This window comes from Triticum aestivum, chromosome 2D (genome assembly GCF_018294505.1).
Source record: "Triticum aestivum cultivar Chinese Spring chromosome 2D, IWGSC CS RefSeq v2.1, whole genome shotgun sequence".
Taxonomy (NCBI): domain Eukaryota; kingdom Viridiplantae; phylum Streptophyta; class Magnoliopsida; order Poales; family Poaceae; genus Triticum; species Triticum aestivum.
Window position 1 is genome coordinate 8,447,993 of NC_057799.1, and position 71,933 is coordinate 8,519,925.

Below are 71,933 nucleotides of genomic sequence, written 5' to 3' on the forward strand. Positions count from 1 at the left end.
GTTTGGTAGCACACAAAGTGTTCCTCCGGTAAACGGGAGTTGCATAATCTCATAGTCATAGGAATATGTATAAGTCATGAAGAAGGCAATAGCAACATACTAAACGATCAAGTGCTAAGCTAACGGAATGGGTCAAGTCAATCACATCATTCTCCTAATGATGTGACCTCGTTAATCAAATGACAACTCATGTCTATGGCTAGGAAACGTAACCATCTTTGGTCAACGAGCTAGTCAAGTACAGGCATACTAGTGACACTCTGTTTGTCTATGTACTCACACATGTATTATGTTTTCGGTTAATACAATTCTAGCATGAATAATAAACATTTATCATGAAATAAGGAAATGAATAATAACTTTATTATTGCCTCTAGGGCATATTTCCTTCAAGAACTGCCCATAAGGTATTGCAATCCAGTTTTTATTGGCCTACTCTCTTCAAAGATGCCCGTAAGTTTGTCTTGTCTTGCGATGAATGTCAGAGAATTGGTAATATTAGTAGACGTCAAGAAATGCCTATGAACTATTCACTTGTTATTGAACCATTTGATGTTTGGGGCTTTGATTATATGGGACCGTTTCCTTCCTCTAATGGGCATACACATATTTTAGTTGCTATTGATTACGTTACTAAGTGGGTAGAAGCTATTCCAACTAGTAGTGCTAATCATAACACCTCTATTAAGATGCTTAAAGAAGTTATTTTTCCGAGGTTTGGAGTCCCTAGATACTTAATGACTGATGGTGGTTCACATTTTATTCATGGTGCTTTTCGTAAAATGCTTTCTAAGTATGATGTTAATCATTGAATTGTATCTCCATACCACCCACAGTCTAGTGGAAAAGTAGAACTGAGTAATAGAGAGATTAAATTAATTTTGCAAAAGACTGTTAATATATCTAGAAAGAATTGGTCCAAGAAACTTGATGATGCATTATGGGCCTATAGAACTGCATATAAAAATCCTATGGGTATGTCCCCATATAAAATGGTTTATGGAAAAGCATGTCACTTACCTCTCGAACTAGAACATAAGGCATATTGGGCCATTAAAGAGCTCAATTGATTTCAAACTTGCCGGTGATAAGAGACTATTTGACATTAGCTCACTTGATGAGTGGAAAACCCAAGCCTATGAGACCGCCAAACCGTTTAAGGAAAAGGTTAAAAGATGGCATGACAAAAGGATACAAAAGCGTGAGTTTAATGTAGGTGATTATGTTCTGTTATACAACTCTCGTTTAAGATTTTTTGCAGGAAAACTCCTCTCTAAATGGGACGGTCCTTACGTTATCGAGGAGGTCTATCGTTCCGGTGCCATAAAAATCAACAACTTCGAAGGCACAAATCCGAAGGTGGTGAATGGTCAAAGAATCAAACATTATATCTCAGGTAATCCTATAAATGTTGAAACCAATGTTATTGACACCGTAACCCCGGAGGAGTATATAAGCGACACTTTCCAGAACGTTTCAGACTCCGAAAAGGAATAGGTATGTGGTACGGTAAGTAAACCGTCTCCAAATCAGTTCTAATAGCAGTTTTTCTCTGTTTTGGAATATTTAGAAAAATAGGGAAATAAGAGGTAGTCTGGAAAGGATACGAGGCATCCACTAGGGTGGAGAGCGCGCCCTACCCCCCTGGGCGCGCCCCCCTGCCTCGTGGACACCTCGTGTGCCCTCCGGACTCTGTTTTCTTGCACGATACTTCTTTTAGTCGGTAAAAATTCATTATATAATCTCCCGAAGGTTTTGACCACTGTACCATGATGAAATCCTTTGTTTCTGTTTCGAGCTATTTTCTACCAGAGTTTCTCAAGGTCAAGCATCATGTCGTCCCCCTCCTCCAACAACGTGGGCGATGATGCTTGGCTAATGAAGATAGAGACGAAGCGAGAAGAAATCGGGGAAATCAAGGGAGGTGACAAGATCAAGGAAGCCGCAGAGGAGCAAGTCCCGGCAGTAGAAGAAGAAGGCTTCTTTCAACCCTACTACAATCATCTCACCCCTACTGAAATTGAAGCTTTCAAGATGATTTAGCTAGCTCGCATACAAAACAAGTATCTCACATGTGAAAATATTTTGTTGCAAGAGCATATCACCGCACTCAAGGGCATTATCCGCAAGTTGGAGGATCTCCTACGCTCGATGTCCGACACCCCTTCATCAACAACTCCATCATCACCACCTCCGAATAAAGAGACATAAGTACATGGGTATGGGCACTCCCCTTGGCAACTGCCAAGCTTTGGGGAGGTGCCCCGGTATCATATCACCATCACACTTCTATCTTTACCGTTTTTCTTAGTTCGATCCTTTCGGTTATATCTTGATCTAGTAGAATAAAGTTAAGTATAATCTAGCTTTGAGTTTTTGTGTTGATCCTTATCTATGTAATCGAGTCCGTGAGCTATATATAATAAACATTAGTCTTGAGTCGAGGGCTTGGTTATCTTGCTATGATCTTAAGGGAATAAAAGAAAAGAAAGAATAAAAAGAAACGAAGAGATCATATTGATCTTATGGAGAGTAATGACTTCACATATAAAAAGTATGATGAATAAAAGTTGTTGAGAGTTGACAAACATAGTTTTGGTCATCGTTGCAATTAATAGGAAGTAATAAAGAAAGAGAGGTTTTCACATATAAATATACTATCTTGGACATCTTTTATGATTGTGAGCACTCATTAAAATATGACATGCTAAAAAGTTGATGTTGGACAAGGAAGACAACGTAATGGGTTATGTTTCTTATATCCGAAATAAATTATATTGTCATGGATCATCCAACATGTTGAGCTTGCCTTTCCCCCTCATGGTAGCCAAACTCTTTGCACCAAGTAGAGATACTACTTGTGCTTCCAAATATCCTTAAACCCAGATTTGCCATGAGAGTCCACCATATCTACCTATGGATTGAGTAAGATCCTTCAAGTAAGTTGTCATTGTTGCAAGCAATGAAAATTGCTCTCTAAATATGTATGATCTATTAGTGTGGAGAAAATAAGCTTTATACGAGCTTGTGATATGGAAGAAATAAAAGTGACGGACTGCATAATAAAGGTCCCTATCACAAGTGGCAATATAAAGTGACGTTCTTTTGCATTAAGTTTTTGTGCATACAACCATAAAAGCACATGACAACCTCTGCTTCCCTCTATGAAGGGCCTGTCTTTTATTTTTGTCTTATACCTTATACAAGAGTCATGGTGATCTTCACCTTTCCTTATTACACTTTATCCTTTGGCAAGCACTATGTGTTGGAAAGATCCTGATATATATATCCAATTGGATGTGGGTTTTCATAAAGCATTATTGTTGACGTTACCCTTGAGGTAAAAGGTTGGGAGGCGAAACTATAAGCCCCTATCTTTCTCTGTGTCCGATTAAGACTTCATACCGTAAGTATTGCGTGAGTGTTAGGAATTGTGAAAGACTAAATGATAGTTGAGTATGTGGACTTGCTGAAAAGCTCTTATATTGACTCTTTCCGATGTTATGATAAACTGCAAATGCATCAATGACTGAGATCATAGTTTGTTAGTTTTCAATGAAGTTTCTGATTCATACTTTACATTGTGAATAGATTGTTACTTCAGCATAAGAAATCATATGACGAAATATATATATATATATATATATATATATATATATGTGTGTGTGTGTGTGTGTGTGTGTGTGTGTTGCTATTCTAAGAATGATCATGATGCCCTCATGTCCGTATTTTACTTTATCGACACCTCTATCTCTAAACATGTGGACATATTTTTCAATATCCTCTTCCGCTTGAGGACAAGCGAGGTCTAAGTTTGGGGGAGTTGATACGTCCATTTTGCATCATGCTTTTATATCGATATTTATTGCATTATGGGCTGTTACTACACATTATGTCACAATACTTATGTCTTTTGTCTCTTATTTTACAAGGTTTACATGAAGAGGGAGAATGTCGGCAGCTGGAATTCTGGGCTGGAAAAGGAGCAAATATTAGAGACCTATTCTGCACAACTCCAAAAGTCCTGAAACTCCACAAAACTCAGTTTTGGAATATATTAATAATATTGGGCGAAGAAAGCACCAGAGGGGGGCCACCCACCATTCACGAGGGTGGAGGGGGCGCCCTACCCCCCTAGGCGCGCCCCCTCCCTCGTGGGCCACCTGGAAGCCCCCCGATGCCCATCTTCTGGTATAAGGTGTCTTTTGCCCTGAAAAAAATCATAAGGAAGCTTTTGGGACGAAGCGCCGCCGTCTCGAGGCGGAACCTTGGTGGAACCAATCTAGGGCTCCGGCGGAGCTGTTCTGCCGGGGAAACATCCCTCCGGGATGGGGAAATCGTCACCATCGACATCACCATCGATCCTCTCATCGGGAGGGGTCAATCTCCATCAACACCTTCACCAGCACCATCTCCTCTCAAACCCTAGTTCATCTCTTGTATCCGATCTTTGTCTCAAAACCTCAGATTGGTACCTATGGGTTGCTAGTAGTGTTGATTACTCCTTGTAGTTGATGCTAGTTAGTTTATTCGGTGGAAGATTATATGTTAAGATCCTTTATGCACATTAATACCCCTCTGATTATGAACATGAATATGATTTGTGAGTAGTTACGTTTGTTCCTGAGGACATGGGAGAAGTCTTGTTATAAGTAGTCATGTGAATTTGGTATTCGTTCGATATTTTGATGAGATGTATGTTGTCTTTCCTCTAGTGGTGTTATGTGAACGTCGACTACATGACACTTCACCATTGTTTGGGCCTAGGGGAAGGCATTGGGAAGTAATAAGTAGATGATGGGTTGCTAGAGTGACAGAAGCTTAAACCCTAGTTTATGCGTTGCTTCGTAAGGGGCTGATTTGGATCCATATGTTTCATGCTATGGTTAGGTTTACATTAATTCTTATTTCGTAGTTGCGGATGCTTGCGAGGGGGGGGGTTAATCATAAGTGGGATGCTTGTCCAAGGAAGGGCAGTACCCAAGCACCGGTCCACGCACATATCAAATTATCAAAGTAACGAACGTGAATCATACGAGCATGATGAAAACTAGCTTGATGATAATTCCCATGTGTCCTCGGGAGCGCTTTCCTTTATATAAGAGTTTGTCTAGGCTTGTCCTTTGCTACAAAAAGGATTGGGCCACCTTGCTGCACCTTGTTTACTTTTGTTACTTGTTACCCGTTACGAATTACCTTATCACAAAATTATCTGTTACCGATAATGTCAGTGCTTGCAGAGAATACCTTACTGAAAACTGCTTGTCATTTTCTTCTGCTCCTCGTTGGGTTCGACACTCTTACTTATTGAAAGGACTATGATAGATCCCCTATACTTGTGGGTCATCAAGGGGCTCCTGGATTTCTGCAATAACAAAAACCCTATAAGCTATCAACTAATCAAATGCATACGCCTTGCATAGTGCTCTCGAATTTGAGCATTCAAAATAGGAGTAGTTCTCCAATTTGAGCAGTTCTCAAATTTGAGCATGCAATAAGCAAAACTAAATCATAAAATAAATTAGTATTCAAATTAGCATGCATTCAATAAGCAATACTAAATCATCTCTTGCGTTCGTACATCATCGAATATTTTCACTAATACATCTCGAATAGTATCATACATATAACATCACTAATACAGCTAAAACCCTAGCGAACGACTGGTATCGGCGCGGGTAGTGGACACCCAAAGAGAAGGAACCATCACAGGATCATAGCTCCAGTGAGATCCCTGAAGAACCTGCCAGGTATTGTTGAACCTGTCCTCCAACGCAACCATGTAGCGAAGGACGTGCTCGTCCTCCTCGCTGACACGGTGACGTACCACCTCCGCGGGGGACGGAAGCCTCCGCACCATAACTGTCCCACGCGACCGCCACCAAAGAAGGTTCGGGTCAACGGCGGGCTGGCTCCTCACCAAGCTACGCCCCCCGGAAGGTAGCACCTCCCAGTACCAGCCCAGCGGAGCCCAGTCCCGGACATGGACCCTCTGATCAAGCAGGCCTCCTCCGCCGAGTCGACGACGAGGATGCGGGATAGGCATCGTCGACGTCGATGCGGGAATAATTGCTTTAACTAAAAAAATAACAACAAATGTGACATGTTCAAAATATGGCATGTCCACTTCAAAATAAACTAGTTCTATAGCAAAATTTTAATTAGATCATCAAATCTCATATATATACCTCAATTTTCTTACTAAAAATAAACTAGTTCTATTAATTCAACTAGTTCAACTAAGCACTTACTCTAAATAAAAATAAACTAGTTCTTACTAAAAATAAACTAGTTCAACTAGTTCTATTAATTTTCTTACTAATTCTATTAAACACATACTAAAAACAGTAAAAAACTATATTATAGAATAGTAAAAAAACTATAGTAAAAAATAGAGATGGAGGGAGGAGGGGGTGGGAGGAGGGAGGAGGAGGGAGGAGAGAGGAGGAGGGGGAGGAGGGCGGTGGGATCGGAGGAGGGAGGAGGAGGGAGGGAGGAGGGGGTGGGAGGAGGGAGGAGAGAGGAGGGGGAGGGGGCGGTGGGAGGAGGGCTGCCGGCAAAGGGCTTGGCCGGAGGAGGGGGCGGTGGGAGGAGGAGGGATGAGGGCGCGGTGGGAGGAGGAGGGAGGGGAGGAGGGAGGAGGGAGGAGGAGGGATGGAGGGAGTACCTCAGTGGAGGAGGAGCAGGAGCGTCTGCGGCGGCGGGCGACGATGGTGGTCAGGGAACGGCGGCGGCGGCGATGACGGGGGATGCGGGGAGAGTGAATGAGAGGGAGTGAGAGGGTCGGCCGCGCGGGGACGATAAGGTAGGGTTAGTAGCAGCACAGGTTGAGGAAAAGCGCTACTACTAAGGAGCATAGCAGTAGCGCTGGATAAGGACATGCGCTGCTGCTAAGTGGGGCTAGCCGTGTGCGCCCAGTTCAAACTTAGCAGCAGCGCGTTTTGCTAACACGCGCTACTGCTAACAGGATAGCAGTAGCGCCTTTTACTGCCACGCGCTACTGCTACTTCATTTTATCCAGCGCTACCGCTATGATTCTGTGTATAAGGTTTTCCCTAGTAGTGTTGGCGCTTCGGCCCTCCACAGTGCCCGAATCCTACCATCCAAGCCCTTCTCACCCCCTCGGTGTTCTCCCGCGGCATCATCGGTGAGCCGTTGTTCGTCCCCGACCCCAGTGCCTTCTCCTCACTCCACTGGCGCAAGCCACTGTCTACATCAACCAGCACGTACCACTGGTGCTCTCCCTCAACCCTCCCAACTTCTCCCAATAGCTCATGTTGTTCGAGGTGATGTTCCAGAAGTACGCCATCCAGGACCACATCACCGGTCCGCCGTGCACCGCTGACCCAACCTGGGCATAGGACGACGGCCACATCGTGTCCTAGTTGTACAACAGCGCGAGCGCAGAAATCTTTGGGCTCATGCATCAGCGCGGTGCCTCCGCCGCCGATGTCTGGGCCTCCATCTGCACTCTCTTCCTCGAGAACAGCAGGCACCAGATCATCTTCCTCTCCACGGACTTCCAACGCATCGAGCAGGGGTCGTCGTCCATCATCGCATACTTCGCTCGGCTCAAAGACTGCGCCGATCGCCTTGCCGATCGCCTTGCCGATCTCGGCGCGTCCGTTACCGACCGCGAATAGGTGATGAATATGTTTCGTGGGCTGCACCCGCGTTTTTGTTATGTGCTACCTCTTGAGCATGCGTTGGTTTTCCCTTGAAGACAGTGGCGGAGCTTGAGTAGAAATCATGGAGGGGCCATGGGGTGGAGGGGGGCAAAAATGATTATTTTTAGTGAAAAATGGACTTAACACAAAAGAATACATACATGTATTCTTGTGAGCTGGGGGGGCCATGGCCCAGGTTGGCCCCCACAAAGCTCCGCCACTGCTTGAAGAGGAAAGGGTGATGCAGCAAAGTAGCGTAAGTATTTCCCTCAGTTTTTGAGAACCAAGGTATCAATCCAGTAGGATACTACACGCAAATCACCTAGTACCTGCACAAACAATCAAGAACCTTGCAACCAACGCGATAAAGGGGTTGTCAATCCCTTCACGGTCACTCGCAAAAGTGAGATCTAATAAAGATAGTAAAGTAAATATTTTTGGTATTTTTGTTGTATAGATTGGAAGGTAAAGATTGCAAAATAGTAAACGAGATGTGATGTAAATAAAAGATACGTAATGTAATAGGAAAGAGACCCGGGGGCCATAGGTTTCACTAGTGGCTTCTCTCAAGATAGCATGTATTAGGGTGGGTGAACAAATTACTGCCGAGCAATTGATAGAAAAGCGCATAGTTATGAGAATATCTAGGCAATGATCATGAACATAGGCATCACGTCCGTGTGAAGTAGACCGAAACGATTCTGCATCTACTGCTATTACTCCACACATCGACCGCTATCCAGCATGCCTCTAGAGTATTAAGTTCATAAGAACAGAGTAACGCATTAAGCAAGATGACATGATGTAGAAGGATAAACTCAAGCAATATGATATAAACCCCATCTTTTTATCCTCGATGGCAACAATACAATACGTGCCTTGCTGCCCCTGCTGTCACTGGGAAAGAACACCGCAAGATTGAACCCAAAGCTAGGCACTTCTCCCATTGCAAGAAAGATCAATCTAGTAGGCCAAACTAAACCGATAATTCGAAGAGACTTGCAAAGATATCAAATCATGCATATAAGAATTCAGAGAAGAACCAAATATTATTCATAGATAAACTTGATCACAAATCCACAATTCATCGGATCTCGGCAAACACACCGCAAAAAGTATTACATCGAATAGATCTCCAAGAACATCGAGGAGAACCTTGTATTGAGAATCAAAGAGAGAGAAGAAGCCATCTAGCTAATAACTATGGACCCGAAGGTCTGTGGTAAACTACTCACACAACATCGGAGAGGCTATGGTGTTGATGTAGAAGCCCTCCGTGATCGATTCCCCCTCCGGCGGAGCGCCGAAAAAGGCCCCAAGATGGGATCTCACGGGTACAGAAGGTTGCGGCGGTGGAAAATCGGCTTCGTGGCTCCCCCTGATGTTTTTAGGGCATAAGAGTATATTTAGGCGGAAGAAATAGGTCGGTGGATCTCTCTGGGGCCCACGAGGGTGGGGGGCGCGCCTACCCCCCTGGGCGGGCCCTCCTGCCTCGTGACCGCCTCGCGATATTCCAGACTTCAACTCCTAGTCTTATGGATTGCGTTTGTTCCAAGAAAGATCCTCGCGAAGGTTTTGTTCCGTTTGGTATTCCTTTTCTGCAAAACACTAAAAAAGGCAAAAAATAGAAACTGGCACTGGGCCTTCGGTTAATAGGTTAGTCCCAAAAATAATATAAAAGAGCATATTAAAGCCCATTAAACATCCAAAACAGATAATATAATAGCATGGAACAATCAAAATTATAGATACGTTGGAGACGTATCAAGCATCCCCAAGCTTAATTCCTGCTCGTCCTCAAGTAGGTAAATGATAAAAACAGAATTTTTGATGTGGAATGCTACCTAACATAATTATCAATGTAATTTTCTTTATTGTGGCATGAATGTTCAGATCCGAAAGATTCAAGACAAAAGTTTAATATTGACATAAAAAATAATAATTCATGCATACTAACAAAGTAATCATGTCTTCTCAAAATAACATGTCCAAAGAAAGTTCATCCCTACAAAATCATATAGTTTGGCTATTCTCCATCTTCGTCACACAAAGTACTCGAATCATGCACAACCCCGGTTTCAGCAAGCAATTGTTTCATACTTTAGTATTTTCAAACTTTTTCAACTTTCACGCAATACATGAGCGTGAGCCATGGACATAGCACTATAGGTGGAATAGAATGGTGGTTGTGGAGAAGACAAAAAGGAGGAAGATGGTCTCACATCAACTAGGCATATTAATGGGCTATGGAGATGCTCATCAATAGATATCAATGTGAGTGAGTAGGGATTGCCATGCAACGGATGCACTAGAGCTATAAATGTATGAAAGCTCAACAAAAGAAACTAAGTGGGTGTGCATCCAACTTGCTTGCTCATGAAGACCTAGGGCATTTGAGGAAGCCCATTGTTGGAATATACAAGCCAAGTTCTATAACAAAAATTCCCACTAGTATATGAAAGTGACAAAATAAGAGACTCTCTATAATGAAGATCATGGTGCTACTTTGAAGCACAAGTGTGGAAAAAGGATAGTAACATTATCCCTTCTCTCTTTTTCTCTCATTTTTTTCTTTTTTTTTCTTTTCTTCCCTTTTTTTGGAGAATCCTCTTTTTTTGGAGACTCTTTCTCTTTTTTTCCTCACATGGGACAATGCTCTAATAATGAAAATCATCACACTTCTATTTATTTACAACACAAGAATTACAACACAATACCTAGAACGAAATATGACTCTATATGAATGCCTCCGGCTGTGTACCGGGATGTGCAATGAATCAAGTGTGACATGTATGAAAACTTATGAATGGTGGCTTTGCCACAAATACGATGTCAACTACATGATCATGCAAAGCAATATGACAATGATGGAACATGTCATAATGAACGAAACGGAGGAAAGTTGCATGGCAATATATCTCGGAATGGCTATGGAAATGCCATAATAGGTAGGTATGGTGGTTATTTTGAGGAAGGTTGATGACCCACAAGTACAGGGGATCTATCGTAGTCCTTTCGATAAGTAAGAGTGTCGAACCCAACGAGGAGCAGAAGGAAATGATAAGCGGTTTTCAGCAAGGTATTCTCTGCAAGCACTGAAATTATCGGTAACAGATAGTTTTGTGATAAGATAATTTGTAACGATCAACAAGTAACAAAAGTAAATAAAGTGCAGCAAGGTGGCCCAATCCTTTTTTGTAGCAAAGGACAAGCCTGGACAAACTCTTATATAGAGAAAAGCGCTCCCGAGGACACATGGGAATTATCGTCAAGCTAGTTTTCATCACGTTCATATGATTCGCGTTCGGTACTTTGATAATTTGATATGTGGGTGGACCGGTGCTTGGGTGCTGTCCTTACTTGGACAAGCATCCCACTTATGATTAACCCCTATTGCAAGCATCCACAACTACAAAAGAAGTATTAAGGTAAACCTAACCATAGCATGAAACATATGGATCCAAATCAGCCCCTTACGAAGCAACGCATAAACTAGGGTTTAAGCTTCTGTCACTCTAGCAACCCATCATCTACTTATTACTTCCCAATGCCTTCCTCTAGGCCCAAATAATGGTGAAGTGTCATGTAGTCGACGTTCACATAACACCACTAGAGGAGAGACAACATACATCTCATCAAAATATCGAACGAATACCAAATTCACATGACTACTAATAGCAAGACTTCTCCCATGTCCTCAGGAACAAACGTAACTACTCACAAAGCATATTCATGTTCATAATCAGAGGAGTATTAATATGCATAAAGGATCTGAACATATGATCTTCCACCAAATAAACCAACTAGCATCAACTACAAGGAGTAATCAACACTACTAGCAACCTACAAGTACCAATCCCAGACTTAGAGACAAGAATTGGATACAAGAGATGAACTAGGGTTTGAGAGGAGATGGTGCTGGTGAGGATGTTGATGGATATTGGCCCCCCTCCCGGTGAGAGGAGCATTGGTGATGACGATGGCGATGATTTCCCCCTCCCGGAGGGAAGTGTCCCCGGTAGAACAGCTCTACCGGAGCCCTAGATTGGTTCCGCCAAAGTTCCGCCTCGTGGCGGCGGAGTCTCGTCCCGAAAGCTTGCTTATGATTTTTCTTCGGACGAAAGACTTCATATAGCAGAAGATAGGCACCGGAGGGCCAACAGGGGGCCCACGAGGCAGGGGGCGCGCCCAGGGGGGTAGGGTGCGCCCCCACCCTCGTGGCCAGGGTGTGGGCCCCCTCTGGTATTTCTTCCGCTCAGTATTTTTTATTATTTCCAAAAATAACTTTTGTGGAGTTTCAGGACTTTTGGAGTTGTGCAGAATAGGTCTCTAATGTTTGCTCCTTTTCCAGCCCAGAATTCCAGCTGCCGGCATTCTCCCTCCTTATGTAAACCTTGTAAAATAAGAGAGAATAGGCTTAAGTATTGTGACATAATGTGTAATAACAGCCCATAATGCAATAAATATCAATCTAAAAGCATGATGCAAAATGGACGTATCAAAGGTATATGGTGGGTGTATGGTAACGATGAAAGTTGTGCGGTACTAGAGAGGCTAGCAATGGTGGAAGGGTGTGAGTGCGTATAATCCATGGACTCAACATTAGTCATAAATAACTCACATACTTATTGCAAAAATCTACAAGTCATCAAAACAAAGTACTACACGCATGCCCCTAGGGGAAGGGTTGGTAGGAGTTAACCATCGCGCGATCCCGACCTCCTCACAAAGGAAGACAATCAAAGAAATACCTCATGCTTCAAATTTGTCACACAACGGTTACCATACGTGCATGCTACGGGACTTGCAAACCTCAACACAAGTATTTCTCAAATTCACAATTACCCTACTAGCATAACTCTAATATCACCATCCTCATATCTCAAAACGATCATCAAGCATCAAACTTCTCATAGTATTCAATGCACTTTATATGAAAGTTTTTATTATACCCATCTTGGATGCCCATCATATTAGGACTAGTTTTATAACCAAAGCAAATTACCATGCTGTTCTAAAAGACTCTCAAAATAATATAAGTGAAGCATGAGAGATCAATAATTTCTACTCCCTCCGTTCCTAGATATAGGGTGTATAGTTTTTGGCACGGAAATTAAAGAACGCATGTGGAGGGAAAATTTCACAAGTTTTGAGTGAAATTACACATGACTAATTGACATGAGAAAATAGAGGAGCTTACATGATATAAGGAAATGTAATCAAATCCCTAAAAAAATTATCCAAACGAGTGGTGCAACGCAATACACCTTATATTTCAGACTTTTTCTCGAAAATCTATACACCTTATATCAAGGAACAGAGGGATTATAAAATAAAACCACCACCGTGCTCTACAAAGATATAAGTGAAGCACTAGAGCAAAATTATCTAGCTCAAAAGATATAAGTGAAGCACATAGGGTATTCTAATAAATTCCGATTCATGTGTCTCTCCCAAGAGGTGTGTACAGCAAGGATGATTGTGGTAAACTAAAAGCAAAGACTCAAATCATACAAGACGCTCCAAGCAAAACACATATCATGTGGTGAATAAAAATATAGCCTCAAGTAAAGTTACCGATAGACGAAGACGAAAGAGGGGATGCCTTCCGGGGCATCCCCAAGCTTAGGCTTTTAGTTGTCCTTGAATTTTACCTTGGGGTGCCTTGGGCATCCCGAAGCTTAGGCTCTTGCCACTCCTTATTCCAAAATCCATCAAATCTTTACCCAAAAACTTGAAAACTTCACAACACAAAACTTAACAGAAAATCTCGTGAGCTCCGTTAGTATAAGAAAACAAACCACCACTTTAAGGTACTGTAATTAACTCATTCTTTATTTATATTGGTCTTAAACCTACTGTATTCCAACTTCTCTATGATTCATACCCCCCGATACTACTCATAGATTCATCAAAATAAGCAAACACAACACGAAATACAGAATCTGTCAAAAACAGAACAGTCTGTAGCAATCTGTAACTTTCGAATACTTATGTCACTCCAAAAATCCTTAGAAATTAGGAAGTACTAAGAAATTTGTTTATTAATCTTCCGCAAAAACAATAACCTGCAAAGCACGTTCCTGTGATTTATGAAAATTATTCTCGTCCGCGCAAAAATTTCTGTTTTTCAGCAAGATCAAATTAACTATCACCGTAGGTTATCCTAAAGGTATTACTTGGCACAAACATTAATTAAAACACGAAACCACATCTAACCAGAGGCTAGATGAATTATTTATTACTAAACAGGAACAAAAAGTAAAGAACAAAAATAAAATTGGGTTGCCTCCCAACAAGCGCTATCTTTTAACGCCCCTAGCTAGGCATAAAAACAAGAATAGATCTAGGTATTGTCATCTTTGGCATGCAATTCTTCAATTGAACATATATGACCCTTAGGAGGTTCATTGGTTTTACTAATGATCAAACTCCTAGGCAAGAAATCGAGAAATTCATTTGTAGTAAAAGGTTCCTTAATGATATCGAAAAAAATTGGGCTGAACACTTATTGATTTAAGGTCTTCATTTTTCTTACTAGAGGATTCACCCTTATTTTTCGGAACATAGATAAACTTGGCAACTTTGGTAGGAGGAGGATTTGAGGTATTCTTAATGGCAGAAAAAGCGGATCCCAAGTTGGTAATAATATTTTCGAGTTTATCAATTCTAGTGGAATCTTGATCTATTTTTTCATTAACTATGGGTTCCTTTTCACTAAAAAAATTCAGAGTAATGCCTACCTTAGATCCATATTGGGTAATGTGGTTATGGATCTTTTTATCCAAATTTTCAATCAAATCTACAGTGGCAATTTTATTTTCAATTATATCAAGCCTTTGCATCACATGTTCCAGAGTTAAAATAGTTCCATTGACCAAAAGAGGTGGTGGGCCTAACAAATCTATCATAGCATTATAAGAATCAAAAGTGTGGCTTCCCAAGAAATTACCTCCGGTAATGGTGTCAAGAATATATCTATTCCAAGGAGTGATGCCTACGTAAAAATTGCGAAGAAGAACGGAAGTAGATTGCTTTTTAGTAGATCTATTTTGAGCATTGCAAATTCTATACCAAGCATCTTTTAAATTTTCTCCCTCCATTTGTTTAAAATTGAGAACTTCATTATCGGGAGTATTAACAATGATAGGAGGAATAGCCATGACAATGAAGCAGACGATCTAACACACGGATACACAAGAAGCAAGCGAAAAGAGACGAACAGGAAAGAGGCGAAGAAAAGGCAAAGGCAAAGGGTTTTCGAAATTCGTTTTAGGGGTGGGGGAGAGGAAAACGAAAGGCGAATGCCAAATAATGTAATGCGAGGGAGAAGATTTTGTGATGGGTACTTGATATGTCTTGACTTGAGCGTAGATCTCCTCGGCAACGGCGCCAGAAATCCTTCTTGTTACCTGTTGAGCATGCGTTGGTTTTCCCTTGAAGAGGAAAGGGTGATGCAGCAAAGTAGCGTAAGTATTTCCCTCAGTTTTTGAGAACCAAGGTATCAATCCAGTAGGAGACTACACGCAAATCGCCTAGTACCTGCATAAACAATCATTAACCTTGCAACCAACGCGATAAAGGGGTTGTCAATCCCTTCACGATCACTCGCAAAAGTGAGATCTAATAAAGATAGTAAAGTAAATATTTTTGGTATTTTTGTTGTATAGATTGGAAAGTAAAGATTGCAAAATAGTAAACGAGATGCGATGTAAATAAAAGAGATGTAATATAATAGGAAAGAGACCCGGGGGCCATAGGTTTCACTAGTGGCTTCTCTCAAGATAGCATGTATTAGGGTGGGTGAACAAATTACTGCCGAGCAATTGATAGAAAAGCGCATAGTTATGAGAATATCTAGGCAATGATCATGAACATAGGCATCACGTCCGTGTCAAGTAGACCGAAACGATTCTGCATCTACTACTATTACTCCACACATTGACCGCTATCCAACATGCATCTAGAGTATTAAGTTCATAAGAACAGAGTAACGCATTAAGCAAGATGACATGATGTAGAGGGATAAACTCAAGCAATATGATATAAACCCCATCTTTTAATCCTCGATGGCAACAATACAATACGTGCCTTGCTGCCCCTGCTGTCACTGGGAAAGGACACCGCAAGATTGAACCCAAAGCTAAGCACTTCTCCCATTGCAAGAAAGATATATCTAGTAGGCCAAACTAAACCGATAATTCGAAGAGACTTGCAAAGATATCAAATCATGCATATAAGAATTCAGAGAAGAACCAAATATTATTCATAGATAAACTTGATCATAAATCCACAATTCATCGGATCTCGGCAAACACACCGCAAAAAGTATTACATCGAATAGATCTCCAAGAACATCGAGAAGAACTTTGTATTGAGAATCAAAGAGAGAGAAGAAGCCATCTAGCTAATAACTATGGACCCGAAGGTCTGTGGTAAACTACTCACACATCATCGGAGAGGCTATGGTGTTGATGTAGAAGCCCTCCGTGATCGATTCCCCCTCCGGCGGAGCGCCGCAAAAGGCCCCAAAATGGGTTCTCATGGGTACAGAAGGTTGCGGCGGTCGAAAATTAATTTCGTGGCTCCCCCTGATGTTTTTAGGGTATAAGAGAATATATATGCGGAAGAAATAGGTCGGTGGAGCTCCGTGGGGCCCACGAGGGTGGGGCGCGCCTACCCCCTGGGCGCGCCCTCCTGCCTCGTGACCGCCTCGCGGTGTTCCAGATTTCAACTCCAAGTCTTATGGATTGCGTTTGTTCCAAGAAAGATCCTCGCGAAGGTTTCGTTCCGTTTAGTATTCCTTTTCTGCAAAACACTGAAATTGGTAAAAAAACAGAAACTGGCACTGGGCCTTCGGTTAATAGGTTAGTCCCAAAAATAATATAAAAGAGCATATTAAAGCTCATTAAACATCCAAAACAGATAATATAATAGCATGAAACAATCAAAAATTATAGATACGTTGAAGACGTATCATTATGCTATTCACATCCTGACTATGCAGACACCCTTCCATACGTTCCTCCACTGCCGCGCGTTCTTCATGCTCGAGGAGAGCCGGCATGCCGGGGATCACCCACTAGAGACCGCATGTGGCTAGGGCGTCGGGACACACCAACACCAGTGGCCGCGCGGCGGGGTGGTGGGGCGGCGGGGTGGCGGCGGGTGGGGGGGGGGGGCAGCCTGCGGTGGTCGTCGGGGATGGAGAGAAACAGAGAGAGGGGTCGGGGTGGGGGCGCGGCCGTTTGTTAAGTCAAACGTTTGCCGTCCGCCCCGTCTTTGTCGTCTGCTAGCAGACAACAAAGAGGGGGGCCGCTAGGGTTTTTGTAAGCAGGTCATTAGTGGGGCCCACCTCTTTTTTTGTCGTCCTCTAGCTGACAGCAAAGAATGTTTGCCGTCAGCTAGCGGACGGCAAAGAACTGGCTAATGGCAAATAGTATCTTTGCCGCCAGCTTACAACAAAAAGACGGCAAAGAACTGCCGTCTGTTTTTTGTAAGCTGGCGGCAAAGACCTTCTTTGCCGTCAGCTAGCAGATGGCAAAGAACTGGTTGATGGCAAGTTCTCTGATTCCAGTAGTGCATCCCACTCTGACAGGGCTGGTTCCACACCTCGACCCCTGCTCCTACACCCTGGACCGGCATGGTCCATGCATGGCCCATGCCACGGAAGCCGCATGATCCGTGCTCGGGCATCCTCTGGCCCCGGCCCGGCGGCGCTCATCACTTTGTCGACACGGCGTCGCACTACGGCGCTCCGGGCGGTGCTCCTAGTGGTGTGCCTCCCACGGCACCTGTTCGCAGTCAGCGATCACGTATGCATGGGCTTGCATGCCATGCACGATCCCCACTCACCCTGCCCACGTCGCACTTCCCCTTCTCTCTCTCTCTCTCTCTCTCTCTCTCTCTCTCTCTCTCTCTTTCTCCTGCGTTGAAGTGACGTGTACATGTAAAACAGCTATACATTCATAGCAATGCAATGAGGAGCACCCAAGGTGCATTTTCCCCAACTCACACGTCATGCTTCGCCTCCTGCAAAACGCCGCCGGACCGCATACCCCGCCTCACCTTCATCTCATCCCTGCACCCGTGTGCCGTGGCATAAGAGGAGGTAGGATCTTGTGTTTCCATTCTTTTTCGAAAGAAGGACATATACTCTAGCTAGTTGTTGAAATCTCAAATTTTGAAGGTTGATTCCCTTGTGATGTTGAGATGATAGCACCGATTCCTCATAATTTGACCTTCAAATCGTTATTCATTCATCAATTTGATTTTAATTACAGGCACATTTAACCTGTTAATTAGCACATGATTTGTTGAGTGTTTAACAAAAAAACTACCACAATTCGATCAAAATTAGAAACCCAATCCAAATCCAATGTCATCAATTGAATGAGAGGCTACCAATCCTAGGGAGCTTAATGATATAGTAGACTCGTTTGCAGCCATAGTCCCATGCAAGATGTGAATAATTAATATGAACTATTAATTAGAGTTTACTATAGATTCATTAGCATTTGTTATGGGGAACAGATTAATTAGGAGTAATTACAGATGGAAGTACAAATCTACCACAACTAGCTAGCCATTGTCAGAAAATAGGAAATTACCAAACTCTCCTTGAGCCAAACTTTGGGTCCAACCATAATAACCATTGGATCAGTTATATTCTACACCTTAAAATCTGTAGTAAGATGTACCGTAAAATAACTCTTATTGTTTGTGGGTATAAGTATGAAATAAGAGGGTTGCTTAATTTGGGAGGTTCTACTTAATTACACTTTTCAGCTGTTCATGCAGAGTTTTTGGCAAGTGCTTGCTATTAGCAAAAAATATAAAAATAGTTAAATTAATGCATCTGTCGCTTCATTATGCAGATGGTCACCTAGAGACAGAGAGGAAAATATGCACCTAGGCCACCAACCAGTGAGGCATTAGCAACTCAACGAGAGAAAGTAATGGCTGTAATTGTGCTTCTTCTAGTCATTGAAAAGATGGGACTCGCCTTAGCAAATGGAGCAGCAAATCAGGCGAGTGCTCATTTTTCCAAGTATGGGACCCGAGTAATAGAGCTACAGGGCAGCATGGGCTGCATTGTTAGGGAGCTTCGCATAATTCATGATGTTCTATGTCAAATGGACATTCGAAACCACAACAATCAAGTGTACGAGGGCTGGTTGGATGAGGTGCGGAAGGTAGCACATGGGATGGAGGATATGGTGGATGAGTATATGTATCAAGTTGGTCGGGAACATGATATTGGGTGTTGCTTTTACCTGAAGAAAAGCTTGGAAAACCAAGATCTCTTATTTCCTTGAATCAGATTGCTTCCAAAGTGAAGGAAATAGAGAAAGACCTTACACACCTGTTAGAGATGAAAAACCGTTGGGTTTCCATGATAAATAATGGAGATACTAGCAGCTTGAATTAAATTATCAATAAATCCCAAGATCTGGCAAACATTTCACGTTCCCTTGATGAGGAAGATCTAGCTTGGGTGGATGAAAATAGAGAAAAACTTAAGGAGTGGTTGCAAGGTGATGATCTAGAACATAATGTGATAACACTAGTAGGAATTGGAGGGCTTGGCAAGATAGCTTTAGCTGCAAATGTCTATAATAAGGAGAGAGAGAAATTTCAATGCCACTCATGGGTCTCCATCTCTCAAACTTATTCTAGAGAAGATGTTTTGAGAAATATAATCAAGGAACTATTCCATGGTAAAGTAAGTGTTCCATCAAATATCGAGGCTATGAGAATCATAGACCTTGAAGAGTGTTGCGTCAAATATTGAGGCTATGAGAATCATAGACCTTGAAGAGACTCTGAAGGAATTTCTTAAGCAAAAGAAGTATTTGATCATATTAGACGATGTTTGCTCCATAGAAGCATTTTATGGCTTTGCTAAGACACTTGTTTGCAATGGTAATGGCAGTAGATTGATGATCCCAACACGAGAAGGCGAAGTTGCTAAACTTGCACCTGAGCTTCATCTACCTTCCAACATACTTGAAGAGTGTTGTTTCCTGTACTGCAGCCTATTTCCAGAAGACTATCTTTTCCGCAGAAAAATTCTTGTACGGTTATGGACGGCGGAGGGGTTCATCATGGAGAAGGGTGTAAGCACATTAGAAGAAGTGGCAGAAGGCTATCTAAAGGAGTTGGTTAACAGGAACATGCTATAACTTGTTCGCAGGAACGCATTTGGTAGGATGAAAAGATTCCGAATGCATGATATCGTACGTGAATTGGCAGTTGATTTGTGCCAGAACTATCGTTTTGGTGTTAATGTGAGGATTATATATGCGGGGAATCTCTTCATAGGGATGGACGGCGATTGGTAGTGCACAAACTAAAGAAGGGTATTCATCATTCATTTTCTACTCCCTCCGTTCCTAAATATAAGTCTTTCTAGAGATTTTAATATAGACTACATACGGATGTATATAAACGTAGTTTAGAGTGTAGATTCACTCATTTTGCTTCGTATGTAGTCCATAAATGCCTAGAAAGACTTATATTTAGGAAGGGAGGGAGTAGTATGCATGGACCTCAAACTTTCATTACACTGGACAAAAGCATGCCGCCATTAACCCTGCTACCTCTACTATCTGAAAATTCAAGATATATGACAGTGCTAGAATTAACTTGTCTACCTATTGAGAAGATTCCCGATGCTATTGGTGATCTTTTTAATCTCCGCCATTTGGGTTTGCGGGACTCAAAAGTGAAGTAATCCATCGAGAAGCTTCTGAATTTGTTGACACTGGGCCTCTGTAGATCTGACATACATGAGTTGCCTAGAGGGATTGTCAAGTTGAAGAAGCTTAGGCACTTATTTGCTGAGAAAGAAACTGTGTTAGGACGAGACTTTCGACTTAGCAGTGGTGTATGCATCCCCCATTGGGCTTGGAAACCTAACAAACCTGCAGACTCTACAAGCGTTGGAAGTGCAAGATGAATCCATTAAGCAACTAGTGGAGCTAAGGCAACTCAGAAGCTTGAAGATATGCAATGTGAAGGGAATCTACTGTGAACACCTCCACGAGTCTAGTGCAGATGCCATTTCTGTCCTACCTATATGTGGGTGCAAGTGATAAGAATGAACTTCTCATGATGACCCTCCCGACTAGCCTGCAAAAGTTAAGGTTGAACGGAAGATTACCGGAAGGGACACTCTCGAGGGGGTCTCCTCTCTTTCAAGGTGTGGAGTAGAACATGTATTCACTACGCCTATCTTGGTCGCAGTTGAGAGAAGACCCTTTGCCATCCCTTTCCCAGTTGGTGAATTTGACAGTTCTTCATTTCTTTAGAGCATACAATGGAGAGAAGCTGACGTTTCTCACGGGATGGTTTCCCAACCTGAAGCATCTCTCTCTAAGAGACATGCCTGACCTGAAGCGGCTAGAGATAAAGCAAGGTGCCATGGCGACTCTGGAATCATTTACCTTAGGCAGCCTAAACAGCATGGCGGAGGTCCCACCTGGCCTTGAGTTTCTCATGCCCCTCCAGTATCTAGGCTTCTTCCAAATTACTCACGACTTCCTCAAGTTGTTTTACCAATGTCCTTAACTTGTTTGTACACAATGGCAACACACTCTCCGCGACGATGACGACGATGACCGGTGATCCCTCCCAGAACTTGCATGTAAGTTGATCACTCTCGACTGTGAAATGGCATTATCACTTACATCACTCTCAGCATGTTAGTGCACTTTGCTGGTTATGTAGGCCGCCATAGAAAAAGGAAGATATATGCGCCTCGGTTGGATACCTGTTCTACTGCTGTTGTACAAGACTGGGCTGCTATATTGGTTGCTTGTGAAGTGTGATATTGAGAGTTCCTACTGATTTCGTCTGTGGCGTTGAAATAACAAGACACCTCCTGCTTGTGCCGCAAAACTGAATTGCTCGATCACTTTTTACGCGTTAATGCGTTCAACTATTGTGTGTATTCTATCCATGTGAGCTTGTAAACTATGATCGGAACTGTCTATTCCGGCCGTGCGTGTTGAATAACTAAACCATTTGTGTGAATTTGTGCGTTCAACTATTGTGTGTATTCTATTCGTGTGGGCTTGTAAACTTTAATCGATACTGTATATTCTGGTCGTGCCTGTTAAATAAATAAACCATTTGTGTAAGAATTTTCATTGAGTATGGCATGTATATAATTTAATTCATCTGCAAATCCGAGTCTCAGCAATGGATGCTTTACGCATATATAAATGATACTAGCATTGATGACGATGAGGAGGAATATCGAGGTCCATTCTTGCAATTTTCATGTGAAAAAGCCTTCAGCCTAGCTATACAAATGAGTCGATTGTCAATCAACTACGTACTAGTAGTTTGCGATGACGACCTTCGCCATATCCGAGGCGGATATCCCTGAACGAAACGGCGAGCCATGGCGACGAATTCCGGTTGTTGCTAAGATTGCAGAATCCTGACGAGAGTCATGTGTATGAGCATTATTGCAGCAGCTTCTGCACATACATAGTAATATCCAGTTACAGAATAGGACATTGCCAGGTGACCAGGGACGCTTTCCACTTCATCTATTGAGTAGGCTTGTAGAGGGGACAAATAGTTACCCAAGATAGCCTTATCTTTTTTTCCGTCTTGCTAACATTACAAGATACTCCCTCCATAAAGACATATAAGAGCTTCAGATCACTAAAGTAGTAATCTAAACACTCTTATATTTCTTTACAGAGGGAGTACATCACTAAAGTAGTAATCTAAACACTCTTATATTTCTTTACAGAGGGAGTACATGTATATTCTTGTAATCGCAAATGAAAAGATGACGCGCAAATATCACCCGCTAGGCCACGACATATATATATGGAGTGTACTTTTCCTTATTAACTTTAAGATCACATGAGAAATACCACTGTTTCCATTTCAATCTTTGATCTCCCTCAATACAACAGATTGGTCAGGGCAAGCCACCTCAATGCATCTCTAATAATATACTGTGCTCAGCCCTTCCAAGAAAAAATATCAACCAGACGTTTGTACAATTTGTGCATTTCAAAATTCATTTCCTTCTTTTCTTTCTTCCTGTAAATGGACTCTCGATGACAAATCGGTATATAGCTTCCGGTGAAAAGGTGGATCTCTGGCATTCTCAGAACGGCAAGGTCCCTGTCAGCCGGATGTGCTCGAGGGTGCGCTTCAGGCCGTACTGCTGAACAACCCGGTTCCCAGCTCTGAAACCGTCCCCGTAGGCAACGGAGGTGTCCGACTCGATCTGGTGCTTGAAGAAGTCACCGAGCTTCCGCTCGAACTGAGACCTACCGCCCTTCTTCGACGATGTGGATGATGAAGAGGATGAGGATGTCGATGCGGCGTTGCTGCCTGATCCTGCCATGATCTCCGACTCGATCCACAGGTGGGCAAGGACTTGGCATATGCCCTCTTCTATATCTGGAGTGAGTGTGCGGTATCCTGTGAATGCACATACTCATTAGCATGGAATGTCCATCTTCCTTACTCCATTAGACAGTAGATAATAAAATGATATAAGAAGCTGATGCAAACTTTTCTTGGTAGATAAATCAGTATTGATTGTCTTGTCATTGCCAATATACTAATGGTTCTCGACTTCTCGAGTGGAGATTAACATTAATTGGTTAAAAGTCTCATAGCAAGATAACACGACTTCAAGCCCAATAAATCTAAAAGTAGTTCAGTAATCCCAGTTGCTAATTCTTGGTTCTAAAGGTACATGAATGTAATACTCCATACAAGATTTTGGCCCTGACTTCTAAGCTAGAGAATCAAGGCTTCTGGTAGTTGAACCAATCCTGACATTTAGTCTTTACTGTAAGCAAAGCACTAGCAGATTCATTACTAAATATACCTTTACATGCTAAAATAGAAACCATGTACCAAAGAGAGCATAACCAGCAAAAAAGTGCATAATAATTCCACTGATGTAAGACCGGTTGTCCATTGATTCAGGCTGGTACTCTCTTCCCCCATTTTGATTACCTTAGAGTAACTGTTTAATAAGAACGAAGACGTGGTATTTAGTAGGTTATATTCTGAACTCCGACTTTCAGTGTACTATGAGTCAGTATGCTATTTTATTAGTAAAAACACAATAACTAAATACCACAAGAATTAAAGACAACCTTTAAGACGCAACCACGCATGCATCATCTCATGAGCTAAAATTGAACCTGTCAACAATCTGCAAGAACAAGAACTCATTAGAGACTCGCAAAGTCATGTCAACACATTCAGAGTTCAGCAGGTTCAAACAATAAAAGATGCAGATGATGAGACAATGATTCTTTAAGTAACAGGAGAAGATCCACTGATGAAGCACAACATTAATGTTTTTGATCATTTGCTCCCTTCAGTAAGTTCTGTAACCCAGAATATCTTCAAATAATCCATGTAATTCATATCTTTTTGACAACACAAAAGAGTATACTGAAATAGAACTATTTTTGAACTGGAAGCTGCTGATTATAACATTGTTGTTTCTTTACAGAGACAATTCTGACATTATGAAGCAGAAAATTAATGCTTCACCTTGGGAGACCATATAGAATGAGAATTGCAGTCACTTCACATCGCCGTGTCAACCTATACGGCTCTGTTATCATTTCCATAATTTTGTTTCCCGTCATTCTTGGTCTCCTCAATATCTGAAAATAACATTATTACATGGTCAGAACCCAGCAGGTCAAATGATGAAAGAACAAGTTATCTTGTGTTTGGAACAGTTCTCACCGTGCTGACAGTCTGTTCTTCCGATAAGCACAAACCTCTGGTTTCAGGAAGGTGGTGGTGTCCCTGGTTTCCACAGAAAACAAATTAACTACAACTAATAGGAAAGTGAAAGCAGAAGAATTCATGGTAGTTTGGTTCAACAGACATACAGTTTTCTCTCCTTCCATGGCTTCATTTAAAGCCTGTCTTTCTACAAGAAGCAGAGGAACCTGTTGTTCCACTTTCATATTGAGACCTTCATAAAATTCCTGTATTTCGAGATAAAGAGGCTGGCACTCATTTGTATCCATCACTGCAGAGTCAAGGCACTCCAGGCAGAGTTTACGACCATCATCAAGCAATACATATCTTGATTCCCTTGGCTGATAAATAAATGAACCATATTGGAATGAAGTGAGCCAAGATTTGGAGACAGCAACTTATCTAACCAAGTATGCTCAAGATCAAAACTCTAGAAGCAAACAAGATAGCTGAACATACCTCCATTCTTTCACAACTACAGCATCTTGGAGTACCATCCACCTCATGTGATGGACAGTATTTTTGTAACCAAAAAGGATGTGCCCTATATTCGATAAGGCCGTTCATATTTGTAGGAATCTGAACAAGAAGGAACCACAAGATGGTGCATAAAAATCAAAATTCAAAGCCGATAAACAAAAAACTTCCACAAGATATCTAGAATGTTGTCACTGTCTACATGCTTCCAGGCTTACATAATTGTAATAAATGATGACAGATGAAGCATTGATCACTTCGTTCAAAACACATTATTTTTGGAAGGAAATTTGGTACTTATTAGTTTTTTTTTTTTTGCAAAGGTTGCCATATAAAATGCAGAACAGAGAGAATCGTCTTATGCAAACAGATAAGAAAAGATAATGAAGCGATTCTTACAAATTGCTTGCAGACATCACATTTTGGATGAAAGCGCTCCTTGTAACAAGTTTTATGGTATGGATGGTTTCCTGACATGGAGAACTGCATGTTTTTTTTGGTAAGGTCAATATACCAATGCAACTGCTTAATTGGTACACAAAACAACAAAGAGCTACCTCATAGTCATATATTGGCTGATTACAAGCATGGCAGCAAAAGCACTCTGGATGCCAAACAGCTCCCATGCAACTAAGAAAACGTCCATGGCCAATCTCATTGTGACATCCAGCACATGTCCTGAGAAAAGACGTGTATATAACATCAAATATAGCCACAGAGTACAGATAACTCCCATAATTGCTTGCAATCACAGACTGTTCTGGACCGACACAACATTCTCCTAGTAACAAATTATACACACTCTCTTGTTCTTTTTTTTTACCAGGTATCATGTTCTATTCTTTTGACAGCATCAGCAGACTTCACACACCCAGGCACTTCATGTTAAGATATAATCACAGTATCGCACCCTATGGTGTATTTCTACGCTTCAACAATTACATGAAATGGTTTATCGAATAAAGACGGTGGCAAACTAAGTCTGACGAGTTTTTTCTTTCACTTATATGATGGAGCTCTAAATTTCAAACCACAGTTTGATTTTTTTTAAAAGGACATTTTGAAGCAGTGTATGAAGGATCAAATGATTGTATAAGTTAAATGCAAAATTTCAAAATTCGGATAAAAACTACTCGACTGCATTTCTTTTTTCAGAAAACATGGTGTGTGGGTGGGTGGATGGGGGTGGCCTTTTAATTTCCCCTAGCGGATATGCAAACCCAAATTGTAAGTTTTCACCCAATACACATTATCACTGAGATGGTCATGTGAAACTCTTAAACAAAATACAATATTTCATGGAATGAGTTAACAACATCAACATGACATTTCACATCATAGTATGTCTAGCAGACAGCTTCTATGGATTTGGATTTTACTTATAATACTTTCTTTCTGGTTAATTCTCATAATAGTTCAAATGTGTGGCACTTCACATAAATCAACTCAAAACAGCACATACAAATAAAATCTTAGCATGTTAAAGTAACAGACTACTACAAACCTGAATCCAGACGAAAACATAAATGGTAACTGTTGATACGAATTGCCGCCGTTGGCATTGCCATTTTCCCGAGCACGAGGGTGTGCACTATTTTCACGAGGACGAGGGGGTGAGGCATTTTCATGAGGACGAGGGGGTGATTCAACATTCAAACTTTCCTGAATAGCTCTTGCCAGTTGTTCATCCTCATCTAAATGCAGATCCTTTCCTAAAAGGAAAAAACAAATAAACAAGAAAGTATTACAAACTAAATGCATGGATTCATTTGAAATGTACGGTTATAAGGCAATGGAAGACTGGAGAATACAATGAGCTTGAATAGCTTGAAAGGAACATCCAAACAACACATCATTTTTATTTCTGACTACGGTCTCACGTCTCAGTGATCTAAGTCACAGTCCAAAACAATATTAACAAATATATGCAAATGTTTATCCAAGGAATTTTGATTGCAACATCTAGAGCAATAGAATTTGCACCACAATTTACTCCAAATTATGTGAGAAATAAACTGCCTATATCAATCAAGTAGTTGCCATAAGAAAATACATTAACCACGTGCCTTATTACAATATGGAATTATTTATGCTCTGTTGGATTTTACTTACATCCACAGTCCAAGGACATCTATAAGAAAGTTTGTCCATTAAACACTAGGTAAGTCTGACTGCGTTCTTATTCAAACATGCAAATTGGTAAAAGATCAACCAAGCTCTGAAACAACAAATGCGAAGAATAATCTGCAATAAACTAGCCCAAAAAACTTTTGTAGTAGTAGTACTAGTAGTAGTAGAACCTCAGCAGAAATTAAGGCATAAGAAAAAAATGAAAAATATAAGAGGATAAACACCAATGACAAAGCACGCTTCTGGGCAATAAGCATTTCAGCAGCACGTGTAATAGAGATACAATACTAACCTGTTTCCTTTGGTTTTCTGTGTTCCTCTTCTAATAGAGAAAGTGCTATAGCACGGTCAATATCCTCATTATCAAATTCCGAAAGGGGATCCTAAATCAAGTGCGGAAACTGGATCAGATACATAGTCAAAGCATGGTCTTTATTTCCTTTTAAACTTAAATTTTAAATACCAACATAACAATATATAAACTTAGTATATTCCAAATTAATTAGTGCTCAAACAAGAATTTAGAGGTATAGTCACACAGAAATTAGCTGGTTCGCATATTTATGGATACATCTCAGTCAAAGTACAATTACCAACGGCAGACGGAAAATAATTAATACACCCTCTGTCCACTAATGTAAGATGTTTTGGCAGTTCATTTTAAACTGTCAAAACGTCTTATATTAGTGAACAGAGGTAGTATCACTTAGTGAGACAGATAAACGACAAATAAGGTGGCCTTCCTTTGATGGTAATGATGTGTTTTAACAAGGGGCAATTGCATCTATGCAGCTCCAAAGTACTAGAACTACATATATAAACCTGCATACTCCTTAAAAACACTTTAGAAATTGGCTGGTTCATATATTTATGGATGCATCTCAGTCAAAGTACATTTACCAATGGCAGGTGGAAAATAATTAATATCATTTAGTGAGACAGATAAACGACAAATAAGCTGGCCTTCCTTTGATGGTAATGACGTGTTCTAAAACAAGGAGCAATTGCATTTATACACCTCCAAAGTACTAGAACTACATATACAATAAACCTGCAGACCCCTTAAAAACACTAAATCAGGCAGATGGTGAGCATCACAGGTGTGCAAGAATTGTTATCATGGGCAGCGCGTAAGGAGTGGGCCTGACAGGGTCCACTGCCTCTATCGCACACCACATCTCAGGGATATCTGGTTTGTCAAGACCAGCAGCCATGAATGGCAATGCCAGCAAGTCGAACGGCACCTGTGTGGCGCTCGTGAATACACCACTAAAGGCATGGTGCTGCACTCTACGTTGCACAAGCTACCAAACGATTAAAGGTGAGGCATCTATTGCTGTTGGTCAAGGATAGATTCATATCTCCCTTGATGCGTGCTCGTTGCATCAGTAACAAGGTTTATCATTCATTAAGCTGTGATGGAAGTGCTGTAAGTCTTGTTGTTATATATGGATAATACGATAGTTGCAGTTTTGTGGGAGATTATCTGTAATTTCGGAACATTTTCCATAGACATAACGGCCGCTATAAAAAAATGAGTGGTCAAGACTTCATTAAGTATATAGATGTAGCATATTTGGGAACGGTAATTATACATGTATTACAGTGGCATATAACTTTTAAACAGAGTGCCCAGCAAAGCGAAATATCCTTTTACTATACACATGGGTGCCATTCGAGCTTCCGTAAAGCTCAATTCATACGTGTCTCCTTTGCCCATTCAGTTAAATAAAATGGCAAGGGTAGTGCATCGCACATTGGAACACCGTTGAACCCTTTTTGCCGAGAGGGTAGTGTATCACACTGAAGTACTTACAATCACAACAGTGGAAGTGGAGGGTTCATTCCATCTTGTCTCTTCTGCAGGCTTGCTTTGTTCTCGCCCTTCCGAGATGTTGTGGGTTGAACCTCTAAAAAATTTGGTCAACCAACCCATATTTTCCCAAATGGCAATGAAGGAACACCGTTATCTGCAATCAACCGGTCATGTTAGGACACACAAAAATGGTAGCTACACATTTTGGTACACATAATCTATGGACAAGGATGGCAAACAATCATCAAAGCTAGTCAACTTAGTGGATTGCTTATCTTGTAAAATGTACAACTGTTTAAAATGCCCTCACACAGCTAACCAATAAATAACCATCCAGGTCACAGAATATAGCTAGCAGGACGGATAGCGATTAAGCAAGGATTCCTGCAGAGCCAATCCAACTTATCAGAAGGTACTCTCAAGGCTGAAGTTTTCTATCACTAGCAGCACCCTGCCAGAACTTAAAGCTTAGGAAGGTAGGTAGTATGTTATATGAGACCTTGAAGAGTAGGACTTAAGGATGTGCTGCTATTATACTACATGATTCAATTCAACACTTTGCCACCAAGAGAGATGTATAATCAGGATTCAGCAGTTCTCCATCTAAGCGATTGCATCCCTTCTCTGGGATTTTCATTCTGCCCACCTGAAAACCGTAGCGTGTCCCTGGATCATGTGAAGCCCTGTTTTCTACTCTGGCTACTGATCGTCGAGCAGCGGAGCTACAGAAAGAAGAGTAAGAGACCGCTGCTTAATAAATACACGAGGAGCAGCACGGCGACCAATCGCTAACGGCTACCAAATAACTGAGAACTAGTGCAGCGCGAATATGGAATCTAATGTTTCCCTTTTTGGATTGGGGGAAACCAGGGCGGTTCTACTTGTTCCCTGCATGTTGACAGATTACAGGGAGGGTCCTTCTGCATTTGGATCACAAGCTGCAGAAGCTACTGACCACTAGAGACAAATTAAAGATTTCTCGTTGTCACCAGAGCACAATGACACAGCTAGCAAAAACAGGGAGAGGCAATAATAGAACAGATGAGGTAAAGAACAAGTACTGAACGCAGGCAGGCACAGATACAGCGGTCCGACAGGTAAACTAGGCGAGCACAAGGAAAACGGAAGGTACCGAGCGAGATCAACCTCCCACGACGGGTCCCGCGGCCGAGGACGGGAGGGGCAGCTGGCGGCGCCGGCCGGCGGAGCGATCCGGTGGGGAGGGGGGCAGCCGGCGTCGGCGCGGGGAACGGCGACGGCGGGACGCGCCGGGTGCTATGCGGGGGGAGACGGATGGATACAGATCGGGGCCTCCGCCGGGTGCCGCGCCCGGGGAAGAAACGGTGTGAACTGGACCCGCGAGGGAGGGAGAGGATGGCCCCGATTTCGGTCACCCCGACCGCGGCCCGTCCGCGGGGTCGGCCGGCGGGGCGGAAGAGGTGGGCGGGCGGTGGATCGCTCCGGGCCGCGGCGGGCGGCGGGATTGGGCCGGCGAACGGCGAACGGCGAGCCCCCGCCCCTCCGCCTCTCCTCTCCTCTGTACCGGCAGCGCGAGGAGAGAAGAAACCGACGGGAAGGAAGGGGAAGGGGGGCGGGGCGGGGCTGCCTGTATCGTATCGTACGCGTCGCCGTGTCGTATGTCTACGCGCACACCAACGACGACCGTCTCGCTCGCGTCCGTTTCTTCTGTCAACGCGTTTGACCCCTTCGCCCCACCCTCTCTCCCACAGGCACGCCGTGGCCCCCACTTCCCTTCGACGGCGGCCCAGTCCCCCCGGGCCGCACCGTTGCCGGTGCGACCATCGCCGCGGTTCGACACCGGGTTGCTAGCCGCGGGCCATCGTTGTCGTAGCCCGAGAACAACGCCGTCTCTCTCTCTCTCCCTGTGACGTCGTGTGTGGCGCCGTCTTGTCGGCGGGCAGCAGGCAACGGTAATGTCGTTCGGCTAACGTTCATCGAGAGGGGTGGCGATTGCGAACATTTTTATTGGCAATTCAAGGATGGCAGTTTTAGTTTGTAAGCATAGGAATTTCATGACGAAAACAGAATTCAAGCAGGTTGCTGTGATCGCCATCTTCCCGCGAACTTTCGCTGGTATGAGGTGAAACGCGGCGTCACCTCCATCCCGGTTCCCTCTTCTATTCGCCGCCGCCGTCGCCTACACCCGAGGGCGAAAATGCGTGCGCGCGTTAATTAGCGTAACTGCAATCCCAACAATAAATTACTCACTAAATTAGCATAATCAACAAGTGTAACCGCGATCCAAACAAGGCATGCCATCAAATCGCCCCCCTCCCATAACACTAGCCGGTAAAACCACCCTCAGCCGTCGATCCCCGGACCTCCCCGATCCGACGGCCATCGCCACCCAACAGTTTTCCGTTGGATTCCCTGCCCGCGGATCAACATCACCACCGCATCTGCTTCTCTCTCCCTCTCTCTCACCCGACTCCAATCTCCTCCTCCTCCTCGAATCCTCCACCCCTCTCCCCGCCGATCAGCCCGCTCGCCCGGCCTCCTCCGCCGCAACCTCGCCGCCGGCAACCCCCCGCGGCTTCCCTCCGGCCACCCACCAGCACTTGCGCGCGTCTCCGTCCAGTACGCGCCCGGGCAACGGCTCTTCCCAGCGGCGCAACCAGCACCGGCACCGCCGATCTCGGGTGAGTCCTCCTCCCGCGCCCCCGCGCCTACGGGCCGGCTCCCCCCCGCCACCGCATTTGGACTCCCGCCGATCGGTTCTCCCGCGATTCCGTTGGTAGGGATTGGGGCTGACAGTTAGAATCGTGTAGTGTAGAGATTCCGTGCGCCCTTTTTGAGGGGAAGCGGCGGAGTCTCCGCTTCTGTTAGCACGAACGGACGATCCCCGGGGAGCTCTGTCCCCTCCGGCGGGCCAACGGGCTAGCACCGTCCATCCCTCTGCTTCCGTTGAATACCAAAGTGTGCAGTCGGATGGATAGCAATTTGCTCTGCTCTTGGTTAGGTTTTGCTCAGCGCGCGCACACACTGTGGTTACTCCAAGTGCCAGTTGACATTACTGCCGGGCTTCATTACATTTTATTTACTAATGTCGCCTAGAAGCAAATCCTTGATGGTGGTAAGTAGTATATGGAAGTGAGTAAATGTGGGGAGGCAGGCATGCTGTGTTAGTTCCAGATTTAATCCCTCCGAACTAGGAAGGGGGTTGTTGAAGCACCGTGCGATCCATGCCGGTGCCCATTCAGCAATTCAGTCGTGACTTAATTGCTGGTGTTTCCACCCTCTGATCATCATGACTTGATTGTTTCTGAATGTGAACGAGATGCCATTTTAGGTGGTAGCTGCCATAAGGGATGTGTGATGAGATATGGTATAAATTTAGTTTTAGGCGGTATTTCCCGCCTATCTCCATTTTAGTATCCAGCTATTAGTGTAATAACCTGCATCAGTGTGGTTCCCCCTTTGTTTATCTGACTTGATTGATTGTGAATGTGTACGTATGCTATTTTGGGAAGCATCTGCCGTATGTCATTAAGAAAAATAAAGATGGGGATTTGCTGCTTATAAAGCCACTTGATCATAGTAGATGTAATTAATTGTGCATAAACAACTTATGTTTTGACAACAGTTATTTAGTGTTTTGCTTAGTTCAATGATATCATGAAATTACCTTAGATCCAAGAAAAAGATCGTGAGAAGACTGAAGGCCTCAAATTTTGTAGTACTAGTACTGCATTTGGTCCTTTGCTGTCACTAGGAGATAAAGGATAGCTTGGCTCGTGGTAAAAAATTGCTCAAGTTATGATTCCCTTAATTGTTTGTGAATATGAACGAGATGCCATTTTAGTTGATACCTGCCATAAGGGATGGCATCAGATATTGTAAGTTTAGTTTCAAACAGTCGAGATTTCCCACTTATCTCCATTTTATTATCCAACAATTATAGTGTAATAATCTGCGTTGGTATGGTTTCCCCTTTGATTATCTGACTTAATTGTTTGTGCATGTGGAAAGATGCTATTTTAGGTAGCAGCTGCCGTAGGTCATTAAGAAAAATAAAGATGGGGATTTTCTGCTTATAGCGCCACTTGATCATACTACATGTATTAATTGTGCATGAAGAATTTTATGTTCTGTTTCATTTAGTTCAGGGTATCATGAAAAGATCTTCATGATATCATTGTAAAAATCGCTGAAGTTACTATTCTCTCATGCTGGCTTATAAGTTGCTATGGTTCATACTTGAAAATCATACAAGATGCCATTTCAACATAAACAAAATGAGACAAAAAGACTTAATATTTATTGTGAATAAAGTCATTGTGATTAATTTTTCATGGTTTACTGCAGTCTGCACTAGATATATAAATATGGTTGTTCATTTTGACTAGATCTAAAACTTGTTACATTGTTTATTTTGATGAGTACTTTGCTAGATCTTGCTGGCTTTGCTTTTACTTACCAGAAGTCTATCTTCTCAAGTTCCTGCTAAAGAGATTGATCTTTTATGCTGTTTGAATCAAAACAACTTTTATACATAGAAGCTAGTATCTAACAGAACATGTGAACTAGATTCTATCTGGATATATTTGTGTAACTTTTGTCTTTTGATTACTGTCTAAACAATGTGATTGCAGTATGATTGTGCATTCATTTAGTAATGTCCTACTCCCTAAAGTAGTGATCTGAAACGTCTTATATTTGTTTACAGAGGGACTATTTGATTGTACTCTCTCTGTTGATTTCTGCCGCCTGTGGGTTCCAAAATCTTATTAATGTTTGTTCAGTAACAAGTCCAATAACATATGTGTTTTATGACACTAAGGTGGTTTCATACTACCATACTCGATTTGAAAGTTATTTGTGTGAGCCTCATTTCTAGCTACTTGCACTAACAAGTAACAAAGTATGGTAAAAAAAGTTAACCATCAAACTTCCATTTTTATTGTAACATCTTACTGAAACTTCATAATATGAAGGTTCTTCCTCATTATATGTGGAATGACTAATGAGCCGTCTTTTCAAAAGCTAATCCAAATTGGAGATGCATGCATTGTCTTTTCAGTTAACACGTTCTCTGTTATCACTTTGGAAATGTTAGTCATCTTTAAATTAACAGATAAGTGAATTTACACAATATGAAGGTCGAGAAGGATTTTAGTTCGAGGCGATGTCTTAATTCAAGAAGAGTTAATACCTGATGCTGGTTAGTGTTTTCATGTTAGCAAGATACTGAATATGTTATCGCCCCACATTTTTAGCTGTACTGTAGGACCCGAAGCATTTCCTTGATTTATATTATTGTCGGCTAACTCTGATACACGATGTCTGGAAATTATTCTTGCACTTAATAATTGTTGGGCACTAGTACCTAAGGCCTCATCAAATATCCTGGAAATTATCAAGAATGCACATCTACATTAGAAGCATTGATGCATTCTAGTACTTGGTTAATTTGTGGGCATTGGAGTACTTGGTTAATTTGTTAATGATCAGGGTTGCTACAACTCATAATTCACTATCTAATTGGGTATTGATGCATTGTATTTGTGCATCTGATTATGTGTCCGGCATTCAGTTAGTCAGTTATTTATTCTCAAATGGTTGTGTGTTTCATGGATTTAAAAGACATAATGTTCTAGAAGGTAATGTGCATGCATTTAGCTAATTAAATGCTTTCATTTGAGCTTAGGCCATTCTACTCTATTCCACGTGCCTCTTTTCCATATAATTTTATCCTTTGTTTCACCATTATATCAATCATTTTGGTTGCCATTTGAATTTTTTTTAATACAATACATTGTCTTTCATAATTCATGAAATACACCATTATTCGGTAAATCAGTACATTGTTGTTTGAAATTTTTAAGCCATGGAAAAGTGGTGCATCAGGGAGGTTTGGCTCTAGATCTGCCCCTGCCCATGATTTCATGTTCGTATAGTTGCATTTTTTGCATAGGTAGGGCTCTGCTAGAGGGCAGGTTCTTACTTTGCCTTGCTCTCGAGCATCGCTGCTGGGCAGCTGATAGGTTTGAGCACCACAGCCTCCCTAGCCATTTTACCTGTCCTCTTTTCTTACAAGCGCTGGAGTGAGCTGAGCATCTATTCATGAGTTGCCCATGCGGCTTGGCAGCTCTGGCTGCTCGTCCTACAGTGGTCTGGGCCATGTTTGCAGCATTGCATCGACGGGCGACTCCCTAGTGGACTGTCACCTGGTTGATAGAATGGCACAAGCAAATCCCAAAGAAAAGCCAGGAGTTTGACTACCACTGGTGCTACATGTATGGTCAATGTTGGAAGCAGGGTCTAGCAAGAAACAAGAAACAGCAGGTTGTTCCAAGATGAGAGCCATGGTATTCTAACTATATAGGGGATGGTATGAAAATTGGTCGAGTGGTGGAGACAGGGTTACCACCCCAGGTTGTACGAGCTGAACCTCCATGAGGAGCAGGGTTTAGTATATGTGTTATGTGTTGCTCCTTTTCGCATGCTGACACCGTGGTCACTTGTTGCCCTGTTTCTCTTGTGCCTATTGTGTTTCTTAATGAAACGGGTTTGTAAATGCCTTTCACCCGTTCTTTACTACAATGACCTTGTCTGGAATTTGGTTGAACTAAACCATGCGATTGATGTATTAGATGCTATGTTAGTATCACTTTTTAATGCTTAAATATTTGCTGCATACTGTTGCAATGTATATGTTCCTTTTGAACAATTATTAAAATGTTGTTCTATGTAACCATCCAGCATTATCACATTTTTTTGAAATTAAAGCCCCATTCAAAGTGCCTTCAGTTTTATGAACCCGCAACAAACTAGAGACAGAAGTCTGAATTCTGAACCATGAACGCTACATCACTGAACTGTCACCTTGAAGTGTTATTCTTTCCTGCCATTATTTGAACAGTTGGTTTTTTTTCCCAATTATCTTCTGTGGTCCATGTTCATCTTATTGATGGAAAGCATTTCATGTGTTACAGGTTTCATCAACATTGATAACTGATAAGTATAATGTAGAAAAGTATTGGAGAAGTCATGCCATCTAGCGACAAGCAATTAGCATTCTCGGTGAAAACAGCAGCATCTCGTGAGCTGCTAAACAAAGGTACAAACATCATAAATATGTCTCAAGGCACTTCTCTGCCGCCAAAGGATAAAGGTGCTGCTGAAGAACCTTTCAAGGCTGTGGGCACAAAACGGCTGCATACTGATGCTCCTTCAAGCCCCGTTTATCATAATGTTTATGTACGGCGAAAGGTGGAAACAGAACAAAATAAAGTGAACTCGTCTCCGGAGATGAAGGTTAGTGGCAAGGACAAAACAAAGCAGCAGGAGGAACAGCGAAATGTGGAAACTGAACATAGTAAAGTGAGTTGCTCTCAAGAGTTGAAGGGTAGTGGAAGTGAGATAACAAAAGAGCAGGAGATACAGAGAATGGAAACTGAACATAGTAAAGTGAACCCTTCTCAAGAGTTGAAGGGTAGTGGAAGCGAGAAAACAAAGGGGCAGGAGGAACGGAAAGTGAAAACTGAACATAGTAAAGTGAACCCTTCTCAAGAGTTGAAGGGTAGTGGAAGTGAGAAAACAAAAGGGCAGGAGATACAGAAGATGGAAACTGAACATAGTAGAGTGAACCCTTCTCAAGAGTTGAAGAGTAGTGGAAGCGAGAAAACAAAGGAGCAGGAGGAACAGAAAGTGAAAACTGAACATAGTAAAGTGAGCTCTTCTAAAGAGTTGAAGGGTAATGGAGGAGAAAAAATAGAAGAGCAAGTGGATCAGCAAATGGTGCAATGTGATCAAGTCAGTAAGCCAGAAGTGGGACCTCCTATTGCTGAATCTGGAATAAAAGAGCAGGATGAACAGCAAACGGTGCAAGTCAATAAGCCAGAAGTGGCACCTCTTATTTCTGAATCTGGAATAAAAGAGCAGGATGAACAGCAAACGGTGCAAGTGAATAAGCCAGAAGTGGCACCTCCTATTTCTGAATCTGGAATAAAAGAGCAGGATGAACAGAAAACGGTGCAACATGATCAGGTGAATAAGCCAGAATTGGCACCTCCTATTGCTGAATCTGGAATAAAAGGGCTGGATGAGCAGCAAACGGTGCAACATGATCAGGTCAATAAGTCAGAAATGGCACCTATTCCTGAACCAGGAATAAAAGGTCAGGATGAACAGCAAATGGTGCAACATGATCAGGTCGATAAGCCAGAAATGGCACCTCCTATTGCTGAAACCGGAATAAAAGAGCAGGAGGAACAGCAAACTGTACAACATGATCAGATCAATAAGCCAGAAGTGGCACCTCCTATCTCTGAATCTTGCATAGAAGAGCAGGAGAAACGGCAAATGGTACAACCAGATCAAGTCAATAAGCCAGAAGTGGCACCTCCTGTTGCTGAACCTAGGATAACAGAGCAGGAGGAACCGCAAATGGTACAACATGATCAGGTCAATAAGCCAGAAGTGGCACCTCCTGTTGCTGAACCTAGGATAACAGAGCAGGAGGAACCGCAAATGGTACAACATGATCAGGTCAATAAACCAGAAGTGGCACCTACTATTGCTGAATCTGTAGATCTAGTCTCATCTGAAATGTCTGAATCTGGAGGGCTAGAGCCATCTAAATCTCCTGAAGAAACACATGCAGAAACTGTACCAAAGATAAATGAGCTGCCGATTGCTTCTGCTAACGAGCCACCGGTCGCTCCTAGTGCCACCGTTCAAGGTGATATCCATAGACCAGGCAACCAAAACCCGTACTGGAGTGAGAGATATGATCGATTACAGACATATTTGGAGAACTGTGATCGGTCACCCCAGGAGGGTTATATGCGAAGTAAGAAATTTGGGTAGCAACCTTAGTTATTTATGAAATTATTTCTGTCACAGGGTATTGACTTCTTCCTCCTAATTACAGTGCTTAGGTCACTCTCAGCAGCCGGTCGAAGCATGCATGCGATTGAGCTGGAGAAAAGGGCAATACACCTCCTAGTGGAGGAAGGTGATACTTCACTTGCCTTATTTTGCTTTCTTATCATTCTTGAAGCTTATATTTCAGCCGTCATATTGGACTGTCTTATCAATTTGCATATTTATGCTGCAAAATCTCAGTAGCTTGATATTGTGGTAACCTTATTGGTATGGGTAGCATCTGATGCATGGTATCTCTATTTGAATAATGGAACACTCTGCCTGAATATGTTTCAACATCGATAAATATATGTTTTAATTTAGTTTTCTGCAATCTCAACGCTACAAGTCCTGAGTGATATTAATTGTTTGAATCTGTGAGTCATGCATTTGCCATCTTTTCATTATGGCCCAATTCGGCAAGTATTTATCGGGCCGACATGTTACCGAAATCAGTTCTTGTATATTTGTTTTAAGAACTTACATCCTGCGTGCGTTAACACTAAATCGCGCAGGTAAAGAGCTGCAACGGATGAAGGCTTTGAATGTTTTGGGGAAAGTTTCTCCGAACGGCCCTTCGAAGCAGGATCCCTTGCAGCGGCCGTGCCAGAAATGAGACGGTTGAAGATATCTCTGTAGAGCCAAAAATATATGCATCATGTATACATTGCAGAAAGGACATGTTCTGCTCAGAACTTTTCTTTTCGGGTTTTTTTTCCTTTTCCTTTCGTTTTTTACCTATATACTCGGCGCTGTGCTGTGGGTATGTTGTTATATGGTGTAATTAAAAGAGCAACTTGTTTGGATAAACCTGTCAGGCTTAATGGCCAGTTTATACCCCTGCGTACCATCTGATTTATTCTTCCTTCTTTGAGTTGGAATTTGATATTCTTTTTCCTTTTTTTTTGAGCAATTTGATTTATTCTTTTGTTATGCTGTGCTTGTGCAGATAGTTTGCTAAAAAAAATCTGATAAGGTGACAGTTTTGTCTGGTTGATTATGTCGTTAGCATATGCCTTGGATGGTGGCATGTGGCACAATGCATGCTTGACATGTACTGTCAGTTGGTATTTTAACTGGATTTTTTTTTTTTTTGCGAAACTGACTCCTGGTTCTGCCTGTGCATTTTTTTCTTCAAATATTCAAATTTTAAATTAAAAAAACTTTTGAACCGGGTGTTCAAATTATGAGCCATATTCGCCATTGTGTTCCTTGTGCTGTTGGCTTTGAAACAAGATCAACACATTGACAAGTTTCTGTTCAAATTATGAGCCATATTCACCGTTGTGTTCCCTGTGCCATTTGGGCCAGCCCATCTCCGGGCGACTGTTAAATTTCGTCTTTAATTTTTCCTTTTTTTTCTTTTTTTCTACTTTAAAATAATATGGGACTTCAGAAAAGTTCCAAAATTTTAAATATGAGAATTTTGAAATAAATTTTCAATAAATCATAAAATGTGTGCATGCAAAAAATGTTTGCTTATTCAGAAAAATGTTCAAAATTTTGAAAACATATGCGTGGGAAATAAAAAAATGTTCATGATTTTTTAAAAATTTCACGTACTGAAAAATGTTCGTGAATGAAAAAATATCCTGAAAATTCAAGAACTGTTTGTGACTTACAAAATAGTTTATTCATTCCTAAAATGTTCGCTGATTAAAAAAATGATCATGCATTTCAAAAAATGTTCGTTAAATCAAAAAATGGTCACGTATTTCAAAAATTGTCTCACCAATTTCCAAAACAATGTTCGTCCATTCTAGAAATGTTCACGGTTCAAAAAAATTGTTAAAAAATGTTCACAATTTTTAAAAAAGTTTGTAAATAGTATAAAATGTTCGAAAATTTGTAAAAGTGCTTATGAATTTGAAAAATGTTCACGATTTCAGATATGTTGACGAGTTTAAAAAAAGTTCATGATTTCACGAAATTGAGAGTGATAGTTTATCTCAGCAAATGTGATCATGGCCATTGGAGATTATGATTTTTTTTTCACCCGTTGCAACTGATGAGCCCTTTTGCTAGTTAGTATTTAAAAAGTCAAACTAATTTATGTTTGGCCAAGTATATAGGGAAAACATGATATTTTCCTCCATGAACTTGCTCAAGATGGAAAAGCTTGACTTTTGGAAAGAAAAGAATACACCTTATATTCTGAAAATGGAGAGAGCACTTATTTCATCCCCTAGTGTCTATCAATTTGGACCATCAGATCAACTGGTTGGATGGACTGTATTCGCCCGTCCGATAGTGAAAAGGTGTTCATCTAAACTGACCCCACACACTAACCGTTAGTGTCAAACTAAGAACTGTTAAAGCATCTGCAGTCGTTCCCCCCGGACTCGAAATACGCCGCTTGGGGGCGAACTGGCGGAAATTTCGGCGTGACGTCGTTTTTTCAAACACAAATTTCGGCGTGCACGAATTTCAATGAAATTTAGGCGGTTTTCATTGATATTTATACTAAAAACTTAGAAAAATAGAACTACGCCGCCACCGCCGCCCCGAGCCTACTGCAACCAGAGGAGCTTGAAGAAGGCGGTGTAGTCGCCGCTGTCACCGTCATCGTCGTCGTCCTGCACGCCGCCGCCATCCTTGCCGCAGCTCTGTCCTGGGTCACCGTGGCGGACGAGGTTGGTCAGCGCCGGCGCCGCCTCCTCATCGCTGTCCTCGAGGACGATGGTGCCGCCCTCCTCGCGGCCGCGGCGCCGAGCGGCTATCTCCCCGAGAGCACGGCGCTGGCGCTCCATCTTCTCTTGAACGTAGTCGTCCCACGCCCATTTGAGGCCGGTTTTGAGGTCGGCGGCCATGTCGACATGCTCTTGCTTGACAACGACGGGCGGCGTCGCCGGCTCCTTCTTTGGCCTGACCAGGCGAAGATGGCCGCGAGGAGGAGGGGAAGGTTGGCGGCAGCCCTCACTTATGACGAGGCAGCTGCCGCGGCTGCGCCGGCGCTCCGGCGTCTCCTGGGGCTCGTCCTTGACGGCGGCGAGCGGCGTCGTCGTGTTGGAGGAAGAGGACGACGCCCCCGCCATGCGCTGCGGTAGCCACGAGTTGCCGCTCCGGTGTGAGAAACATGGCGTCGGGTACTCCAGCGCCGGCGCATTGCCGCCCTCGATGTGCTCGAGGACGGCGTGAAGCGTGCGCCCGGGAATGCCCCACCACTGAAGGCGGTTGTCGGAGTTGTGGCGCCCCCGTGGCACCAGCGCAGCGCGTCGTTCGTGGACGCGAGCTGGTCGGCGTGGCGGCGCTGGAAGTACGCCGTCCATAGTGCGTGGCTATCGGAGGCGTACCTCGCTTGCTGCCGCGCTTCCTCCGATAGCGCCGCCCGAATACGCGCGATCTCGGCGCGGCGTTCGGCGTCGGAGGGCGGCAGGTGCATGGGGACGCCGCTGGCGCTGAGCCTCCACGAGCCCGGCACGTGCATGTCGGGCGGTGCCGGGTAGTTGGCCTCTTAGGGGAGGCGCGCCTCCCACTTGTGTAGATGGCGGCGGCCAAAGCCGTTGGCCGCCGCTCCGTCGTCGGGATCCTCTACGCCATCGGTTGCGGGCTTGAGACGGGGGGAGAGAGAGGGCGTCGGCGGCGAGAGAGAGAGGCTGTGGCGAGGCAAGTCTGCGTCCAGCGGCGAGGGAGGGTGGCTTTTATAGCGCCGAGGGGCGGCGAGCGGATGGTAGCAGTGTGGACGCGTGGCGGGAGGGGGCTGGACGCGCGGCGACACGCCGTCACTGCGCCGCCCGTGAATCAATGGAAGGCTGACTGGCAGGCAGCCTTGGCATTGATTCCCCCGGGAACCTAGGCGATGAGGACAACGACTGTTCTCGGTGTCGCCCAGTGCTGACTCGGCGGGTCCATGCTGTACGATTTTGTTTTTGCCAAATTCGTTTCCCCGGGCGGCGGGCGCGGTGGGTTCGGACTGGGTCCATCAGCGCTAATTCGGGCTCTAGCCGGTGAAAGGGCGGGGGGGGGGGGGGGGGGGGGGGGTCCAGTCACCGTGTCACACACGTCCGGCAAGGTACCAGCAAGCTAGCGCACTGACCAAATATTTTCCGGCGAGAAGGAGACGTCGACGGCGGCGACTCCGCACTACGTAGTGCGTGGGGTCACCCCAGGTAAAGCCATGGCCGGCCGTCGGACTCGATCCGGTCAGGAGGCGACAGCGCGTGCAGCCTAGGACGTTAGCCCGTGACAGCCGACCTGTGTGTCCGGGCGTGGGAAACGGCCCGGAGTAGCCCGGCTCCGGCCGTCCTTAAATACCGCGCACACGGCCGCTCACTGGGCACACGTCTCCGGCGAGCTTCTCTGCTGTGATAGTGCCAGGCCTGTGACCGCAGCGCCGGCGACAAGGCGACCGTCTGCCCCGACGTTCCCATGGCCGGCCACCGGAACAAGGTCTCCTGGTCCTCCGGCCTCTGCGGCTGCTTCGACGACCTCGGCGGCTGTAAGCTTAGTTTGATCTCTCCGGTTCATTAATTCAGAGCAACGCTGGTATCTGATATGTAATATGGAGTACAACATAATAAGTACTCCCTTCATAGAGAGATATAAAGAGCGTTTAGATCACTATCATGGACAAAGAAGATACACTCATGCAAGCAATTCTACCATGCACCGAATATTTCATGCAGGGATCCATCGTCCACCGCGTGATTTGAGATTCGTGCTGTATTTTTTCAGGTTTGGACGTTTCGTAGTTTCTATCAAAATGTTTTAGCGAGGTACCGTTGTGCACTAGTAATATAATCTAAAACAAGTGCACTCTTATTTATAGGTACACACGAAATCTTAAGGTACGCCTTAGGAAAAGATTTTTTTTTTGCAAGCAAAACATTATGTAGCACTCCGAAACAAGACAAAATATTGGCTAAAACAAAACAAAAGCATAAATCTCACAGCAGCGCTGGACTGTAGGCCGATGCATGGGATATCCCTTGCACAGTAGAAAAACCATGCCCGATGATAGAAACAAGAAAAGAAAGCTAATAAAATTATATAAAATCTAAGATAAGTGGGCTTCTTTTAACAGCTCGTGCATCATGTGCAACCTACAGGCTGCCTGACACTCTTCTGCCCGTGCATCACCTTCGGAAGGATCGCCGAGATCGTCGACAAGGGGGCCATATGTGAGTTTGTCTATGCCCCCCACAAGAAAAATACAACTATATACTTGTGTTTTCACTAATTGTTGAACGATAACTTGATCGGGTGTCCGTATCAATGAATGAATGAATTCTACTATTGCTCTCCTCAGCATGCTGTGCGAGTGGGACGATGCATGTGCTGCAGGGCTTGGGGACGTCGGCGATAGGCTCCATCCTCTACCACTGCTGCGATCGTGCCAGGCTGCGGGCGGAGCACGGGCTGGAGGAGAAGCCATGCGCCGACTGCTGCACACCTTCTGCGGGTATTGTGCCCTCTGCCAGGAGTATCGCGAGCTCAAGGGTCGCGGCTTTGACATGCAGGCGGGATGGCATGCCAACATGGAGAGGATGGGGAAGACTGTCGCGCCCCAGATGAACCAGGGGATGACTCGTTAGTCAATTGAGCAATGCAGACGGTTACTCTTCTCTATATATCCTGGCTAGGGGTGTCAACGTCCAGCTACTCGTTCAGTCTTACTTTTTTATCCATGTATGTGTCGGTGTGCTTAGCTGTTGCAAGTTGTTCTTCATCCAACCAGTCACTTCCCACCATGTGTCAAATCTATGTGCAACCAATAAGGCATGTTATCATATCTTTGTGTAGAAGAAACAGAGGTTCGCCCCGGTAATGAGTGCAATCACGTTTGGGTATGTAATATCTATGGCAGCTACCTTCAATCTTCAAAAATTTGTTGAGGGAACCTTAAATCTCCAAATGCTATTAATGGATGTAGTGACCACACGTATTTGTATGGGTCGCATGGTTTGGACATTTATATGTGTTTTTTCAGGGCCATTTATATATGTGTTCCTGAAGAATTAAATATTCGGGATCCCAAAACAAACCATAATGCACAACGTCAAATTGCAGAGGTTGCTACATGGGTTAAAATAGTCTTGTATAATGTGGTACAACCAGCTAAGTGAATTAATTTCTCGTGAAAAGATGTTACACAAATCATGATGATTGTCCTTGCGCATTTATTAAGAGATCTCGTAAACAATCCTATATTATCTCAATTTATGTTGATATATAAATATGATCAGCAATGATAGTGGGATAGAATAATCTAGTTCTTACCTTACGTTAGAGCTTTGGATGATAGACTTGTGTGTGGGGGGGGGGGGGGGGGGGGGGGGGTAAAAACAAGCTGTTCTTGGGGCACAACTTGACCACCTTCCGGAAAGAGGTTTAGTTCACTAGTATGCATATATAGAAAGGGTTCTTCAAAGATTTAATATGGATAAATCTCACCCTCTTAAAAACTCCGTCGTATACATGAACTACTTGTTGCTCTAGTTGTGAGCACACTCCCTTTAATACCCTAAGGGTGCGAGTTTAAACCCTCCAAGCTACTAGGATTTGTTTTTCTAAGCACGACGAGGCCTTCCACCCGGCCAAGGTTTGGGTTGTGCTAAATTATTCATACAAGTACTATTTGACACTATCTGAACGCTTAGATTCAAATTCATCCAAATATTTTTGAAAAGTACCAAAGCTTCTCAAGGTTCAACGAGATTTCCGGTATCTTACTGGAATTCTGACCGCAATTAAAACCTTACTCACTGCTCATCAAGGGTGTTTTGACTCAGCACAGTAATTTTGTTATGAATAATTGTCATGGTCGACCTTTTGCTCCCCACCGGCCACCAGTTATCGAGTGCCGCTTTTCACCATGAAAGGACTGTCGAAATATCGTGAAATACACTCAAAGACAGCAGCAGCACCATGAGATGGATGAGCACCGACATACTCACCGCTTGTTAAGCAAATAGGAACAGAAGCATATTCTCTTGTCCTTAAAGCCTAGCTAGCCACTGGCAATAAGCTTTGTTGCCTATGTGGGCTCAATCAATTCTTTTGACAAATAGAAATGTTTGGGCCATCTTCATAGTTGAGTATTGATTCTTCTTGATCTTGTTGGTGACTTGCTGTTAAGGTTCCAAAAGTATTCAACAATATATGCAACGGATGAAGTCCATAAATCATGGGCCACGGAGTCTCTCCAATTGAAAGTTAAATCCAGAGGGATGGCCGGCCGCTAGGTTGACGGTTATGTTGGGCAAGGTTTTTTAATTCCGTTTCCGGGTTTTTTGGGATGAACCGGAAAACCCGGTTTCCAAAAAATCTGTATTTTTTCGTTCAAAATTTTCAAATAAATTTTGAATTCAAAAATATATAGCATCAAACTAATATCTATGATGATAATACCCACACAAATATCTATGATGATAAAACCGCTTGTGTTGCATAAATGCAAATAGCCAACGCTAGTTGCATACATTTCAAACTATTTTTCAACAAACCGAATAAAATTCATGCAAACACGGGCGGATTTCATACAAACATGACGGATTTCATACAAACACGGCGAATTTAACTACATTTTGAAGATTTAGAACAAAAAAGAGACCCGTCCCTAAACTTATCCTACAGCGGTGGTGCCCGGCGTCCAAGCCCGTGTCGTCCTCCTTCCGGCTTCCGCCATCTCCATGAGCACCGGCGGTAAGACCGATGAAGTGATGGTGCGGCCTCCGACAATGAAGAGTAGAACATGGGAGACGGACCGGTCCACATGGGATACCAGGCCTCGCCTCCTCCCGTGGCCTACTCCTCCTCGGAGGAGTCCGCGTCTTGTCCGTCGCCGGTGGACATGAGGTCCACGAGGGAAATGGTGGCGCGTTGGCTATGTCTCCCCAGGCTGGTTGATGGTTCGTCGGCGGCACGTAGGAGGCGCAACTGGCTATGTTCTCCTTCGCGATCGCATGTAGCTGCACCTCCACGGCTGCCGCTTCCTGCCGAGCGGCGGCCTGAGCGCGGACGGCATCGTAGATGGCATGCTGCTCCGCGATGAAATTTGGGTTCCTCGCCCGCGACCATGGACGCTATGGCGTCCTCTCTCGCGCGCTCGCCGTAGATCTGCCCCTCCGCCAGCCGGTGCTACTCCAGGAGGACCAGGTTGTACCATTGTTCTTCCTGCGCCTGCGGGAACACCGACAAAGGCGCCGGCGCAGGCTGCACCTCCACCATGATGGTGTTAAACTGCGCCTGCTCCATGGTGAAGCCGTCGTGCACAGCAGGCGCGGGAGCAGCTGCGGAGTCGTCGGAGCCCGTCTCCATCGTGGTGCTGTCCTCGTCGTCGGAGACCTCGAACGAGCTGGCCACTGCTTGGCACAGCGGCTATGCCAGGTGGCGGCAAGGGCGGCCACCGCGTGCTTCATTTCCGGTGACAGACTGTCCCACAGGGCTTTCCCGTTGGCGGTCATGGCGGATGCAATGCAAGGGAGGAGGATGTGGAGGGGCTGGTGTTGTGGCCTGGTGTTAGCCGGGTGTGGCCGCCTTTATATAGTGGATTCCGGTGAGGCCATGCATCCGGGTGCGTCAATGCGCGACACCGGAGTGAGTTTCTCGGCCGGCGAGCCTGCTTAATGGCGGCAGACGACCATACATCGGTATTGAACGGGCGCCGTAGATATCCGTCCTACCCCGTCCAGTCACACGTCTCCGGCATTGAACAGGCGCGGACACCGGAGACGCGTGATACGTCTATTTTGCATCACGCTTTTATATCGATATTTATCGCATTATGGGCTGTTATTACACGTTATGTCACAATACTTATGCATATTCTCTCTTATTTTACAAGGTTTACATGAAGAGGGAGAATGCCGGCAGCTGGAATTCTGGGCTGGAGAAGGAGCAAATATTAGAGACATATTCTGCACACCTCCAAAAGTCCTGAAACTTCACGGAAGTCATTTTTGGAATTAATAAAAAAACTAAGCGAAGAAAGTACCAGAGGGGGCCCACACCCTGGCCACGAGGGTGGGGGGCGCGCCCCCTACCTCGTGGGCCCCCGGCAGGCCTCCGGTGCCCATCTTCTGCTATATGAAGTCTTTCGTCCGAGAAAAAATCATAAGCAAGCTTTCGAGAAGAAACTCCGCCGCCACGAGGCGGAACCTTGGCGGAACAATCTAGGGCTCCGGTAGAGCTGTTCTGTTGGGGAAACTTCCCTCCGGGAGGGGGAAATTATCGCCATCGTCATCACCAACGATCCTCTCATCGGGAGGGGGTCAATCTCCATCAACATCTTCACCAGCACCATCTCCTCTCAAACCCTAGTTCATCTCTTGTATCCAATCTTTGTCCCAAAGTATCAGATTGGTACCTGTGGGTTGCTAGTAGTGTTGATTACTCCTTGTAGTTGATGCTAGTTGGTTTATTTGGTGGAAGATCATATGTTCAGATCCATTATGCATATTAATACCCCTCTGATTATGAACATGAATATGATTTGTGAGTAGTTACGTTTGTTCCTGAGGACATGGGAGAAGTCTTGCTATAAGTAGTCATGTGAATTTGGTATTCGTTCGATATTTTGATGAGATGTATGTTGTCTTTCCTCTAGTGGTGTTATGTGAACGTCGACTATATGACACTTCACCATTGTTTAGGCCTAGAGGAAGGCATTGGGAAGTAATAAGTAGATGATGGGTTGCTAGAGTGATAGAAGCTTAAACCCTAGTTTATGAGTTGCTTCATAAGGGGCTGATTTGGATCCATATGTTTCATGCTATGGTTAGGTTTACCTTAATACTTCTTTTGTAGTTGTGGATGCTTGCAATAGGGGTTAATCATAAGTGGGATGCTTGTCCAAGAAATGACAGCACCCAAGCACCGGTCCACCCACATACCAAATTATCAAAGTAACGAACGCGAATCATATGAGCATGATGAAAACTAGCTTGACGATAATTCCCATGTGTCCTCGGGAGCATTTTCCTTTAGATAAGAGTTTGTCCAGGCTTGTCCTTTGCTACAAAAAGGATTGGGCCACCTTGCTGCTCCTTGTTTACTTTCATTACTTGTTACCCGTTACAAATTACCTTATCACAAAACTATCTATTACCGATAATTTCAGTGCTTGCAGAGAATACCTTACTGAAAACTGCTTATCATTTCCTTCTGCTCCTCGTTGGGTTCGACACTCTTACTTATCGAAAGGACCACGATAGATCCCCTATACTTGTGGGTCATCAACGCGCCGCGAGTGGCGCCCTTGGCCGGCACGCCATTTCAATGGTGGAGGGAGTGAGAAGTTGCATCCACCCTGAGCCGCCTTCAATGTTGAGCAGCGCTCTCTACGGCGGCATGAATGCGGACAGCTAGCGCCGGGCGGGAGCGCGCGCGGGAGGGGGAGGTGTATTTGTGTTGGAAATATGCCCTAGAGGCAATAATAAAAGGTTATTATTATATTTCTTTGTTCATGATAATCGTCTATTATTCATGCTATAATTGTATTGTCCGGAAATCGTAATACATGTGTGAATACATAGACCACAACGTGTCCCTAGTAAGCCTCTAGTTGACTTGCTCGTTGATCAACAGATAGTCATGGTTTCCTGACTATGGACATTGGATGTCATTGATAACGGGATCACATCATTAGGAGAATGATGTGATGGACAAGACCCAATCCTAAGCATAGCATAAAAGATCGTGTAGTTTCGTTTGCTAGAGCTTTTCCAATGTCAAGTATCTTTTCCTTAGACCATGAGATCGTGCAACTCCCGGATTCCGTAAGAGTGCTTTGGGTGTGCCAAACGTCACAACGTAACTGGGTGACTATAAAGGTGCATTACGGGTATCTCCGAAAGTGTCTGTTGGGTTGGCACGGATCGAGACTCGGATTTGTCACTCCGTGTGACGGAGAGGTATCTCTGGGCCCACTCGGTAATGCATCATCATAATGAGCTCAATGTGACTAAGGCATTAGTCACGGGATCATGCATTGCGGTACGAGTAAAGAGACTTGCCGGTAACGAGATTGAACAAGGTATTGGGATACCGACGATCGAATCTCGGGCAAGTAACATACCGATTGACAAAGGGAATTGCATACGGATTGATTGAATCCTCGACATCGTGGTTCATCCGATGAGATCATCGTGGAGCATGTGGGAGCCAACATGGGTATCCAGATCCCGCTGTTGGTTATTGGCCGGAGAGGCGTCTCGGTCATGTCTGCATGTCTCCCGAACCCGTAGGGTCTACACACTTAAGGTCCGGTGACGCTAGGGTTGTAGAGATATATGTATGTGGAAACCCGAAAGTTGTTCGGAGTCCCGGATGAGATCCCGGACGTCACGAGAGGTTCCGGAATGGTCCGGAGGTGAAGAATTATATATAGGAAGTTCAGTTTCGGCCACCGGGAAAGTTTCGGGGGTTACCGGTATTGTACCGGGACCACCGGAAGGGTCCCGGGGGTCCACCGGGTGGGGCCACCTATCCCGGAGGGCCCCGTGGGCTGAAAGTGGAAGGGAACCAGCCCTTAGTGGGCTGGGGCGCCCCCCTTGGGCCTCCCCCCATGCGCCTAGGGTTGGGAACCCTAGGGGGGGAGTTCCCCCTTGCCTTGGGGGGCAAGGCAACCCCTTCCCCCCCTTGTGGCCGCCGCCCCCCCTTGAGATCCCATCTCTTGGGGCCGGCGCCCCCCCGAGGGGGCCTATATAAAAGGGGGGGAGGGAGGGCAGAACACAACAGCCTTGGGCGCCTCCCTCCTCCCCTGTTACACCTCTCCGTCTCGCAAAAGCTCGGCGTAGCCCTGCCTGAGACCCGCTACATCCACCACCACGCCGTCGTGCTGCTGGATCTCCATCAACCTCTCCTTCCCCCTTGCTGGATCAAGAAGGAGGAGACGTCGCTGCACCGTACGTGTGTTTAACGCGGAGGTGCCGTCCGTTCGGCACTCGGTCATCGTTGATTTGGATCACGACGAGTACGACTCCGTCATCCACGTTCATTGGAATGCTTCCGCTTGCGATCTACAAGGGTATGTAGATGCACTCCCTTCCCGTCGTTGCTAGTAGACTCCATAGATGCATCTTGGTGAGCGTAGGAAAATTTTAAATTATGCTACGATTCCCAACAGTGGCATCATGAGCCAGGCCTATGCGTAGTTACTATGCACGAGTAGAACACAAAGCAGTTGTGGGCGTTGAGTTTGCCAATTCTTCTTGCCGCTACTAGTCGTTTCTTGTTTCGGCGGCATTGTAGGATGAAGCGGCCCGGACCGACCTTACACGTACGCTTACGTGAGACAGGTTCCACCGACTGACATGCACTAGTTGCATAAGGTGGCTAGCGGGTGTCTGTCTCTCCTACTTTAGTCGGAACAGATTCGATGAAAAGGGTCCTTATGAAGGGTAAATAGAAATTGGCAAATCACGTTGTGGTCATACGTAGGTAAGAAATCATTCTTGCTAGAAACCTACAAACCACGTAAAAACTTGCAACAACAATTAGAGGACGTCTAACTTGTTTTTGCAGCAAGTGCTATGTGATGTGATATGGCCAGAAGATGTGATGAATAATATATGTGATGTATGAGATTGATCATATTCTTGTAATAGGAATCACGACTTGCATGTCGATGAGTATGACAACCGGCAGGAGCCATAGGAGTTGTCTTTATTATTTTGCATGACCTGCGTGTCATTGAATAACGCCATGTAATTTACTTTACTTTGTTGCTAAACGCGTTAGCCATAAAAGTAGAAGTAATCGTTGGCGTGACGACTTCATGAAGACACAATGATGGAGATCATGATGATGGAGATCATGGTGTCATGCCGGTGACAAAGATGATCATGGTGCCCCGAAGATGGAGATCATAGGAGCATGATGATATTGGCCATATCATGTCACTATTTGATTGCATGTGATGTTTATCATGTTTTTGCATCTTATTTGCTTAGAACGACGGTAGCAAGTAGGATGATCCCTTATAATAATTTCAAGAAAGTGTTCACCCTGACTGTGCACCGTTGCGAAGGTTCGTTGTTTCGAAGCACCACGTGATGATCGGGTGTGATAGATTCTAACGTTCGAATACAACGGGTGTTGACGAGCCTAGCATGTACAGACATGGCCTCGGAACACACGCAATACACTTAGGTTGACTTGACGAGCCTAGCATGTACAGACATGGCCTCGGAACACGGAGGACCGAAAGGTCGAGCATGAGTCGTATAGAATATACGATCAACATGGAGATGTTCACCGATTTTGACTAGTCCGTCTCACGTGATGATCGGACACGGCCTAGTTGAACTCGGATCATGTTTCACTTAGATGACTAGAGGGATGTCTATCTGAGTGGGAGTTCATTAAATAATTTGATTATATGAACTTAATTATCATGAACTTAGTCTAAAATCTTTACACTATGTCTTGTAGATCAAATGGCCAACGTTGTCCTCAATTTCAACGCGTTTCTAGAGAAAACCAAGCTGAAAGATGATGGCAGCAATTATACGGACTGGGTCCGGAACCTGAGGCTCATCCTCATAGTAGCCAAGAAAGATTATGTCTTAGAAGCACCGCTAGGTGAAGCACCAATCCCTGAGAACCAAGACGTTATGAACGCTTGGCAAACACGTGCTGATGATTACTCCCTCGTTCAGTGTGGCATGCTTTACAGCTTAGAACCGGGTCTCCAAAAGCGTTTTGAGAAACATGGAGCATATGAGATGTTCGAGGAGCTGAAAATGGTTTTCCAAGCTCATGCCCGGGTCGAGAGATATGATGTCTCCGACAAGTTCTTCAGCTGTAAAATGGAGGAGAACAGTTCTGTTAGTGAGCACATACTCAGAATGTCTGGGTTGCACAACCGCTTGACTCAGCTGGGAGTTAATCTCCCGGATGACGCGGTCATTGACAGAATCCTCCAGTCGCTTCCACCAAGCTACAAGACCTTTGTGATGAACTTTAATATGCAGGGGATGGAAAAGACCATTCCCGAGGTATATTCAATGCTGAAATCAGCTGAGGTAGAGATCAGAAAAGAACATCAAGTGTTGATGGTGAATAAAACCACTAAGTTCAAGAAGGGCAAGGGTAAGAAGAACTTCAAGAAGGACGGCAAGGGAGTTGCCGCGCCCGGTAAGCCAGTTGCCGGGAAGGAGTCGAAGAATGGACCCAAGCCTGAAACTGAGTGCTTTTATTGCAAGGGAAGTGGTCACTGGAAGCGGAACTGCCCCAAATATTTAGCGGACAAGAAGAAGGCCGGCAACACTCAAGGTATATGTGATATACAAGTAATTGATGTGTACCTTACCAGTACTCGTAGTAGCTCCTGGGTATTTGATACCGGTGCGGTTGCTCATATTTGTAACTCAAAGCAGGAACTACGGAATATTCGGAGACTGGCAAAGGACGAGGTGACGATGCGCGTCGGGAATGGTTCCAAGGTCGATGTGATCGCCGTTGGCACGCTACCTCTGCATCTACCCACGGGATTAGTTTTAAACCTCAATAATTGTTATTTAGTGCCAGCTTTGAGCATGAACATTGTATCTGGATCTCGTTTAATTCGAGATGGCTACTCATTTAAATCTGAGAATAATGGTTGTTCTATTTATTTGAGAGATATGTTTTATGGTCATGCCCCGCTGGTCAATGGTTTATTTTTGATGAATCTCGAACGTGATGTTACACATGTTCATAGTGTGAATACCAAAAGATGTAAAGTTGATAACAATAGTCCCACATACTTGTGGCACTGCTGCCTTGGTCACATTGGTGTCAAGCGCATGAAGAAGCTCCATGCAGATGGACTTTTGGAGTCTCTTGATTACGAATCATTTGACACGTGCGAACCATGCCTCATGGGTAAGATGACCAAGACTCCGTTCTCCGGAACAATGGAGCGAGCAACCAACTTATTGGAAATCATACATACCGATGTGTGCGGTCCAATGAGTGTTGAGGCTCGCGGAGGATATCGTTATGTTCTCACTCTCACTGATGATTTAAGTAGATATGGGTATGTCTACCTAATGAAACACAAGTCTGAAACCTTTGAAAAGTTCAAGGAATTTCAGAGTGAAGTTGAGAATCAACGTGACAGGAAAATAAAATTCTTACGATCAGATCGTGGTGGAGAATATTTAAGTCACGAATTTGGCACACACTTAAAGAAATGTGGAATAGTTTCACAACTCACGCCGCCTGGAACACCTCAGAGAAATGGTGTGTCCGAACGTCGTAATCGCACTCTATTGGATATGGTGCGATCTATGATGTCTCTTACCGATCTACCGCTCTCATTTTGGGGTTATGCTTTAGAGACTGCCGCATTCACTTTAAATAGGGCTCCGTCGAAATCCGTTGAGACGACACCGTATGAATTATGGTTTGGGAAGAAACCTAAGCTGTCGTTTCTAAAAGTTTGGGGATGCGATGCTTATGTCAAGAAACTTCAACCTGAAAAGCTCGAACCCAAGTCGAAAAAATGCGTCTTCATAGGATACCCTAAGGAAACTATTGGGTATACCTTCTACCTCAGATCCGAAGGCAAGATCTTCGTTGCCAAGAACGGGTCCTTTCTGGAGAAGGAGTTTCTCTCGAAAGAATTGAGTGGGAGGAAAGTGGAACTTGATGAGGTGATAGTCACCCCTTCCGAACCGGAAAGTAGCGCAGCGCGGGAAAATGTTCCTGTGGTGCCTACACCGACTGGGGAGGAAGTTAATGATGATGATCATGAAGCTTCAGATCAAGTTACTGAACTTCGTAGGTCCACAAGGACACGTTCCGCACCAGAGTGGTACGGCAACCCTGTCCTGGAAATCATGTTGTTAGACAACGGTGAACCTTCGAACTATGAAGAAGCGATGTCTCGGTCATGTCTGCATGTCTCCCGAACCCGTAGGGTCTACACACTTAAGGTCCGGTGACGCTAGGGTTGTAGAGATATATGTATGCGGAAACCCGAAAGTTGTTCGAAGTCCCGGATGAGATCCCGGACGTCACGAGAGGTTCCGGAATGGTCCGGAGGTGAAGAATTATATATAGGAAGTTCAGTTTCGGCCACCGGGAAAGTTTCGGGGGTTACCGGTATTGTACCGGGACCACCGGAAGGGTCCCGGGGGTCCACCGGGTGGGGCCACCTATCCCGGAGGGCCCCGTGGGCTGAAAGTGGAAGGGAACCAGCCCTTAGTGGGCTGGGGCGCCCCCCTTGGGCCTCCCCCCATGCGCCTAGGGTTGGGAACCCTAGGGGGGGGGGGGAGTTCCCCCTTGCCTTGGGGGGCAAGGCAACCCCTTCCCCCCCTTGTGGCCGCCGCCCCCCCTTGAGATCCCATCTCTTGGGGCCGGCGCCCCCCCGGGGGCCTATATAAAAGGGGGGGAGGGAGGGCAGAACACAACAGCCTTGGGCGCCTCCCTCCTCCCCTGTTACACCTCTCCGTCTCGCAGAAGCTCGGCGTAGCCCTGCCTGAGACCCGCTAAATCCACCACCACACCGTCGTGCTGCTGGATCTCCATCAACCTCTCCTTCCCCCTTGCTGGATCAAGAAGGAGGAGACGTCGCTGCACCGTACGTGTGTTGAACACGGAGGTGCCGTCCGTTCGGCACTCGGTCATCGGTGATTTGGATCACGACGAGTACGACTCCGTCATCCACGTTCATTGGAACGCTTCCGCTTGCGATCTACAAGGGTATGTAGATGCACTCCCTTCCCCTCGTTGCTAGTAGACTCCATAGATGCATCTTGGTGAGCGTAGGAAAATTTTAAATTATGCTACGATTCCCAACAATTTGGTGGCCAAGGCGGTCAGTAAACGGGCTTGGGATCGGTCCTTACTCCCGCAAACCACTCCCAAGTTTGTCTCTAGTTTGCGGGAGAAATCGCGTCCGGACCGCTCCAGGTATCGATACATGTCGGGACAGCTCGGTGCGAACGGTTGCGGGAGGTTTACAGGTCCGCCTTGGAGATGCCCTAATACCCCAAGGGTGTGAGTTTAAACCCTCCAAACTGCTAACTAATTCTTTTTCTCTAAGCGCGATGAGCCCTTCCACCAGGGCAAGAGCTGGGCTGTTCTAACTTAGTCATGCAAGTATTATTTTATACTATCTGAACACAATTAGATTCAAATTTATCCGAATCTTTTTGAACTATACCAAAGTTTCTCGAGGTTCAATGATATTTCCGGTATAGTTTCTCATGGTTCAACAAGATTTCTGTTAAATTACTGGAAATCGTGACAAAAAAAACCTTACTCACTTCTCATTAAGTAAAGGTGTTAATAAGTCAACATTGTAATTTTGTTACTATCAAGAATTGTCATGGTAGATCTCCTTCTAGAAAACCAGAAAAAAAAACACATGGCGAGTGCCTCTTTTCACCATGAAAAGACTGCCAAAATGTCGGGAAATCCACTCAACGACAACATCAACATCATGAGATGGACGAGCACTGGCGTACTCACCATTCGCTTAGCAAATAGGAACAACAACATATTCTCTTGTGCTTAAAGCCTACAGCTAGCCGCAGGCAATAAGCTTTGCTCCCTACTCCCTCCGTCCACGAATAAGTGTACATCTAGCTTTTGTCTTAAGTCAAAGTTTTAAAACTTTGACCACCTTTTTAGGAAAAAGTAAAAGCATTTATGACACCAAATTAGTATCACTAGATTCGTTTTGAAATGTACTTTGATAAATCAATTTGATGTCATATATGTTACTACTATTTTCTATAAAGTTGGTCAAAATTTTAAAACTTTAACTTAAAGCAAAAGCTAAGATGTTCACTTATTCGCGGACGAAGGGAGTAAGTGGGCTCAATCAATCACTTGGACAAATGACAATGGCTTTACCATCTTCATGGTTGAGCTTTTTGAAAGGAAAAAAATTCTTCATAGTTGAGTATTGATTCTTGATCTTCCTGTGACTTACTGTTTCAAATGTATTCAGAAATATATGCAAGGGAAGAAGTACAGAAATCATGTGCCACGGAATCTCTCCAGCTTAAAGACAAATCCAGCGGGATGGCCAACCGCTAGGCTGACGGGTTATGCATGCCATGAGCCATGTACTCGGAGAGTATACGGTAGTAGTGGACTTTGTCTTTCTTCTGACGACAATATGATGATCTTTTGGAAGATACAGTAGCTGGCAACGACCTCAATGATGCTGAAAGCACACGTGGCCAAAGGTTCCAAACATTTGAGGTTCTCCACCAATCACTACAGCGCCCCACTATCCAATGAAAATATTCCCTAACAAAAAGACAACATTTCACACATAACAGTGTCAATAGCATGACAATTGTGTATTTTACGCAAAAAAAACACACACACAAATATGTAATGAATGGGGTTGTTCTCCACTCAGGTACCCCCATGATGAACAGCACAATTAAAACAAATAGCATAAAAATATATTTTAAATTCTGAAACTTTGTAGTTTCGGTTATGACCAAATGTTGTAGGCTCTTGCAAATTTTTGTGGCCAAAAGATACCTGAAGAGTTCCCTACACAAAATAACAAAATCTGTGCTTAGATTTTTGTGCATTGTCGAGCAGCATATTTGTTTTGTCTGTTCCGCCCCGCCGAGTGATCCACGTTGAAGATACCATTGGAGCAAGTATAATAAGGTGACATAGGCGGGCTGTAAGACATTAAATATTATATTTTTGCTTACTTGGAGGAGAGAGAAGAGAAGCGGGCTACATATCAACAGCCGGCTGCAGCATGTGCTCCTAGGGACTATGTGAGAGAGTGGAGTGGGCCATGTATCAATAAAATGGTACATGTTTATATCAAACTATTATACTTGCTAACTATAAGGTTGGCTATAGATAATGTAGAATACATATTTATAAATAAGGTTCACATTTCCATGTCTTTTCAACGGTAATATTATTTGAACTTAAACCATATGGAATGTTGGAAACAAATTCTACATGAAAAAGGAGTGGATTTGAAGTAGCTTTCCATAGACATGTCGTTTGTGCCATTCCGATAAACCATTAGAAAATGAGGTAAAAAATACAGTTCTTGTTTTTTAATACGAAAAGCACATTTCTAAAACTGCTCTTAACCCGTGAGGATTCTGCAAAACCGATCAACATGAGAAGTGATCACCTTGTGCACAGCTTTCCAACAGTATATTACATGCTTTGTTCGGACAAAAAAACACAAAAGTTAATGTTTCGTCAGATTCAGTTCAGGTACTAAGGCAGAGACTGTTCGACGCTATTAACATAATACTCCCTCCTTTCCGGTTTTTCCATATTACAAGTCTCATTTTCACTTCTTTCCACCACATGTTCACATTTCAAGGTGCATCAAAATTGATGCATGAGAGGATTAAAAGAAACCAACCATTGTATGTAACATTCCTACTCATTTAGTGGTCATCCATTCATACACTATAATTAACGCAGATTAAAGTTTGAGCAATTTTGTAAACTATGAGATACATTCCTCCACTGACCATCTATCTTGGTTGATGAGATTTCAGATTTAAACCCCATAAACCGGAAATGAGGGAGTAATATTTTGTGAGTAGCAACATAATAGCTCTGACGTGTATTTATTTAAGGACAGTATAACCGAGCCTAAAGCGAGCTCTCTCACGCCATTAGGCTTTGTGGCCGTTCGTTTTGCTGATTTCATCATTCCTGGCCGTCAGATCTACTTGATGTAGCGTCTTGGCCCAACTGTCCTTAGGGGCCGGTACTCTGGAAGAAAAAACCAAGGCCTCTGGTTAATTAGGCCGCTTGAGGCAGCCCATTTCCACTCCGATCTGTCTCTGAATCGCTGCAGCTGTCCCTTGTACGTAAAAACATAAGCGGCCGGTAGGACGCGCGGGACTCGAACAGAGGAGGCGCTCGAGGGAGACCAATCGCGCTAGGAGATCGAGCGCTAGCAAATCCAGCCGAGGCGAGTGAGGAGGCGAGCGAGGAGGCGCGCGAGTGGATCCAGCGCCACACGGGTTCAGCCGATGCGCGCGAGGGGAGCTGGTCCAGTCGATGAGGGAATCCAGCGGACTCGCAGGATGCGGATGAACAAGGGGCCGACCGATCCAGCCGCCGCGGTCGATCCGCCTGCGAAGTGGAAAGGGGGGACGTGGGTGATGATGGCCGGCCGACGCCTCATCTACTGGAAACTGCTCGTAATCATACTTCAGTTTCTATGCACGCATTCATGGCGATTGATGTGCCAATCCTTCCGGTGCCGAGAGTGGTACGTCTATATATTCTTCCTCCCACACTGTTCGCTCATCCTCTCTAGCTTCCGGTGCCGATTGGGCATCATGCTCTGGTAGGGTTCCTTCTATTTCTTTTTGTTTCTTGTATGATTCATTTTTGTGCGAAGCAAGTAGATTATCCTCTTATGCCAAAAATTGTGTGTACAGGTGACGTTCATACTAGCTGTGCTCGATTGATTTCATTTTGGAGCATGGCACTGGAATTGTTTTTGCTTAGCAGTTGCGTGCGCCACAACGGCATTGGTCGCCAGCATCAAGCTGCCAGGTAATTCCTTGCATCCAGGCCGCCGTTGCTCCGGACAAGTTCTGCTGCCCAAGTGTGAGACATTCCTCAACGCCTCTCTGCTGCAATCGCTTATCAAATTTGAAGTTGCCCCGAGACAAATTGGAAGATACAAGGAAGTTCTGTGCTCTCAGGCATCCCTCAGTTTAGCACGAACACAATTTTTATATATGTATCATTCACACCATTGTATCATTAATTATTGTGTTGTCAATAGGGGCAATAATATGGAGGACTAAGATGCAGGAGGCATCCCTGGAGAGTGGAGATGCATGAGGAAGCATTGATACAGTGAGAGATAAGACCTCAACTAGGATCATGTAAGGCAGCAGAGATCAACACCAAATCCGATAATAAAATATTATATGTTTATTTCTAATCAGGTTTTGGTTCTAAACTTCAGATTGGTTTTGGAAAAGGGTTCCTACTGCTGCTGGTGCAAGATCAATGTTACGAAGTGGTACGAAATCAAAACAAAAGATCATTACTTCCATTAAGAATAGACAAGTTCAGAAGGGACAAACTATTTACTTCAGAGAATCCCCTTTTCATCCTCCAAATCAGTGAGTTTGTGTTTTCAAATGATTTTGTCCACTTGCATACCAGGTTACTTTACCAAATGCAGTGACAAAATTGTCCGTAGTGGAGTCGAGGAAGAGGCGGGAGGAGTGCAAGTAGTGGTGGGTTAAGACAGTACCGACTGATGTTTCGCCAGCTCAAGGCCATCCCCCGGCGACGTCCTCCATAACTAGGATCCACTCATTGCCACCTAGGCATCTACCTCTGCTGCGAACAATGATATGCATAATCACCATTTTGGGTCTGTTCAGTTTTCTACATGGTAATAATTTTATTACTAAAACATGGAGTATTTGGTTGCATTCTATGTATTTGTTTTTGGTAGGAAAGCTCTGGTAGATGTGGTCCATTCCGTACTTAACATCGTATAAATGATTCTATATTTTTATCCTGATTAACCAACTGTTGAGGAGTTCAGCATGGTTTGTTAGATTTCTGAAAAAACATGTCAGATGACTAGCTTTGAGAATATGAAACATAAATAATTGGTACTTCTGTATCGTCAAGCTAGCTCCAAGTGTAGGTGTTATGTCATCTCATGCCATGACATCCATTCTTTGTTAAATTAGGTGATGTTATTGTCCACAATGGTGAGACTTGTATCATCTTTCAGTCTATTATTTAGTTCGCCAAAGTGCAGGGAGTTCGCCCAACAACATCATATGGGATAGGTACAATACAATTGCAACTTGAAATCAGTAAGACTACCATTGTCTTAGGATGATGCATGACCATGATCATTTGTTTGTACTTCAAATTACTACTTTCATTCTCTTCTTATTATTTACTTTTTTGTGTAATTGAATTTTTCTAGGTCTGGGTTAGATTAAATATCTTGGTGCTGATGATGTCATCGTAGGAAGAAGAATGTCAATAGGTTTGATAACCTGCATTTCCCACGTTGTTGTCCTAAAACACTTCTGTTTTTTTTGTAGGGTCTTCAACACTCATTTGAGAAAGCAAACATTTAGCAACTTCAATACTTCGTATCTCCGTATATTTGCGTAAGATCCTGTCATCCTGTTGGGGAAACAGATGGGTCCGGCAACGCGCGCCATTATATCTCTGCATTGATTCTTTTCACTTAAATCTTTCTAACCGCCCCTCCTTGCATATTGACATGTCCATTGGTATAAAAATTAGTGACATCGACTAATCAATAATAACATCAGATATTTCAGATAACAAGACATAAGTGAATGGGTGCAAGGAGAGGGAAAACAAGATCATTGACCAGATCAAGGGTCAATGATCTACAAGTCAGTACAAGTCATCTCAAACATCATGACATCAGTACAACAAGCGTAGTCCTGGATCCAAGAAATGGACTCGGATCTTGATACACATAATACTAAGAAGATGGCTAACTTGACAAAGATGACAGTTACGTTAAATGATGAATATTTGGTCTGCCTACATGAATATTTGGTTTGCCTACCTGATGGTTCAGAAGTTTTTCACTGGAAATAGGAATTCAGTTCTTCCATGTCTATATATTTGTAGAAATTACTATCATTCTACTTGAAAAATAGACGGGCGCAGCAACGCGCGCCATTCATTATCTATTATATATAATAGTAATAAAGTAGTTCCAACATTAATAGAATGTCAACCGCAAAAAATAAAATAAAATAGTAGAATGTAATATGTCAGAGTATAACACACAAGTATATCTCATTTTGTCACTATTTAAACAAGCGCCTTGCTACAGTGGATGCATAACACCTTGATTAGCGCAACACCTAGTTATGTCCAACAAGTAGCTCCATGCAAAACCGTTAGTTTCAGCCACGACATTCTGCCGAGCAGAGTATCGATGAGACCAAGAAGTGATGGTGGAATTAGATCCATGCACAAACCTCACGTCAGTTTTAGCCACAACATTATGCCAATCAGAGCATGCATGAGACCATGAAGTGATGCTGGAATTAATGGGCCCTTTTGGTCTTAGCACAACTGAATTCGGCACACATGAATTTCAGAGAATGAGAGTGGAGGTTGTGTAGAGTTTATTCTCACTCCGCCCATGAACAACGGTTTGCGCCATCTTATAAGGGGAGCTCTCATGCTCCCTTTGGATAACCATGCTACGTTACACCACCCATGGATTCATACAGCGCGTGTGCTCGCAAATATAGCCGCGACTTAGAGCTAGGCGTGTGTGGCGTAGAAAAATCAATATCATCATTCACTTTTTACGAGTAGTGATATTCTTTTTGGAGCATCATCTAGTAGGTAACAATAGACAAAGTCAAGCCGCCAACAAGTCAACCCTGAAACTGCAAATCATACATGAACATGGATTCCAAACACATGGAATTGTTTGGGTTTCAATGACGGGAATAAGTGAGGGAAACATGATTCTAAATGTAACATAACAGAGCACCCCAATCAGATGGTTTTCTAGCGGAATTTTACGAGTCTACATGCACATTCCAGAAACCACACAGATTAGATAATCGGGACAAGCCATCATGCTTCATGACAACCTCCTGCCGCCAGTGCAATTGAAAAACGGTGAGTTGGAGAATAGTGGATCTCTGCCAGGTGAACCTGCCTGGCTTGGAAATATGTGGTTTTCTTTTTTGGCAGGAGGTATATATTCAGGTCAGTGCGCTAGCTACCTAGTACTTCCTTTGTTTTTTTTTTGCGGGGCTAGTACTTCCTTTGTTTAAACTTATAGTACAAAGTTGAGACACTTATTTCGAGACGGAGAGAGTAGTACTCTCTCCGTTTTTATTTACTCTGCATATTAGAGTTGATTGAAGTCAAACTTCATAAAGTTTGACCAAGTTTATAGAAAAGAATATAAATATTTACGATATCAAATCTATATGATGCGAAAGTACATTCAATAATGAATCTAATGATATTGATTTGTTATCGTATATGTTAATATTTTTGTCTATAAACTTTGTCAAAGTTTATAAAGCTTGACTTTGACCAAATCTAATATGTGGAGTAAATAAAAACGGAGGGAGTAGCTAGGGCACGCAGTGGACGTGTGGCTCTGTCGTTGGATCTTTGTGCGTGCATAGGCAATCAGATTCTCATTTGATTGTGGATTTTGCCTACCAAATTCACCCTGCAAAGGAAAAAGTAGTCTTACTTCTTTGGCCACCTAGTACCGATCAATCTGGTCCATAGGATCTGCTGGTTGGACGGACTACATTTGCTCATCGTCCCTGTCATGAAATACCTCTTTTCTGAAGTGACCCCACGCACTAACCGTTGGTGTCACCTGGTCACACGTCCATGGTTCACCCTAGCTACCAGCAAGCTAGCGGACTGGCCGAATAGTTTTCGACGTCGACGGCGACTCCGCACTACGATATAGTGCGTAGAGTCGCATCAGCAGAATCATCAGGTAATGCCACGGCTGCATGTCGGACTGGAGAATGCTAGCCCGTGACAGCTGACGTTTGTGGCAACGTGACCGTGGGAAAATTTCACTGGGCGTGAAAGACAAAACTTTTTCGGCTAGGCAGCCAATTTTCCCGAAACCGTGTACCCCTCCCAACCCCTTCGTACGTCATGTTCCTGTCGCCACACCCATCCTCGTGGCACCCCGACCTGAAGTTCCATCCTCGAGCTATGCAGTAACGCTCGTTCTTCTACAAAATCGTCGCCACCCTACATCTTTCCAACCGCCGCCAGCTTCCCTCCATGCCACCTCACCATTCTCCCATCAGAGTTGTCGCCTCTACCTGGCCCCGGAACCACCACCAAGATCCTCGGCATCCCTTGATGTCATTGTTGCATCTCTTAACTACTAGAAATAATTTGTCATCTCCATCCACACACTTTGTTAGCACCCCCCTACCACAAAGCAGTTGTTACCGCCCGAAGCACGACGTCGTTGTTATCCTCCTCTGGAGCACCCGTCATCGCGTCGTGCCTTTGTAATTCTGTACTGCTGCTCCGGCAGTTTTTTGGGCAATATATTCAGGTGGGGAGCTCCCCCCCCCCCCCCCCCCCCCCCCCCCCCCCCCCGCGTGATTCTCAAAAAAAAAAAATTTAAAGTCCTCGCTGTGCTATCCTACCAGAGGACTCCATACACCTCTTCCTCGCCTGCCCCGTTGCCAACCGTGTTTGGCAACGACTTGGCATCCTACCTCAAGCAGAAGGCATCATCGACCTTTGGGACGCGCCGATTCCTCACCGTCTGCCACACAAGGCCTGGCCTCTTATTCTCATGTCTCTTCTCTGGAAGATATGGGCTGCGAGAAATGATATGTTGTTTAGGAACATTGATCAACGTTCTGTAATAACCCTCAGAGCCCTCATAGCTGACCTAGACCTTTGGTCACATTGTCTCATGGATACATGTGACAAGGAGGACGTCTCCTCGTGGCGGTCCTACCTCTCTGCACGCTGCGTCGTGCCTTTGTAATTTTGTACTGCTGCTCCGGCAGTTTTTTGGGCAATATATTCAGGTGGGGAGCTCCCCCCCCCCCCCCCCCCTTGATTCTCAAAAAAAATGAAGCTACATCTTTTCTTTAAACGTTGAAGGTACATCTAGGCAAGGTCACTATTCTTCCCCGTTTTTCTTCAATCTATGCAACACTTATGAGAAAACATGTCTTTACCCTCTCTTCCATAAATATATAATACACATATTTGTGCGTATTTAGAAAGAAAAAATATGAATTAAAAAATATATCACACAAGACGAAAAAATGCTTAACACTTTCAACAGGATAAAACATGATGCCCCCGAGTTAAATGCACAGAACTACCACAATCATGTCACAATTAGCGGAAAACCACCACTTTACGATTTGTGACATTTCTCACCGAATCGAAATCCTGACAGTGGCAAAAAACACTAAGTAAAAGATGATCTCATTTTGACGTGGCCGATCCCGAGGCAGCAGGCAGCGGTGATGGCGCGATGTTAACGTCCGTTAACGCCATCATTTTTATCTCAGCTCGCGGAATGAGGCCGCTGGCCCGGGCCAGCATGTTCGCTCGTTTTCGTTTACGGGGCTTGTTCGTCAACTGGGCTGGTGCGTTCAGTCTGCTCAATTCAAAACCCAACCAAGAAGTCGTTCTATTCTTCTAAAAAAACAAATGATCGTCCGAGAGATTAATTACCACGTTCGGCTTCTCCTTCCAGAAAACCCCAGTTTCCACATTGCATTCATTCACTCTCCCCTCAGATAACCACTAGCCTCTCCATCCAACTTCCCTCTTCCACTGCCACCACAAGAAAATCTCCATCGCGCAATGGCGCTTGGCCTTGGATGGGACCAGGCTCTGCAGAAGATCTTCGATGGCGACATCACCAAGCTCTCCTATGCGTGGGAGGAGAGCATCTGGTACACCGGCGTTGAAATCCTGAAAAATCATACACGCACTGTGAGGGCATGCGCCAGGCATGAGGAGAGGTCATAAATGTGAGACCTCCACTGCCCACTCATCGAGAACTTGGTCTGGGCGACAAAGGAGGCCAGGGATTCCTCGGATCCATTCCAGCAGTCACGCTGGTACATGTACCAGAACTGCGACCAACTCGGCCTGGACTACGAGCTCGATAGGGTGGTGCCGGTGCTACCTGTCGCTCTGATGGAGATGGATCCGCCATAGATGGAGCAGAAGGTGGAGCCACCGTAGATGGTGCAGCAGGAGGTGGAGACAGGCCCTGTATCCTGGGGTCAGCCCGCCAATCACTCCGTCTTCTCAAGCTGCCACAAGAGTGAGTTTAGCGCAGCACCTAGGTCTTAGTTAGTTTCTGCAGCAAGATCTGAACCAATATATGGGTTCAGTTAGTTTCTAAACTTAATTGTGTCTGAAGAATTATGTGTGCTTTCTATCTGAATGGTGCTATGATATTTATCTATCTAGAGAACCCATTTATATATGAGATCTATCTATCTATCTATGTATCTATCTATCTATCTAAATGTTTGAGTCTCATGAAACTTTATAGTGTGTTTGCGTCTGAACAACCATGTGTGTTTGTGTCTGACGAAACTCCTTTATCTGAATATTGCAAGATAGTAATGTAAATAAATGTCAAACTTTGGTGCTCATATTATCTGAATATTGTAAGATAGTTATGTCTGATGAAACTTTGGTGGTCATATTATCTAAATGTCAAACTTTGGTGCTCTAGGTTTCAATGTAAAGAACAGGTGTAGACTTTCTTCAGTCAGCTTACCATGGATTATATGTGTGCTCTAGGTGTCAATGCAAAGATAAAATGTTATGAAACAGAGAATTCTTCTATTTTGTAGTGTCTCATAGTTTGATTGAATAAAGTCTGAACATTGCAAATCTGAGCATTGCAAGTCTGAATATTGCAAGTTGTCTCTCTCCTAGTTAGTTACACTTGTCTTTAATCAACACAATTCTGAAACCAGTTTGAACAGTAAATTGAGCATACATACTAACACTTCGCACCAGTCAAATCATTTAAAACCATGTACACTGACTCGGTCCTCTGTGGTCAACTTGTCCACTGCACCACTCAACCCAAACTCAACTCATGTACCCACTGCACAACACCCTGCAAATTTCAGAAGTGGCATTTAGTGTTAGTTGCATTGCACAAGAATAATTCAAATGCAAACTACATCTATCAATCAGTAGAGTAACTAACCCTAGAATAATTAATAATTTGATGGCACCCAGTTAGATGAGTACTCTAGTTAGATAGACTGAAACTCTATTTCAGAACCCTAAATTCAGTTAAACGGGACATGTTTCAGTTAGTTCAGAGTCCTAAAATTCAGTCAAAGGAAACATGGACATTTAGTTAATTTAGATTCCTAAATTTAGTACTTCAGTTCGTTCAGTCACAAACAGAAACAACAAGATTAAGTTAACCTAGTACCAACAACAAAATTTGCTAGAATTCCAGCAGACCCTAGTTTCCAAATTTGAAACCCTGAAATTCCAGCAATGCAATTTGCTAATACAAAGAGGCTGGCAACTCACCTAGGGGCTCGACCACCACCGTAAGGGCGCAGGCAACATCTGCCGCCGTCGACAGTGGCGATGGTGAAATACTCTGAAATGAATATGTTGTGGCCGCAACAATCTTCCTCATCACCGCAGGTACCCCCCGCCACACCGGCCAACCACGCTTCACGCTCTGTCCACCATGCCTTGTCCCCGCCACGCCCTCACCGATGGATCCCGAGCCGCCACCGCCGCCATGTCCGCGCGAGAGAGAGAGAAGAGGGAGGGGAGTGGCTGAGGGAGCACTCAGGTTGGGCCAACCCAGTCACTTCGGACAGAGCCGTTAATGGTTGTTAATGGCGTTGGGTTGGGCCAGCCCAGTCACTTCGGACAGAGCCGTCACCGCTGTCGGACCGTGAGGGATCAGCCACGTCAAAACGTGCTCAAAAAATGGCTCAGTGTTTTTTTGCCACCGTCAGAATTTCAAAAAATTAAAACTAGACCAGTAGATGGAGAAGTCCCTACAGATTTTTAATAAAGAAGCAGATGTGAGACCTGTGTAAGAACCGAGGTTCGAACCCACGCCGGCTAGGAGGCAACACTGCACTTAACCACTGAGCTAAGAGCTCATCCACGACCATCAGAATTTTGGTTCGATGTGAAATGTCACAAATTGTAAAGTAGTGGTTTTTTGCTAATCATGACATGAATGTGTAAGGTCTTATGTGAATAATTAATAAAGTGGCTGCATGCATCGTTCAGATGCAGAGGCCGGAGTTCCTCCTCCTTTTCTAAAAAAATGACATGAATGTGGTGGTTCTGTGCATTTAACTCGATGCCTTCACATTTGCGAGGGCCACCTTGCTAGTTTACCCGTTACTTAAAAAAGAACACTGCATTTTTTTGTCGCATTGTATCGATCAATTTGAACCGTCCAATATACTGTTTGGACGGGCTATATTTGCACATGTTCCTAGCATAAAAAAGGCCACGACTTTAACCTTTTGAACGCAAGGCCGTGCCTTGTCTGAAAGTGACTCCACGCACTACTAATGGGGGCAAAATTTCGTGTTTTGACCCTTTTCTGATATCTATTCGAGATCTGACCCTACTTTGAAATTTTTTCGAGATCTGACTCTTTTGCTACCGCCAGGGTCCATAGCGGTAGGGTGTAACAGCCTACCGCCACGGACCTTGACGGTAGGAAGCATCCCAGAATGGCGGTAGCATATACAACCCTACCGCCAAGGTGCTCGGCGGTAGGCACGAGTACGCACTGTGTTCAATACTTAGCAAAATTTCGTGGTAGGGCATGCAACCCTACCGCCAGGGACCTTGGCGGTAGGCAGTTATACCCTACCGCCATGGACCCTGACGATAGCAAAAGGGTCAGATCTCGAAAACTAGGGTCAAATTTCGAATAGGTATTGAAAAAGGGTCGAAACACGAAATTTAGCCACTAATGGGGAGTCGTTGCTGTTGATGTCAACGGAGAGCCTGTAGCGACACGTCGGGTCGGCATCTCTGAAAGAAGATTCCTTGCTAGTAGCTAGGTAGCCAGCGTACCAGCAGAAAGAGACGTCGACGGTGACTCCTTCCTTACTAGTGCGTGGTGAAGCCACGGCCATCGCACTCAAGAGGCGACAGCATGCACAACCCATGACGTTAGCTCGTGACACCTGACATCTGTGGCTGGCGCGCCTGAAAAACAGTCCGGGACGACCCTGCTCCGGCCGTCCTTAAATAGGCGCCCCACCGGACACACGGCCACTCACACAAGTCCGGTCGGTGAGCTCCTTTCTGCAGGTAGTCCGGCGAGCTCTTACAAACCGCAAGTCTCTCCCAGCACCGGCGGCAAGGCACGTCCCCATGGCGTCGTGGTCCACCGGCCTCTGCGGCTGCTTCCACGACGCTCGGCGGCTGTAAGCTTATAACTTCATCCCTCCCTCCCACCCTACTGATCAAGTAGAGAAACAGGACACTGCTATATATGGTGCTTGTGATGAGCAGCACAAAGTGGTTTTTCAAACACACACGTTGGTTCATTACGCGGCGGTAAATCTGGTTATCGACCGGTAACCGGACGTCCGGACCTCACTGCTAGTGCTACCCCACGGTAAAAGCAGATACCGAGCAAAACAATGTTTTCTTTTTTGCAAATTTTAAATTTAAATGCCAAACTTGTACTCCCTCCGTCCCATAATGCAAGATGTTTTTCCAAGCTATAGTAGTTCAAAATTTGAATTTAAACACTAGACCTGTAGTAGTAAGTAGTTCAAATATCGTAGCATCGATCTCTCATAATGTAAGATAAGTAGTCTTGGCGTAGTGGTAAGACCGTACCTTGCTGCAGGCTGCCTGACCTTCTTCTGCCCGTGCGTTGCCTTCGGGAGGATCGCCGAGATCGTCGATAAGGGGGCGACATGTGAGTTTTTAATTTCTATATCTTTTTAAATTTCTGTCTCTGCACTTGATAGTAGCCGAAGGAGGAGTAACTCACTACCTACTCACTTCCCAGCATGCTGTGCGAGCGGGACGCTGTACATGCTGCTGGCCATGACGACGGGGATAGGCACCAGCTTCTACTCCTGCTGCTACCGTGCCAAGCTGCGGGAGGAGCACGGGCTCGCGGAGAAGCCCTGCGGCGACTGCTGCGTCCACTTCTTCTGCGGCCTCTGCGGCCTCTCCCAGGAGTACCACGAGCTCAAGAACCGCGGCTTCGACATGAGCGCGGGATGGGAAGCCAATGCGGAGAGGATGGGGAAGACCGCCGCGCCCTATGTGAACTCCGGGATGACTCGTTAGTCGATCCAAATGCAGTGCACACTTCTATTCAAGTAGTCAACATGCAGCTTCTATTCTAGTCTTGTTTCTTGTGATCCCTGTAATATGTGTTAGTGAACCCTCAAAATCAAAATAAAAAGTGTGCAAGTGTGTTTTCCTATTGCAAGACGTTTTTCGTCTAGCCTGCCACCTCACACCATGTGGCATGTAGTTTATGTGCAACTTATAACAAGATGTATTATCATAACTTTGTGTGGAATAATAGACACATACTCCCGGCCGGTAATGAGTGAAATCATGTTACTGTATCCGTGAATGCTAGCTTAAGTCTTCAATGCAGTTAATGGGTGTTGTGACCGCATATTTGTATAGACGACTTGACTTGGACATTGACATGAAAGCCTCTGAAGGATTGAAAATTGTGGATCTTGTCGGATGCGTAAGACCGGCTAACTGAATAAAGACCCATTCTAAGCTTAAAAGCGAGGAAGTTTTGGGACCCAAAGTTCCATATTTGAGCGCCATAGGTGCAAAAATGTATGTTGTGAATTGCACCAGGCCCAACAGTGTGTTCACGGTAAATCTGCCAGCCAAGTATAGTGTGGACCCAACTCGAAGACAACTCGTGCGACCTGACAAGGGGTTTTCTCAAGTGGTGTTTTGACGAGGCAACAAGTGCAACTAGATGTATGCATGCAATGCACTGTTTTCCCCATCCCTTTTCTTATATTGGGTTTTCGTATGGCGTTTTCAACAAGGCATGTGGGTTTGAAAGTAAACGCCGGGGGAGGGGGTTAAAAAAAATTAACCGTTGCATGTTACTCAACCAATTTCTATGAGTGAGAGAAACATTAATTAGCGTCATTATTAGTATGTCATGAAACCTTTGCAACATATCGAAAGGTTAAATATAGGCTTATCACTAAAATGCCCATGGTGGGCTAGGCTATAAAAAGCCATGAGATGGAGAGTTTTTATAAGTTGAATTGAGTTCACAAGAGAAGACAATGAAAAGAGCATACAATAAAGAGCTTACACGTTTCCCTCCATACATATTGGGTTCCTTGATGGTGCGCCTATTGAACGTTCTATTCAAAGAGGAAATCAGCCATTATAATTGGAACAGCCGTCTTGTTCCTCAACCGGCAACCAGCTAGCGAGTGCTTCTGTTCACTGCAAAGAGACTACAATAGTATCACAAAAAGCTACAAAGACAACAACAACACCATGACATGGATGAGCACCGGCTTACTCACCGGTCGTTAAGAAACCAGGAACATTACCATATTTTCTTTTGATTAAAGCCTAGCTAGCCACAGGCAATAAGCTTTGTTCCCTAAATTGACGACATCTTCACAGTTGAGCATTGATTCTTGGCAGAATTCTAATGAAATTATGAAAGTGGTAAAAGACTGAGAGTGGTCAGGAAACTAGGAGATAAGTACCTTACCGTTAAGGTTCCAACAATATTCGACAAAGAAAAAATTTGTCATGGTAGTAATTTTGCTATCATAAACTAATGTTTTATATGAGTTAAGATAGTAATTTTGCTATCAATAATTATCATGGTAGACCTCCTACCTGAAAACCAAGAAAAATAATGGCAGGGTGGGAACGACCTCTTGTTCCCCACCGGCCACCAGCTAGCGAGTACCTCTTTTCACCATTAAAAGACTGGCAAAGTATTGCGAAATGCACTCAAAGACAGCGGCAGCACCGTGAGATGGATGAGCACCAGCATACTCGCCGCTCGTTAAAGCAAATAGAATCGGTAGTATATTCTCTTGTGCTTAAAGCCTAGCTAGCCGCAGGCAATAAGCTTTGTTCCCTAGGTGGGCTCAATCAATTCCTTTGACAAATGGCAATGCCTGTGCCATCTTCCTAGTTGAGTATCGATTCTTCTTATCTTGTTGGTGACCTGTTGTCATGGTTCCAAAATTATAGAACAATATATGCAATGGAAGAAGTACAGAAATCATGTGCCTCCAGGTCGAAGTTAAATCCAACTGGATGGCCCGGTGCTAGGCTGACGGTCAAGGTATTTTTTTTCTTAATTCTGATTCCAGGTTTTTTTGGGAATGGTCGGAACATCTGGTTTGAGAAAAATCTCAGGAATTCTGGATTTTTTTGTTCAATTTTTTCAAATGGATTTTAAAATCAAAAATATGTAGGATTAAAATATATTATTTTTAGCACATTGTGCACACCAACTACTTTCTGGTCTAATGGGCAGTATGCCTCGTTACCATCAAGAGGCCATAACTTTGACTCATGCCACCGCACCATGACCAATACTTTTTTTTAGTAAGCCTGAATAACGAAAAGAAAACTGTTGTTGAAATGGTTCTGGGCTAATGGGCAGTACCCACGATAACCATCAGGATGTTGCGAGTTTGGCTCCAAGCCATCGCACGGTGACCAATATTTTTTGGACTGTGATATTTGGCACACGTGTGCCATATAAGCAAAACTGCCACACCTCCACTTCTTTCATTTTAAAGTACCACACGATCCCTCGTCCTTTGACCTCGCCTCCTCCCAAACGACCTCGCAGGCTCGCCCGAGAAACCTGCTTCTCCCGCACATTTCGGGCGCCCACCCCCGAGAAAACTGCCACTTCTTCACGTCTACCACATGATTTCTCCTCAGGACAAAGTTACCATGGTATTCGTATGCAAGTTATCAAGCCTATGTTGCATAACTTACCGTGCTATTTACATAGAACGTACCAGGTATCTATGCTTCAACAACTACATCCCTTCAAAGTTACCACTGTGTTTTGTACACAAGTTATATATAAGGTCTTCGATGTGTAAAATACCGTGGTACTTACACATAAGTTATCAGGGTATATGTACATCAACCTCCCCCCGGTCAAAGTTATCATGAGGGATTGTACATGAGTTACCGGGTCTACAGTTCGTATATTATCATGGTACTTGCACCTAAAAACCTGGGTGTGTTTCGATAGCTTTTTCCATAGGTAAAAAAATTACCACAATGTTTTTGCGTAACTTATCACACCTATAGCACGTGTGCCCCTCATGACACTAAACATTATGTGACTTTCCCGTGGCACGCCATGTGTTGTGTTCATCCAAGAGGCCCACGCGCGAGGCGAGTGTATGTTTTTAACAACTTAGTTTCCTTTGGTAAAAAAGTTACCATCATGTTTATATTGCAAGTTATCGGTTATGCGGTGCTTATATTATCATGTTATTTACACAAAAAATATTGGGGATGTTTTGAACAACTTTTTCCCGGGACAAAAAGTTATCATGGTGATTCTAGGTAACCTATCAAGCCCGTAGTGCTTAAAATATCATGCTATTTACACAAGATTTATTAGGGGTATGTTTGAGCAAATCCCCCCCCCCCCCTCCACGGGTCAAAAACATATCATGGTGTTTAGTTATCGCAGTGCATATGTTTTCATGCTA

General features: G+C 44.1%; 3 protein-coding genes across 5 annotated transcripts; 2 read left to right on the forward strand and 1 right to left on the reverse strand.

The window, feature by feature from the left end:
• Positions 1-22,518: 22,518 nt before the first annotated feature.
• LOC123051013 (protein DA1-related 1) lies at positions 22,519-30,464 on the reverse strand. Of its 2 annotated transcripts, none has more exons than XM_044473743.1 (12): positions 30,010-30,464; positions 28,864-29,017; positions 27,340-27,430; positions 26,422-26,629; positions 25,475-25,595; positions 25,317-25,400; positions 24,900-25,019; positions 24,569-24,781; positions 24,420-24,482; positions 24,219-24,334; positions 23,813-23,871; positions 22,519-23,123 (listed from the first exon to the last, which is right to left on the reverse strand). In XM_044473743.1, the coding sequence occupies exons 2-12, from the start codon at positions 28,981-28,983 to the stop codon at positions 22,804-22,806; spliced, it is 1,515 nt and encodes a 504-aa protein (XP_044329678.1). In that variant the 5' UTR covers positions 28,984-29,017; positions 30,010-30,464; the 3' UTR covers positions 22,519-22,803. The 2 variants fall into 2 exon arrangements, with proteins under 2 accessions (XP_044329678.1, XP_044329677.1); XM_044473742.1 differs by having other exon boundaries at positions 29,996-30,464.
• An 800-nt stretch (positions 30,465-31,264) lies between these two features.
• Positions 31,265-38,587, forward strand: LOC123051014 (golgin subfamily A member 6-like protein 22). Of its 2 annotated transcripts, none has more exons than XM_044473744.1 (4): positions 31,265-31,523; positions 35,820-37,678; positions 37,760-37,843; positions 38,268-38,587. In XM_044473744.1, exons 2-4 carry the CDS (start codon positions 35,875-35,877, stop codon positions 38,366-38,368), a joined length of 1,989 nt encoding a protein of 662 aa, XP_044329679.1. In that variant the 5' UTR covers positions 31,265-31,523; positions 35,820-35,874; the 3' UTR covers positions 38,369-38,587. The 2 variants fall into 2 exon arrangements, with proteins under 2 accessions (XP_044329679.1, XP_044329680.1); XM_044473745.1 differs by lacking the exon at positions 31,265-31,523 and adding an exon at positions 33,984-34,045.
• A 28,991-nt stretch (positions 38,588-67,578) lies between these two features.
• Positions 67,579-68,607, forward strand: LOC123055454 (cell number regulator 2). Its single transcript, XM_044479475.1, has 3 exons — positions 67,579-67,631; positions 68,046-68,134; positions 68,228-68,607. Exons 1-3 carry the CDS (start codon positions 67,579-67,581, stop codon positions 68,512-68,514), a joined length of 429 nt encoding a protein of 142 aa, XP_044335410.1. The 3' UTR covers positions 68,515-68,607.
• The last annotated feature ends 3,326 nt before the right edge of the window (positions 68,608-71,933 follow it).

What these genes read in the sequence shown, in the direction of transcription:
- LOC123051013 (XM_044473743.1), bottom strand. Translation starts at nt 28,983, where the DNA reads ATGGGTTGGTTGACCAAATTTTTTAGAGGTTCAACCCACAACATCTCG. An exon ending in CAGAAAACCAAAGGAAACAG is followed by an intron (nt 26,630 to 27,339) that starts GTTAGTATTGTA and finishes TTTTCCTTTTAG; the next exon opens with GAAAGGATCTGCATTTAGAT. An exon ending in ATGTTTTCGTCTGGATTCAG is followed by an intron (nt 25,596 to 26,421) that starts GTTTGTAGTAGT and finishes GTCTTTTCTCAG; the next exon opens with GACATGTGCTGGATGTCACA.
- LOC123051014 (XM_044473744.1), top strand. Translation starts at nt 35,875, where the DNA reads ATGCCATCTAGCGACAAGCAATTAGCATTCTCGGTGAAAACAGCAGCA. An exon ending in CCAGGAGGGTTATATGCGAA is followed by an intron (nt 37,679 to 37,759) that starts GTAAGAAATTTG and finishes TCCTAATTACAG; the next exon opens with TGCTTAGGTCACTCTCAGCA. An exon ending in ACACCTCCTAGTGGAGGAAG is followed by an intron (nt 37,844 to 38,267) that starts GTGATACTTCAC and finishes TAAATCGCGCAG; the next exon opens with GTAAAGAGCTGCAACGGATG.
- LOC123055454 (XM_044479475.1), top strand. Translation starts at nt 67,579, where the DNA reads ATGGCGTCGTGGTCCACCGGCCTCTGCGGCTGCTTCCACGACGCTCGG. An exon ending in TTCCACGACGCTCGGCGGCT is followed by an intron (nt 67,632 to 68,045) that starts GTAAGCTTATAA and finishes CGTAGTGGTAAG; the next exon opens with ACCGTACCTTGCTGCAGGCT. An exon ending in CGTCGATAAGGGGGCGACAT is followed by an intron (nt 68,135 to 68,227) that starts GTGAGTTTTTAA and finishes CTCACTTCCCAG; the next exon opens with CATGCTGTGCGAGCGGGACG.